Source organism: Lipotes vexillifer, unplaced genomic scaffold (genome assembly GCF_000442215.2).
Source record: "Lipotes vexillifer unplaced genomic scaffold, Lipotes_vexillifer_v1.1 scaffold395, whole genome shotgun sequence".
Taxonomy (NCBI): Eukaryota; Metazoa; Chordata; class Mammalia; order Artiodactyla; family Lipotidae; genus Lipotes; species Lipotes vexillifer.
Genome location: NW_006797390.1, coordinates 658,599 through 719,599, shown reverse-complemented (window position 1 = coordinate 719,599; position 61,001 = coordinate 658,599). Strand labels below are relative to the sequence as shown.

The window sequence follows — 61,001 nt, the reverse complement described above, 5'->3', positions numbered from 1 at the left end:
TGCCCCGTTTCGGGAGGATCCCACATGCCGCGGAGCGGCTGGGCCCGTGAGCCATGGCCGCTGAGCCTGCGCGTCCGAAGCCTGTGCTCCGCAAATGGGAGAGGCCACAACAGTGAGAGGCCCGCATAAGGCAAGAAAAAAAAAAAAAAAAAATGGTCATTTTGTTGTTGGGGTTTTTTTGGTTTTTTTTTGTTTTTTTTTTACGGTACGCGGGCCTCTCACCATTATGGCCTCTCTTGTTGTGGAGCACAGGCTCCGGACCCACAGGCTTAGCGGCCATGGCTCACGGGCCCAGCCGCTCCGCGGCATGTGGGATCTTCCCGGACCGGGGCGCGAACCCGTGTCCCCTGCATCGGCAGGCGGACCCTCAACCACTGCGCCACCAGGGAAGCCCTACACCAAATGTTTAACAATATTTATCACTGGATGACTGGATCACGATGGTCTTTATTTTATGTATGCTATTTTATGTTGTACAAATTTTCTAAAACACAACGTGTATTTTTCTATTATTATTATTTTTTTTTTTTTGGCTGTACCACGTGGCTCGTGGGATCTTAGTTTCCCGACCAGGGACTGAACCCATGCCCTTGACAGTGAAAACGTGGAGTCCCAACCACTGGACCGCCAGGGAATTCCCACAATGTGTATTTTTAGGATCAGGAGAAAAGTGGGTTTTGTTGTCTTTTAATATATAACATGTATTGAGTCCTGTCTCTGTTATGTGCCAGCTTGTTGAGTGTGGGAGATGCAAAGCTGAATGATTAATGGACATTCTCTGTCTTCAGTGAGCCTGACTACTTGTGCCGACTGCCCCTTTCTTGTGTTTATACTTACCTGCCAAGACCTCGCGAGATTCTAAATGGTTTCTGCCCCCAGTGTCATTAAGTTATGTAGCTCTGAACTCCAGTAACAACTGTAGTCCAAACTATGCGATTTAGTTGTGATTATATGTATTTGTTGGTTCTTAAATTGTTTCAAATGAATGTATCTCTTCTTCTGAAAAAAGACTGTAAGTTTTTTTTTGAAGACAAAACAGTCTTAATATTTCTTTAATATCCCTCAAGTTGACTAGACTGGTATTCGTTATGAGCAATAAATATGAGTTTGCTGGTTAAAATTCACTTCGAGTCACCAAAGAACTAACTTTCCCATAACTGCCATTATTTGTCCCTCATGGATCTGTTTACCTAATATTTAAATGGCCAGTTCTTCCCCCACTTTCATGAAATTAGCCTTAATTCCCCTTTCACCATGCACACTTCCTTCATCTTCACATTTTGACTAGCCAGCGCTCATGGTTTTATGAGCATAAGTGTCTATTTCAGTTAAGAATCTGGATAGACCGCAAAATCATATGTTTCTTCTTTCCTATACATAGGGAATTCTATCCCTAAAATTGTGACATATGGTCTTTAAATGAGTTTTAGTGGCTTTTACTATGGCTGGGGTTACATTCCATTTTGAAAGCTTTTCCCGAGGTTCCATCTGAATACAATCTTTGAATCTCATGGGAGAGGTAACACTGATATAGTGTGAAGCCAGAAAGACTAAGATTTGGATCTCAGCCCAACTGATGGGGGGACCACTTCCGCACCAATACCTTACCTCTCTGAGCCTCAGTTTCCTTGTATGGAAAATGGGAATCATAACACCTGCCTCTTGATGTGAAGATTAAACATGTGTGCCATGCCTGTCACAGAGATGATCAGTAAACATTCGCTAAACTGATGAAAGGGAAAGAAAGTAAAGTACTATCGGGAAAACACCCTCATAATTGTGTCTGTCCCAAAGGGCAGTGAGAGTCCTCAGGTAAAGCATGCAGAACTCCTTTTACAGTCAAATTACGTGGGCAAAGGTCAGCCCCTCCTTCATTTGAAAAGCTGGGGGCAGGGCTTAACAAGGAAGTGACTCCTTTCCCTAAGCCTCCTTCCAGCCTTAGTCCCAACCAGAAGAGGCTACACCCGGGTGGAGTCTTCATCACAAGAGCCTTCCAAAATGAGAAGCCAAGAAGACTTGGCCAAAGTTTCCTCTTAAGTTTCCTGGAGAGAGACTCAGGTATAGAAATATCCTTACTGCCACCTGACCTGAAGCAGGAGAAACTGCCGACAGCTTGGAGACCAGGTAATACTAGGAGACACCAGTCTGCATGTTCAGCCTTCCCAGCAGGACACAGGGGACTTCAGTCCTGGTTTTGCTACTGAGGCAATCTAACTGGGGGTTCGTTAAACTATAACGTTTATTGCATTTATTTAAAAGTACTGATCATGTAAGTCTCAGGAAGCAAAACTACGAATCTAAAACTGAAAGCTAATAGCATCTACTTTTTTAGGGGTTTTTCCAGAAAAGTGAGAAGTATTTAGGTTTCCCTTTCATTTCTCCTCTGCTCCAGAAGGTTTGGGAGGGTTAAGAATACATAACTGGCCGAATCATCGTTAACATTATGCAGGTCTGTCTCATTGGGTATGTAGCAAGGTATGTGATGGTGTGACAGAAGCCCGTGGAAATGCCAGCTACCTCCCCCACAGCAGAAAGGGGCTGAGGACAAGAGTCCCTGGCTTTGAGCCCTGAGTACCTGTGGGCACGTGGGCACAAGATCTAGTCCCGGCAGACCCCCTAGAGACTTCCTTGAGTACAGGGCGCAGGTGAAATGGGGAATACCCCCCCCCCCGGAGACTCCCTCCTGAGTTCCCTGCCTGTTCTGTTCTGTAATCATCAGAGCCTGAGTCTTTGTGTTTAACTAATAATTTAATAAGACCTGAGGCTCTCTCTGTTTAGCGTCTATTGCAGGAATTTAAGACATTTTACCTCACTCCTCATTTCACCCTTAGGATTAAAAACCGCAGGGGAGGAGGGATGAAGACACCATAAGGTAAAGTTCAGGGAAGGAAGGGGAAGGGTGGACCGCCTCTGAAGGGCGTAAGGGGGCAGAGGGTGCAGAAGGAGAGGCCCAAGGCAACCAGGCAAAACTCAGCTCATAATCTGGCCTGGGAACATCCCTCTGGGATGAGTGTCCTCACCCATGTCTTACACTCTGGCCTGGGAACATCCCTCTGGGATGAGTGTCCTCACCCATGTCTTACACTCGGGCCTGTGTCCAGAGTGATGGAAGTCAGCTCTCTGACAGAGCCTGTTGCTAAGGGGTCCTCCACGCCCCTCACCCCCGGGACAGACCAGAGCAGAGTTCCGTCCAGGGCAGAGTTCTGTCCAGCTTCCTGGGACCCTGGTGGCCACAGCCTCTGTGCATGCACGAGGGCTGTTTGCTCCGTGACCTGCCACAGGAAGGGAAGGGAAATCTAACCTCGACCAATGAATCCAGAACTAGAAAAATCCCTAAAGTGTGTCCTGTGATCTTGGAGGTCAGATGCTGCTCTGCAGGCCAAGCAGCGTGCTCTGCGGTGCTCCCAGGAGACTAGCCACCGGGGACTCGCAGGACTTTGGCCATTTAGGGGGTTGGGGGAAAGGAACCCTTCGAGAGGGGAGAGAGGCCAACAAAAGACACTGTGAAACCTTGCTTTCGGGGAGTAGGTCTGTGAGAGTTTGCTGTAGATACGCAAGAGGGTATGTAAATACGGGATCCAAAGGGTAGGGCTGTGTGCAGAGTCACTGAATTACAATGAGCCTCACAGGGCTTATTCTGGAGCTAATTTTCCACTCCAGGCTCCGAACCCACATTCTGGGGCCTCACCCTGGGCTTCATTTCCATCAACATAAGCATAAAACTTACCTGTACGTTTCCATTGACCCAGAAGTTGGGCTGCTTCCACTTTGAACCCGAACAGCTGAGAGCAGAAGGGCTGCAAGTGGTAATAAAATAACTCAGTGCTGCTTTAAAATAAGACGTCGTTATCAATTTAACCGCTCTCCCGTCATTCCCAGTGAGGATGAGTAGGAAAAACACCCTAGCTTGTCAAGTGCCCTGAAAGTGTCTGAACTCCTCCTTTGACGCAGCTGCAAGCGCTCGCCGGGGCCGGTCACGGTCCCCTCGGTCCCGGGGGCTGCCTGAGCACTGCCCTGCCCTCTGCTTCTCTCTCGCCCTTGGCCTTGCCTCCTGGTTGGGCCCTCAGCTCCTTTCTAGCCTGGGAGACGGCAAAAATCTCCTCTTTCACGAAGTGGAAGCGCTGTGCTCCATCTTGACCTCTGCTTTCCCCCCTTTTCGGATGTTGCTCCTGAATCAGCAATTAGCAAACTCGTTTCTTTTTTTTTCTTTTTTCTCTTTTTGCGGTACGCGGGCCTCTCACTGTTGTGGCCTGTCCCGTTGCGGAGCACAGGCTCCGGACGCGCAGGCTCAGCGGCCATGGCTCACGGGCTCAGCCGCTCCACGGCATGTGGGATCTTCCCGGACCGGGGCACGAACCCGTGTCCCCTAGCATCGGCAGGCGGACTCTCAACCACTGCGCCACCAGGGAAGCCCAGGAAACTCGTTTCTTGAAGTCGGACCCTTCCTCTCTCTCTAAGAGCAGCGCCCCACCCCCCACACACACCCACACACACATAATTTTAAAGTCTTCACACTGCATTAGAAAGGTTTGGTTGGTTGGGTTGGCTTTAACTTGACACGGTTTCTTCGGAGCGTAGTCCTGTGGCTGGGAGAGAGCTCCTCCGCTACCAATGCAACGGCTCCTGGAGGACCCGCGGGTACCTCCTGCCTACGGGGCGCCCTGAGCTGCCCAACTCAAAAGGATGCTCGGAATTAAAACCCGCCTAAACGCCCTGCCAGCGCTGCTCTCGGCCTGGGCTCGGTCACTTCCGCGCCGCGTGGGCGGCGCCCGAGTCCCGACCTCGTGTCCCGCTCTTTCTCTCGCGTGACTCAGGTCTCTCAGGCTCCACCCTCGGTCCACTTTCCCCGCCTCCAAGAACCTGAGGTCTCAGTTTTTGTAAGCAGCACCTTTTATTCACCGAGTTGCCAGGTTTGCATAAAAATACAAGAGGCCCTGGCCCTGTTCGGTATGAATTTCAGATAAACAACAGATACTGTGTTTTAGTGTAAGCATGTCCCATACAATACTTGGGACACACTTATACTAAAAAATTATTTGTTATTTACCTGACATTCAAATTGACTAGCTCTCCCATATTTCATCTGGCAGCTCTATAACATGTTTCTTTCATTCATCAAATATTTCCCGAGAGCTTATCAGGTGTCAGGCATTATATGAGGTGCTGGGAAAGTCAGCCAAGTCCCAGGCTTCATATCTTTCAAGTATGTATACTTTATGCACACACACCCATACACACATACTCACTTTCTCTCTCTCTCTCTCTCTCTCTCTCTCTCTCTCTCTCTATATATATATATATATAGTTTCCTATAGTCATATATATATTTGACATATGTTTACTATAGTCATATATATATATGACTATAGGAAACTACAGGAAACAAGTGTGAATTTTGTGCTAAACCAAATATTTGCATGTCATTAGTTTTCTTAATTGATGCTTTTGATGAATTTTCTTTTATAAACATATTAAACCTTACAAGAAAGGCAACCTATTAAAATAGTTGGTTTTTTTTTTTTGGCTGCGCCCCAGGATGGCATGCGGGATCTTAGTTCCCCAACCAGGGATCCACCCGCGCCCCCTGCAGTGGAGACGCGGAGTATTAACTACTGGAATACCAGATTAAGTCCCCTATTTTTTTTTTTTTTGGCGGTACGCGGGCCTCTCACTGTTGTGGCCTCTCCCGTTGCGGAGCACAGGCTCCAGACGCGCAGGCCCAGTGGCCATGGCTCACAGGACCAGCCGCTCCGCGGCATGTGGGATCTTCCCGGACCGGAACACGAACCCGTGTCCCCTGCATCAGCAGGCAGACTCTCAACCACTGCGCCACCAGGGAAGCCCAGAAGTCCCCTATTTTAATGAATAAAGACGCTAATATTTATTGAGCATTTAACATCTACCATGCACTACTTTAAGTGATTTACACGTGCTAATTTTTTTTTGCCCACATACCTATGTGATGGGGGGATGGGTTGTTTTATGGGTTTTTTAAAAAATTTTTATTGAGGTATAGTTGATGTATAATATTACATAAGCTTCAGATGTATAACATAGTTATTCACAATTTTTAAAGGTTATACTCCAGTTATAGTTATTATAAAATACTGGCTATATTCCTTGTGCTGTACAATATATCCTTGTAGCTTATTTATTTTATACCTAATAGTTTGTACCTCTTAATCCTCTACCCCAATCTTGCCCCTTCTCCTTTTCCCCTCCCCACTGGTAGCCACTAGTTTCTTCTCTATATTTGTGAGTCTGTCCCTTTTTTGTTATATTCCTTAGTTTGTTGCATTTTTAAGATTCCACATATAAGTGGTATCATACACTATTTGTCTTTCTCTGTCTGACTTATTTCACTTAGCATAATATCCTCTGTGCTGCTGCAAATGGCCAAATTTCATCCTTTTTTATGACGGAGTAGTATTCCAGTGTGTGAGTGTGTGTGTGTGTGTGTGTGTGTGTGTGTGTGTGTGTGGTATGTGTAGTCCACATACACTTATGTAGTCCACATACATTTATCCATTCATCTGTTGATGGACACTTAGTTTGCTTCCATATCTTGGCAATTGTAAATAATGCTGCTATGAACATTGTGGTGCATGTATCTTTTTGAATTAGTGTTTGTGGTTTTTTCAGATATATACCCAGCAAGGCAATTGCTGGGTCATATGGTAGATCTATTTTTAGTTTTTTGAGAAACCTCCATACTGTTTTCCACAGTGGCTGCACCAATTTACATTCACACCAACAGTGTATGAGAGTTCCCTTTTCTTGACATCCTCGCCAACTTATGTTAGTTGTAGACTTTTTGAAGATAGCCACTCTGACAGGTAAGAGGTCTTATCTCATTGTGGTTTTGATTTGCATTTCTCTGATGATAACGATGTTGAGCATCTTTTCCTGTGCTTGTTGGCCATCTGTATTTCTTCTTTGGAAAAATGTCTATTCAGGTCTTCTGTCTTTTTAATTGGGTTGTTTGTTTTTTTGATATTGAGTTGAAACGAGCTGTTAATTCTGTATGGGACTCTCTGCACTTCCTGGACTAGGATGTCTGTTTCCTTTCCCAGAGTAGGGAAGTTTTCAGCTATTATGCCTTCAAATACTTTCTCAGCCCCTTTCTCTCTCTCTTCTCCATCTGAGACCCCTATAATGAAAATACTTGTGTGCTTGATGCTATCCCAGAGGTCTCTTAAACTGTCATTTCTTTTCATTCTCTTTTCTTTTCTTCTGTTCAGCATCAGTGATTTCCACTACTCTGTCTTCCAGCTCACTGATCCATTCCTCTGTATCATCTAGTCTACTGTTGGGTCCTTCTAGTGTATTTTTCATTTCAATTATTGTATTCTTCACCTCTGTTTGGGTCTTTATATTTTCTCTTTGTTAAAAACTTCTAACTTCTCACTCTCCATTCATTCTTCTCCCGAGTTCTTTATTCATCTTTATGATCACTACCCTGAACTCTTTCTTGGGTAGATTGCCTATCTCCACGTCACTTGGCTCTTCTGGGACTTTATCATTCCTTTGTTTGGAGAATGTTCCTCTGTTGCCTCAGTTTGCCTAACTTGCTGTTTTTATTTCTCTGTATCTGGTAGGTTGGTTACATTTCCTGATCTTGGAGAAGTGGCCTTGTGAAGGAGATGTCCTCCACATCCCATCAGTGTACTCCCTTTTCATCACTAGAGCTATATGCTCCAGGGGTGCATGGGCTCTTCTGTTGTGTGGGATGACTACTGTGGGTGGTCTTGTAGGCTTGGTTGGCCCCTGGTCCAGTTGGATGCCAGGCCCTGCCTTGTGCGGAGGCTGCCAGCTGCTGGTTGGCGGGGCCAGGTCACAAGGTGGCTAACTGCAGAACCCCGGGGTGGGGAGGGGGCAGGGCTAAGGCTGAATTACTGGAGGATGGAGTCAGGGTCCAGGAGACCCTGGGGCTATTGCCTTCGCATTGGTGGGTGAAACAATGTCCTGGGGCTAGTGCTGGCCTACTGGTAGGCAGAGTCAAGTCCTGGGGTCTGGGTGTAGGGCCCAGGGGTCCTAGACCTGGTGGATGGGCCCAGTTCCTGACACAGTTGGCTGCAAGGTCTGGGGTGTCCCAAAGCTTGCATTGGCCTGTTAGTGGGTAGGGCCAGGGCCCAGCTAGTTCCAGGGCTGGTGCTGGCCTGCTAATGGGTGGGCTGTGTCCACAGGCTGCAAGGCTGTGGTTGTGTTGTGGCTGGTGTCTGCCCACTGGCGGGTGAGGCTGGTCCTGAGGTTAGAGCAGGCTTGCTGGAGGGTAGGGTCAGGGCCCAGGGGGTTGTGGGGTCTCTGGCTGGAGAGCCCTGGGGGTCCTGGGTCTAGTGCCTGCGCACTGGTGTATGGGGTGGGGTCCTGGGCCCTCTGGCGGGCAGGGCTGTGTCCAGGGGCAGCTGTGGACTCAGGGGGTCTTAAGGCAGCCTGTCTGCTGATAGATGGCACTGTGTGTATGCCCACTTAGTTGCTCTGCCTGAGGTGCCCCAGCCCTGGCGCCTACAGGGTGCTGGGCCGCTGCGAGGCTAATCCCCGAGGCTAATAAGCTAGAGGGAGGATTCCAGAATGGGGCGGGCCATTACCAGCATCCAGATAGTAGAAGGAACTCCCAAGAATGGCTGCCAGCAGTGTCCATGTCCCCAGGGTGAGCAGCAGACGCCTCCTGCCTCTCCAGGAGACTCTCCAGAGTTAGTAGGTACGCCTGACCCAGGCTCCTTTCCAATGACAGCTTCTGCTCTGGGTCCCAGAGCGTGTGAGATTTTGTGAGTGCCCTTTAAGAGCAAAGTCTCTGTTTGCCCCAGCCGTCTGGCTCTCCAGAAAGTAAGCCCCTCTGGCCTTCAAAGCCAAATGCTCCGGGGACTCATCTTCTCAGCACAGGGCCCCCAGGCGGGAAGGCCCCAGACCTCTCACTCCTTTGGAGAACCTCTGCAGCTGTAATTATTCTCCCATTTGTGGGCCACCCACCCAGGGGTATGGGACTTGACTCTATCGCAACTTTGCCCCTCCGGCTCGTTTTGCTGTGGTTCCTTCTTTCTATCTTTAGTTGTCGAAGATCTTTTCTGGTAGGTTCTGGTCTTTTTTATCGATGGTTGTTTGGCAAATAGTTGTGATTTTGGTGTGCCCATGAGAGGAGGCGACCTCAGGGTCTTTGTACTCCACCATCTTGGCTGATCTCCTGCCAGGGTTGTTGTTTTGTTTTGTTTTGTTTTACCCCATTTTACAGATGAAAACAATGAAGGCAGAAATAAATTAAGGTATGTAGCCATTCACACAGCTAGTAAGCCGGTGACCCAGGATTTGAACTAGGTTATCCGTCTCAAGTTAGACGATATGAATCGCATCTTGTAACTGGAAAAACTACACCTCGTTGGAGGCTACATGACTTGCCTCCGCCCCCTTGCCAATAAGTATGAAAAGCAGCTCTTCAACCTCCTTTTCACCCCACATGCTACACTCTCCCCGTTACGCCACCCGAAAACCCCTTGCAACTTCTCTAGAACAGTGTGGCCGGCCGTAAGTGGGTTTCATAAATATTTTTGTAAATCAAATACTTGTTCAAACACTTAAATGCTATTCTAAATGCTTTACAAATATTAACGCATTTAATCTTTGTAACAGAAGGAAACGTACTATTCTCATCCCCATTTTACTATTTTTTTTTAAAGATTTTTTTTTGATGTGGGCCATTTTCAAAGTCTTTATTGAATTTGCTACAATATTGCTTCTGTTGTTTCTATGTTTTGGTTTTTTTGGCCACGAGGCATGTGGGATCTTAGCTCCCTGACCAGGGATCGAACCTGTACCCCCTGCATTGGAAGGCGAAATCTTAACCACTGGACTGCCAGGGAAGTCCCTTCGTTCCCATTTTAAACATGAGGAAACTGAAGCCTGGAGAGTATGTCACGTAACTGCTAATGGCAGAGCCAGGATTGGAACCCAGACAGTCTGTCTCAGACTAGGAAAAAGTTCACAGTTCATTGCCAAGTGCCTTTCTGCCCCAGGCATTACTGTAGGAGCTGGGCACCCAGCAGAGAAAAAACAGCACATCAACATGCCTGTCCTCCCGGCACTTACATTCCATTGTGGAAAAGAGAATGAAGTCTAGATAAATTGGAAGACCTGGGAAGGATCCTCATGGGTGTGACTGAAACTGGGCACCAAGAGGGGAAGAATGGTTGACCCGTGAGAATGGGGCGAGGAGGGGGGTGCAGGCAGAGCGAGGTGAGGGCAGAGATGCTGAAGTGATTCCAGACGGCAGAAAGTTCCCTGCAGTGCATAATGGGCGCGTGAAATCGGGAGTAGGTGAGGGAAGGAAGATAGTCCAAGCCCCAGAATAGGACAGGCGTGTGACGAAAGGGAGGGAGGAGGACACAGTGGTGGTGACCCCCAGTCTACACCACGCCCCTCAAGCACTGCTCACGCTTAGTTACCCAAGGCAGGCCTGGGGGGCTTTGGAGTCGTGCAGATATATCTGTGTGTGCAGTAGGTGTCTCAGGTTTTGCAGCCCTGCCCTTGGCCACCCTGGCAGATCACTTCTGCCCCCTCCATCTGCACCTGATGTTCTAGCACAGCCCCTGCATCTCCCTCCTGGCATCACTTCCATCAGAACTGCTTTCTCGAGGCCTGGCCACAGAGCGCTTCCTGGATGAACAGCTTCCTATCATCGAGTGTGAGGCTCTTCCAAAAAATGATAGGAAACAACGATAGAAACAGGAAGCATCGGCAGGCCTGCAGGGGAGATGTCTCAGCCCTCACACCTCCTTCAAATAGTAACAGAATCAGAGGGGAAAGTTAGAGAACATTTGCTGTGAAATCAGAGGACCAAAAGAATTGAGAGACTTGCCCAAGCACTTTGCAAGTTATACACTGAGCCAACCCTGGACCATCGGCCTCCAGACACACAGTCAAATTGATCTGAACCACATCACACTGCCTCAAACCCCATCTGTGGTCACTGTCCAATTCTTTATTTTTTTTGAATTTTGCCTTTTTAAAAAAATTTAATTAATCAATTTTTTTAATTTTTGGCTGTGTTGGGTCTTCGTTTCTGTGCGGGGGCTTTCTCTAGTTGCGGCAAGTGGGGGCCACTCCTCATTGCGGTGCGCGGGCCTCTCACTATCGCGGCCTCTCTTGTTGCGGAGCACAGGCTCCAGACGCGCAGGCTCAGTAATTGTGGCTCACGGGCCTAGTTGCTCCGCAGCATGTGGGATCTTCCCAGACCAGGGCTCGAACCCGTGTCCCGTGCATTGGCAGGCAGATTCTCAACCACTGCACCACCAGGGAAGCCCCAAATTCTTTATCAGTTGGTCCTGGTGTGAGAGGGGACAGTGGAAAGAAAAGGAGAGACATGCAAGCTGATCCCATTAATATCACTACAGCTATTTATTATCATACCAGCTCACATGCCAAAAGACACTCTTAAAGTTGGACCATTAAGGGAAGGGTCCATGATTAAGAGCCACATCAAGGACAGAGTCAGAGGGCCTGGGGTGACAGTTGTACTAAAAAAAAAAAAAATAGCTACCATTTTTGAGTCAGGTTCTGTGTTGGGGTTTCTCATGCATTACATTGTACCCTCACAATACCCCTGCAAGATGACTATTATTATTTTCAATTTACCTGAAGGAAGCTCAGGTTCAGAGAGGTGAAGTAACTTGCCCCAGGTCACACAGCTAGTCGGTGGTATGGCCAGGATTTGAACTCAGGACTGTTAGACTGAGAAGCCCAAGCTGGTTTCCAGCACACGCACTGTCTGTGAAATTTTAATCCAATGACAGTTGGTAGATCTGGGCTCTCTGGCATCTGGGACAAAAAGGAAACCATAGTCCTTAAGATACAACCAAAGAAAGCAAAGTAGATCAGAAAGAAATGATTTCCTAGCAGACAACCATTTAAGAAATTATTTCATGAAAGCTTAAATTGAACACAATCAGTTAATTACATCTATCTGGTTATTCATATGGAAATAAAGATGAAATTTCCATCCCCGTCATTTTAGTGCTTGTATTGATCTTTCTAAAACATGTCTGTGGTCACATCACTCTCCCGCTCCAGACTTTGAAAAGTTCTCCATTGATTCCATCAGTGTGCTTCAAACTTGTTAAAAAAAAAAAAAAAAAAAAAAAAAGCAGGATTTTTTTCCTTCAGATAAAATCTTAGATGGAATGCTAAATATGGCAAGGAATAGAAGCAAACCTTTCCAAGCTAAAGCAGTGAGTAAAGGAAGAATGGAGAGAGGCCGGGGAGGGCCAGGGACCCCAGACAGTTTCCTCCCCTGAGCTGGCCTCTCCCCTTGCCCAGCTACCCTCTCCCAAGAAGACTATTTTTTTTTTTTTTTTTTTTTTTTTGCGGTACGCGGGCCTCTCACCGTTGTGGCCTCTCCCGTTGCGGAGCACAGGCTCCGGACGCACAGGCTCAGCGGCCATGGCTCACGGGCTCAGCCGCTCCCCGGCCTGTGGGGTCTTCCTGGCCTGGGGCACGAACCCGTGTCCCCTGCAACGGCAGGCGGACTCCCAACCACTGTGCCACCAGCGAAGCCCCCAAGAAGACTTTTAACTTCCCTCCACAGTCTAGGGCCCCTTCTGAAATGTACTGATCTACCGACATGAGAAAATGCAAAGCTTTCAGCCTGACCTTCCCGATCGCCTGGCCCTGACTGCCACTTCCCCGTGGTCCCTCCACATCCCTATAGCCCCAGCTCTCCACAAAGCACAGGCTTATGCGCCACCAGATCTCTTTCCACTCTTCAAACACATCCTAAATTCACCCAGAGCCTGCCCTCTGCCCAGCCTGTTCTAAGGCCCAGTAGCCAGCCACCCATCCAAACACTTTCTTTCCTTCAAGGAGCCTGCCCTCGCCCCCTGTTCACAGCTGTCTTTCCTCCCCACCTCCCGCGCTGGCTCCTGCATGTCTCTACGAGCTCCTAGCTCGCCCTTTGTCTGGAGTTATCTATGTACAAGTCTCATCTCTGTAAGACTGAACTTTCAGAACAAACCTTGGCTTTTCCATCTCTGATGACCCCCTGCCCCCCAGCACAAAGAGAATAGGTACTGAATAAATGCTTATTGAGTTTCACCCCATCTCTCCCGACCTACAAAGAGTAGGTGGCTCCCAGGTAGACGGACGCGTGTGGACTTTGTCGTTGCAGCCCTGCCATGTGCACCACTAGCGCCTGCAACCTGGAAGAGATCCCCCTGGATGATGATGACCCAGACAGCATGGAATTCAAAATCCTGGACTTCTACGTCAAACACCACGCCTTCAAGAACACCTCTGCTGTCTTCTCACGAGAGCTCCCGAGAACAAGTACTTTGTCCCAGAAAGGACCAGAGAGTTGGCCGGCAAACAAACCATGGACACAGGGGCCGTGGACTTGCAGAAATTCCCCATCCACCGAGAAGGCCATAAACGTTGCCAAGAAAAAGTCATCTTGGAGAACACTCTTTGGAGTAGCAGAGAAGGAGGAGGACCCTCAGAGCTCACCTCTGGAGATCCGTTTTGAGCGGCAAAGTCCGGTGGGACCTCAGAGTGTTCCTCACGGTCCGCAGTGGCCGAGGTCCCTCTCCAATGTGGAACAGCGCTTAGAGCGTGAAGGTAGGCTTTTGGGGATTCTTTCTCTCCCGCAGCCGTGTGTTTCCCCCTTCTTTGTGCGCCTGGGGGTTCACCTCCTCCCAGCTGGTAATGGGGCCTCAGGCAGGGCACTCTTTGAACCTCAGCTTCCCAGCTTCTTAATACTCAATTCTAATTTCCCTGCTTTTCTCAAGACTGAGAAGAAAGGAAGAGGATAGCCGTGAAGGGTGACGGGACTGGTTTTCTGGCTCCACCGTCTATAAACTTGCTGCCCAAATCCCTAATCCTCAGGGCCAGCGACCAACATAAGAGAAATAGCCCCAGCCGGGCTCAGGCTTCTCTTCTCCCTGAGGGAAGTCAACTCCCGTCTCTGGGCCTCTGTGTTTCCATCTGTACAATGGCCTCTGAAGGTGGATGGAAAGATCAGATAGCTGTACACGAAAATACTTTTCAAAGTACAAGACACTCAAAAGACAACCAAGAAGAATTTTGACAAAATCTTCCTTCAGTGGTACAAAACACATTGTATTGAACAAAACATTTTCATGAAAGGCTTTATCAGAATCGCCCTTCATCCAGAAACCCTGGCATAACCATGTTCTTCCCCTCCACCAATACGTTGGGCCCAATGCCCAGATTTTAAAAGAAACTCCTCTCCTGCTGGGCTGATTGGCCCGTGTAACTCGTCGATAATTAGTCAACAGGTGGCAGTAATGTCTCAATTTTTAAACATTGTGATGGCTGGCTTACTTGGAGAATCAGCTCGCACAATGACAGCTTTAGATCATTCACTGTGATCAAGGAAAATTCCATTTCCTATCAGACTTATAGAATTTTAGGAGAGGGGAAGTTAGGGTCGGGATTACCTGGGGAACTCCTCCTTCGCCCAGGGGTACAACAGGCTTGTTCTACTGGGGGTGGTATCTGAGCTCTGGAGCAAACACAACAGTTTGGAGGCACCTCAATAGGCTTTTCTGCTTGTCCTGTTCTTTGGAGTTTGCCAGGAAACAGAAGATTTTACAAACTTTAACCTTCTGGCTTTCCTGAGAAAAATGACGTTCTGTATTTATATTACTGAAGTGTCATTTCACCTTTTTTATTTTCTAAAATTTCCAGATCTCTGTGTAGATATATAGATATCCCTACAAAAGTAGAAACGGTTACCTCCCAAGGAGGCTTAGCTTTAAGGATTTAAGCACAGTTGTTCCTCCCTTCTCACCTTCCTCTTTCCTTGCTTTCTTGTTTAGTTAATTATGTAGGTAGGTAGTTGGTTTTATGTTGGGTGTGACCCAAGAGGGACTCACGTTCTATTTCTATTCTGCCACATGTAAATCAGAGCTCAGCGGCTGGCGTCCCCTGGGTTCTTTTAACTAAAGGTCGCAATTTAGCCTGTGCTGCCATTTCCAGGACTCAGACACCAGGTTGGAGTGAGAACGATGAGGTTATGTCCCAAGACCAAAGTCTCATAGTAAGAGACCTTGGAATGTAGAAAAATGAATGTCAATACCAATTTTAGTAACACCAACCCGGGTTTTTGTGTGAATCTTTTTTTCTCCACAGCTATGATTTGCTACACCTTCAATAACACAGACATTATTTTTCTCTCCCATAGAAGAAAACCACAGTTTGGCAGCCCAGGCTTGATCTACCAGTTCCACAATCTTTAAGGATTCCTATTCTGCCATCCCTCAGCTAGTTGCTTCCAACCTCAAAGTCACCTTAAAACCCAAGGTGGCTGTTCGGATTCCAGCCATCATGTCTACATTCCAAGCAGGAAGAAAGAGGAAGCAAGGGAAGGACAAAAGGGTATCTCCTTCCTAGATAATTCAGCTCCCTCTCAGAGAGCTTTCTTAAAACTGTACCCAACTTCTTACATCTCAGTGGCTACTCCTTACTGCAGAAGAGGCTGGGAAATGTAGTGCTGTCACCTTCCGCTGGCATCTCAGGGACCTGTTACTAAGGAAGAAAAAGAAAATGGATACTGGGTAGGAAATAGCAGTCTCGACCATATGGAATCCTCTCACAAACGCCCTGCCTCTTCTAAAACAAATGCCTCGAGCCAAATGCCTTCCCAATCCCGCTCTCCTGCGCTCCTTAATCCCACAATGAGCCCCCAGAATAAACTCAAAAGGATGGGCAGCCTTTCTGTTCTCTCTCCACACCCATCCAATGTTCCCTTGCCTATCAGATAGGACCAACTCTGATGAGAAGGGAATTTTTTTTTCCAGTTTTTAAAAGTAAGGTATTAGAATGGGAATCTTAACTAGAGCTAATTCATCTGAGTCAAAATGAGGTTGCTTATAGTTTTTCCGGCACATATTTCACCTGCATCCCTCCAGTCCGCAGAAACAGATACACATACGCAGGTCAGTCAGCTTTGGTACCTCCACGTCTGCTGGGGGCCTTGTGATTGCCCTGCCACGTGGCGGGGGCTGGGGGCTGGGGAGCGACAACCTTGGGGGCCCTCATCTGCCTCCTTTGAGGGCAAGGTGGGCGCAGTGTGACTTCCGTGCAAGAGAGCGTGTTAATCACCCTGCAGGCCGCACAAGGTTGCAGAGAGGAAAGCACGTGGAAGCTTTCCTCTCCCGTCTCCTGTGGACACAAGGGAAGGCTCCCACCGGTTTTGGGATCCAGCCTCTTGCCACCTCCTTCCGTGGGTGGCCAGCATTCACGAGCAAGCCGGTTGGACTGCAGTAAGGTGATTTAAAAGTGGAAAGTACTTGTGGTTGGGTTATTAAAATGGGAAGGAAAACCGTTGATCCTTCTCTCCTTGACCTCTCCAGTTTTTCTCTCTCTAACCCACTCCTGATCTGTTTTTGAACCCTATGGATGGAGCATCAGGAAAAATGTGGCTTTTTAAGGAAGCCATTATGCCTTTTTTTAAAGGAAGGCATTGTGGACAGAGTGTCAGTTCCCATGGCCTTTCAGTGAATGCCCTGGGGGGTGAAGGGAAAGCACCAGAGCTCCATGTGATGGGCGAATCCAGGGAGAGAGGTTCAGGAACCACCTTGGCAGCTCCTTAGGAGGTCAAACCCTGCCTTGCATGTGACACAATCCCTCCCCGGACCCAGGCCTTGCTTCTCTTATCTATCCTGATTGACAAGGTCCGGGTGTTCCCCTGGGCACACCAACCTTCTGGCCAAAACCCCACTCTGTTACTTTGGTCAAGTCTTATGAATTAAATACTTAAACACTGTTTACTTAAACACTGTTCTTAAACATTGCATGATACGACCGCTCCGTATCAAAGGCAGAACTTGGACAAGCTTCTAAAAGTTAAGAACTTAGTGATGGATTAACAGTGTAAATTTCACTCCCAAATAACTCAGCAGTACTGCCTGCCCTCCCAACCCGACCCCATCCCTTACCAGGGGCAAAGTCGACTTGTCCTTCACAGGCTATGACATTCAGGGGGCCAGTGCCATTTAAACCTTCATGTCCCCAAATGCTTTACCCTCTAGTTGCGTGTGCAAATTCATGACATAAGGCTTTTCCTGGATTATAAACTCTTGAAGGTCGTGGGTTAGACTTTATGCATCCTTGTTTACCTATCAGCATTTTTCGCATGTTTCCCACTGGACATGGAGGAGAGAGAAGACACGTGACCATGCCAGCAAGGGCAGTTCAATGTTCACTTGATAATGAGTCATGAATATGGCCTGAGAGCAGGGATATTTCTCTTTCCTCCGTGACAACCCCCAAAGGCTTGTCACACTGCTGAATGCCCTCCTATGTACACAGGGGCCAGCTCTCCAAGATATAAAGGATGTCCAAAAAAAAAGAATAGAAATAAAAGCATAATGAGCATTCCCTCAAGCCAAGAACTAAGCACTCCCTTTTGTGTCTCTTCCCTTGCAAAGGGGCAAGGGGACCCTAGTTTTGCAAGGCTTCAAGAAGAGGGTGCAGAGGGGCAATTGTTTCGAGGTGGCAATCATTCCTCTGTGAACTCCTCCTCCGTCCCAGCCTCTGCCAGGCAACTGCCAGCGCTTTCTGAAGAATGGACTCCCCTCCACGCACACTCCCGGGCCGCTTCCTTTCCCTCCAGGCTGGTGTTTTCATTTCGGGCAACTGTGCATACCAATCAGCTAGACGAAGTTCTGGGAAGGGCCTGTCAGCACCATTTTGTCTTGTTTCAGCCGTGGACCCCAAAGTTGTTTCCATTGCCAACCGAGTTGCTGAAATCGTTTATTCCTGGCCGCCGCCAGAAGAGACCCAGAGCCAGAGAGGAAGCTTCAAGTCCAGAACGATTGTGACACGCCAGGGTCTCCAGCACCAGGGCTTCCAGCCTAGAGCTGCAGGTGGGAAGAGAGGTAAACTTCCCTTCTGAGTGTTTGCAGTGGGCTGCCTGTCTGCCAGGCAGAGGTCTACAGCATTTATGTACTTATTCAGCTCAGGGCTCTGCAACTTAGGAATCTCTGCTAAGCTGGCCTCAGGGCACAACAGCAACATGCTGGAGGCACTGACCTTCTTTAGCTTGAGAGACCAGCCCAAGCCAAGGAGAGTGTGCCAGCAGCTGGAAGCAACAGGCCAAACCCACTGCTAAGTCCAAAGAGAAGTCTCCTACTGAGGGGCAGGAGGAAGTACAAAGCGTGGACTCAACCTTGTCCACAGGGGGAAATGCATGTTAGAGTTCATCATGTTAGCCATGGCCAAGGACCAGTGTACTGGAGCAAGTGCACAGGGTACAGGTGGAGCATCGCCCGGGGATTTATGTATGATATTGCCTTGGGCTCCTGTGAAAAAGCTGGGGGTTGTCAGGTACCAGGTCTGGGGCAAAACGTGCATCAGAACTGAGAAGTGAATTCTAGAGTTGAGGGAAGCAGGACCAAGTGCCACAGGAAGAGTTCAGTCCGGCCATTCCCTCATTAATGACTATCCTGCCCGTGGTTCTCTTTCCCAAATTCCAGTGGATGATGAGGGTCCTAGCTGGCCCCCGAGTTTGCAGTATGCCAAAACAGAAGGCAAAAGATTTATCTGCGAAGGTGGTGGTGTCTCCCAAGCTCAGAAGCAAAGTGGTGAGTTTGTCCACCCCGTGCTGTGCTGCTGGGACCACAAACTACCAAAGGGGCTTAGACAGTGAGGCGCTGGGAAAGGAGGACCCTTCTGACAGCAAAAAACAAGTGTTCCAACTTTATTGCTATCTCGTGTGTGCCTGGGCCTCGTAAAGCAATACCCCTAAACCAAGCAAAAGCTCAGGCTCTCATCCTTTGCGCGGGTGAGAAATTCAGGCTGCTGTTCTAGCAACTTTCCTGGAGAGAGGCGGCAGCGTCAGATTAAAAACTACACGTGGGCGGTGGAAGCATGCAGTCCTTTCTTTTCCCAGGTGACTTGGGGCTCAGACTTCCTACCACCCTGCCCTTCACTCGACCTTGTGGGATGTATTCCCTGGCCCCTCCTCCCTTCTCCCTCTGGGACAAACGCGAGGACTCGGTGACGTCAGAGACTGCGCCATAAGGAAGAAGGGCCGTCTCTGTGTGGATTCCGCTCTGTAGCAATGACCGTTTTCCTGATGTTGCGTGTTAGCACATCTTGAGACAAGAAAAATCAGACTCCACCTTCCCTGTTCCAACACACACACCAACTGGAGCCACCTCTCTCTCTCTCTGTCTGCCATGTCAGCCTTTGGGGTGGGAGACCTTATTCATTTTATTTACTCATACTCCACCTTGTTGTAAAGACACAGCACATAAAGTACACATTTTAGTAAGATAAATCAAATTTGAAAGATACTGTAAAAAGAAAACAGTAGGAAAATAGGTGGGCTTAGGAATGAGTTTAATTCCCCAAATGCAGGAAGACTATACCCCCCTCTTAGGAGGCCACAGTTTGGCTCTACACTTTCTAGCAGCTAACACAAAGGGGTAAGATGATCCAGTAGGGATTTATGGTGTCTATATGGAAAAAGCACCATCTGCTCAGGACAAACCCAAAGACCGAGAGAAACTGCTCTTAAATATCTTTAGAGATAAGCTCATGTATCTTCAACATTTTTACAGTAAATAAAGTGATGAGTTTCACGGTGAGAACTGTGGGAGTGCTGGGGGAAGAAAGAGAGGAAAGGAGGGGACTGTGGGAAAGGGTGTCTGGAATGGTTTGGGCCTGATCAGAAAAGGCAAGGTAAGATTTACTTTGCTGAGAATTATGAAGGGCAGGTCTCCCTCAATCCCTAACCAGGCTACAAGCATTGTCCCTGGAAACATTTAAGATTGTTTTTTCTTAAAAGAAATAACTGGAATTTTCCCCTGGCAGACGGAGAAGACCAGATAATAGCCAGAATCGTTGAGCTGCTGAAATATTCGGGGTATCAGTTGGAAAGAGAGGTAGGGAGCTTCTTGAACTAACGAGTTTTCTTTCTGTGTCCGTGTGCTGGTACCCAGGAATGGAACTGTACTGCTGCTTGTACTCCTTTTCAAAGTTCTGGTTTCCACTTAGTCCTAAATTTTATTTCCCTTGGACTCAAAACTCTTCATGCTGGCAGCATCTCAAAAATGAATCACTTTGGAAAACATAAGTAAACCTTCTGGAGCCTCCTTGGAATTTTTGGAAATGAAAAGAGTAACTTTGTTTTTGCAGGAAAAAGACACCAATAAATGAAAATTTGCTGAATAGAATTATGAATCTAGTTCCCCATGTAACTGATCCTCAGGGAAGTTCAGACGCTTGCATTTGCCCTGCAGCCTGGATATCTGTGTCCCACAGCTGCTCCAAGTCTGGAGTCTTGTCTGAAATCTCCCCCTAGAAAGGCCGGACTGTTCTCTCTCAGCAATTAGGCCAGGGGGCAGGTTAGTGTTAACTCGGAGAACTTTTTGAGTTTCCTGCCATTTAGAAGTTGAGACCAGTCCTTCCCATCAGGAACGTGTAGGAGTTGCCTTCAGGTAAAGAGGTAGTGAGCAGGCCCCCCTGTAGTCAGGGCTTCTCAAGGGATCTTGTCTGTGTCTGCCGCCCACTGACTGCTGCGTGGTCCCCAGCATCTGTGCATCAGGGGCTGGCCTGTGGACCCATTCCTTTGTTTGGCCAGGATCCATGGGGAGGAGTCAGGCCTGTGGGGACTCTGCAGGAGGGGGAAACAGCACTCACTGGCCAGCCAGCCAGCCCAGTCTCAGCATGCTCTGTGGCTCCTTGACGCCTTTGTCACAGGTGTGCCCAGAGGATGGTGACCAGGACGGGGAAGGGCAGATGAGGCGGTGCAGAATGAGAAACACTGAGGAAACCGGGGGTGTCAAAGAGAAGGGGGAATGGGAGCTTCAGGGCCACAGTACGGGGTGGACAGGGGTGCAGAGGAAGCACAAAACAGAAGAGGGCACATGGTTTTAAGGACACCCCTGTGTTTCTCCAGAACTAACATCAATAGATAGGAGTTACAGGGCAATTGATTTCTCCCCACTTTAAGAATGAACTTTCTAGCACTCAGTGCTGTCCATCAAAGCCACGGGCTGCCTTGTGAAGAAATGATCTTCCTGTCTCTAGAATTCCAAGTAGATGCCACTAACCAGCTCACAGTTCAGTACTTGAACTAGGAAGGATCTGACAGGTGTGCTCAAGGATTCCTTACAGCTCAAAGTTGCTGTGGTTCTCACGGCCGTCTCCTTCCCAGCCTCCCCCTGGGGCAGGGACTTGGCAGTAGGTCAGGGAGGCCAGGGACGGGGGCGTGGTATGAAGGTTGACCCTTCTGGTTATGAAGAGAGATGCTTTCCTTTTCACCCCACAAATTGCCACTTTAAAAACCTCACTTTGCCTGATGCACTCTCTTGTTGATTTGGGGGCAATCATTTACATTATTTATGTAGAAAATATGGTGGTGGTTCTCTTTATGTGGTTCCCCAGTAGAGGACTCTGGTGGGAACACACAGAAGCTCTACTCGTGCTCTGTGGGTGTAATTTCCCCACAGAATGGGACAGTGACAAGGAGGAGGGGACCTGCCATGTCTACAGTGTCTGCAAAGCCACTCATCCCTGAGGGCACTTGCGGGCTCCTCCCACACCTCCCTGAGATGCCGGAAAGCCAGGTGCAACCCCAAGGGGCAGACTGGGTACCCTGTGGAAGGGGTTTCTTTCTGGCATTTCATTCTTTTACTGTGCTGGCATGGTCCTGGATTCCAGCCGCCCACTGGAGGTTTCGAATCTACCTTCTTCCACTGGGTCATGACTAAGAGGAATCCATTCTTGGTGTCGAGGATGTTCCTGCTTCAGATTTATAATTCAAATAGGCCCCTGTGTCTCCTGGAAGTTGGGAGGAGGTGGGCTGGGCTCAGATAAAGGACACGGCTCCACTAAAAATCTTTATGTCGTATCTGACTCATCCCCAGAATACCCCTTTCAGAAACCATCTTGGTTGAAAACCTGCTCAGCTTATCATTCCTCAGGGACAGAACTAGTTGATTTTCAAATAAACATATAGTCCCTGATCACTGAGAAATTTCTGTTTTCACATGATAACCATCACTTTACAGACATTGCAAGGAGGGCCTTAGATGAGGATGATGTATGCTTTATGACACAAGCCCTGATTTTTCACAAGCAGAGGCAGGGACTTCCCTGGTGGTCCAGTGGTTAGGACTCTACATTTCCACTGCAGGGGGCACGGCTTCGATCCCTGGTCGGGGAAGCAAGATCCCACATGCCTTGCGGCATGGCCAAAAAAAAAAAAAAAGCATCTCGCATCTTAAAGCATCCTGGACAAATGCTAACACTTTGAGAGCACTTTCCGCCATGTTGAGCACAACACAAAGTGTTTTACTCAATTACCCTGTAGTACAGGTACTGTCATCCCAGTATAGAGATGACAAAACTGAAACCGAGAGGTTAAGTTCTCCAAGACTGCACAGCAAGTTAAGAGGTGTAGCAGGAGGGTTTGAGCCCCAAGACAGTGATTTCCAGGCTTCAGATTCTGCCCATTACACAACCTCTAACAAAGCACTTTGCATTGGGTCACAACGGTCAGTAGACTGTGAGCCCTTTGAGTGAGGGGCTGAGTCTTAATCGTCCACAGTACCACCTGTTGAGTACTCAGCACTCAGGAAACATCTGTTGAATGTCGAATGAATGGGCTGTTCAGTTTGTATTTGTCCCCATGAAAGAATTTCACAGAGAAGGTCCATGCCCAGTCCAGTCCTGCAGGACATGGTACCACGATTGAGACCAGAAGAACTGAGGGTTTTCCATTGGGTGTTTCAGTTGCCCAGTGTCGAGTGGGAGAGTTTGCCTGCCCGGGCCAGGCTGCTGTACTGACTGCTTCTCCTCTTGCACACAGTTGAAGAGAGACAAGGCTTTGATGAACAGCTTCCAGGGCGGGCTGTCCTACTCTGTTTTCAAGACCATCACAGACCAGTTCCTAAGGGGCGTGGACACCAGGGGAGAATCAGAGGTCAAAGCTCAGGGCTTTAAGGCTGCTCTTGCAATAGACGTCACGGCCAAGCTCACAGGCATCGACAGCCATCCCATGAACAGGGTGCTGGGCTTTGGAACCAAGTACCTGAAGGAGAACTTCTCGCCCTGGGTCCAGCAGCACGGTGGCTGGGTAAGTGCATCCTATTTAAAAATAAATCTTCCCAGAACTCAGAGGAGATGGGATGGAAAGGGGTTTTTTGGGTTTTTTAAGTGAAGGGAACACATCTTTGAAGCGGTTCTCATGGGTTTTGGACACTTGAGTGGCAAGAGATTTATCCCATTGATGGGAACATATTTTTTAGTGATTATCTTCATTATCAATAAATATTTACTGAGCTCCCAAAGGGTATGTGGGGTATGTGTGTGGGGGGAGAGGGAATGGTCGGATATAACAGGAAATGAAGAGATGTTGATATAAAATGTTTAGATAGACATAATTTCTGTTTTCACAAATTTTGCAGGCAAAGGAAGTCTAGCAGTGAGAAAAGGAGAGGCAGACAGTTCCTTATTCTCTCAGATGCTGATGGGGTGTGGGTGTAATTCTCACACAGAGGTTCAGGACTTATGACATTTTGCCATTGTTGCTTGGACCCAGCCATTCTGACAGGGACATTTTGATAACTGAAGCAGTTAAATTTTCATCTATTTTTAATTACCTGCTATCAGGCAAAACACACCTCTCTACCCTGATTCCTCACCTCAACCCCTCTCCCATCCTTTTCCCTTGAGATTTCCTTAAAACTGCCATGTTCAAATGGCCTCATAACAGTAACCTTTTCAAAATGCTTTACCCCATCCAGAGCTCTAAATCTCAATACAGTTAAGTGCCCTATGTACTAACGAGTTCTGTTCTGAGAGTGTGTTCGTAAGTCCAACAAAGTTAGCCTAGGTACCCAGCTAACACAATCAGCTATATAGTACTGTAATGTAATAGGTTTATAATACTTTTCACACAAATAATACATGACACAAAAAATCAAGAAAGCATTTTGAATCTTACAGTACAGTACCTTGAAAAGTACAGCAATACAGTATAACAGCTGGCATACAGGGGCTGGCATCGAGTGAAAAGGCAAGAAGAGTTACTGACTGGAAGAGGGAGAGGAGGTAGAGCTGAAGGATCCTCAGCAACAGGAGACGGAGGGCAAGCTGCACTTTCACTCATGCCCGACATTGATGGCACAGGTTCTGGTTCCTTGCTGGAACCAGATGCACGTTTGCATCTTTGAAACTTCGCAACTTGAAGGCTCGTGTGTAGGGGACTTACCGTAGGCCTAGGGCATTTTTGTCTGTTCAAGCCCTTCTTAGGAGGACATACATTATCATTAGTCCTCTTTCCACTAGAGTGGTCCAGGGGCCAGGAGAAGGTTTGAGTCTGCTCTGGACATGGCCCTGGGGCCTCCAAACAGGCTTAGTGTCTTGGCTACCAGACAGAAAGTACAGCTGATCATGCCTAAGGGGCTGAAGTGCCCGCCATGGTCTCCAGTGGCTCCCATTAAGCAGCCCAGACTTCTTTCCTATTTTCCACTTTTGCACCAGATATGGTAGCCCTTAGGTGGCTAATCTGAACAAGGCTCTTAGGTATTCTAAATTCAAGCTGCCTTAACTCACGCTACGAGGAGGACAGACTCCTCAACAACACTTCAGCTCTAACTGCCCTTCCTTCCAGGACCCCCTCAAGTCCCTCTTCTGCCCCAGAGCCCTTCCTGACTACTCCGGCTCAAGACTCTTACCAGCCTCTGACCTTTTACAACACTTCACGCTTGCATTATGATTATATACAGGAAATTACCATCACTGTTGGTCTTGTGAATATATTTTTCCAGCGAGATTATAAGTATCAATTGGGCTTACAGGCCCATTCTCAGAAGTCTATTTAGTTAATTAATGTAGCTGAAACGCCAAAAGCGTTCTATGAAGAACGGTGTTTCTACACCAAAAGCAGAAGCGACAAAAGAAAAAATAAACTGGACTACATCAAAATTAAAAATAGTTCTGCTTCAAAGGATACCATCAAGAAGGTAAAGAGAAAACCCAGAGAATGGGAAAAAATATTTGCAAATTACATATCTGATAAGGGACTTGTATTCAGAATATGTAATAAATTCTTACAACTCAACAATAAAAGACAAAAAACCCTGCAATTTTTTAAATGGGTAATCGATTTGAATAGACATTTCTTCAAAGAAGACATACAAATGGCCAATGAGCACATGAAAAGATCCTTGCTTGCCATCTTCATTTCAACATTAGGGAAATGCAAATCAAAACCACAATGAGATACCCACTAGCATGGCTAAAATAAAAAAGACACGTGTCAGTGAGGATGTGGAGAAATGTGAATCCTTATACATTGCTGGTTGCACTCTAAAATGGTCCGGGCCCCTTTGGAAAACAATTTGGCAGTTCCCCAAAAGGTCTATAACCAAGAAAACTGTAAACAATTGTTCACATAAAAACTTGTACATGAATGTTCATAGCAGCATCATTAGTCATAATGGCCCCAAGGTGGAAACAACGAAGTTTATCCATGATGAATAATGAATGGAAAAACCAAATGTGGAATATCCATACAGTAGAATATTATTTAGCCATTAAAAGGAATGAAGTATGGAAAGGTGGATGGACCTTGAAAACATCATGCACAGTGAAAGACGTCAGACAGAAGGGCCATATATTGTATGATTCCATTTATATGAAATGTCCAGAATAGACAAATTCATAGAGACAGTGGTTTCCTAGGGCTTTGAGGAGTGAGAATGGGGTGTGACTGCTGACGGACACAGAGGTTCTTTTTGTGGTGATGAAAATGTTCTAAAATCAGAAGTGATGGCTGCACAACTTCGTGAATATACTAAAAGCCACTGAATTATATACTTTAAGAGGTGAGTTTTAGGTATGTTTCAAAAAAAAAATCTGTTATGAAAAACAGTGGTTCTGATTCTAGTAAGCAAATGAAAAGAGGAAAGAAAAAAGAATATAAAAAGTTTTATTAGTTCTTAGTTTGGTTGCTAGTGCTAGAGAGAAAAACATTTCCAATCAGAGAAAACAGATGGAATTTTGGGGGTAGAAATAATAAAAGGAATTTTCAAGGGCTTTAGAATTTTGTGGCACTAGTTCTTTAGCACTTGTATTTTCAATTCAAAATGTATTAGTTTACTTTTCCAGGTCATCATAAATCTTAATCTTAAGTCTTGGCCACAGTTAGGTTTAATTTGGAGCACGTAGCTAGAAATTAGGAGAGGGAAGAAAAAGAATAAGAGGGAAAGGACTAATTTTTTTCCAAAGTTGCAGAGACAGAGTTGCAAAAAATAAAGGATGCTGCTGAAAGAATATTTATGAGTTGATACGAACTATGAAAGTGTGGAGGCGGGTGGCTCAGTCTCCCTGAACAGGAAAGAGATGAATCTGGGTGGCAAGCCTTCCATTGCCCCAGGGATGTTAGTGGCTCTCTGGAGTGTCCTTGTAGTGTGGTGCGGAAGGAGAAAACCTATTCCTAGGCACACGTTTTCCAGGAGCTCAGGGTTCCTAATTATCTTAGTAGTCCACATTTCATAGGAGTGCATCTTATCTTCCCAACGGAACTGCAAATCTGTGAGGGCAGAATTATGTATTTCATGCCCCTTTTACTCTCTCATAGTTTCCATTACTTTTACATAAGTCATAGATGTTCAGCCAATACTTGTAGAATAATGAGTCGATCAAATGAATGAATAGCGACTCTATCCACAAAGCATGCCAAACAAGCCACCATTTGATTTTAATTTATTCCTTGGCCTTTTTGCTTCACTTGAAGCACCATTCACGTTGTTACCCCGTGGTCCTGGCAACCTCACCCCTTCTACAGCACTTTGAAAGAAGAGGTTTGCAACCTCCATAGTCATCAACCTTTCAGTATCTACTCTTTCGAATTTAACCATAGAATCAAAGACTTTTCCCATCTAGCCGGTTAGCCCTGGGTGTGTAACATAAGTCCTTAGCTGATAAAGTTTTCCTTTCAGGCATACCAGGGATGCCAGTCACCTTTCCAAACCCTCCCCCAACCTTAACATGGTCTCCAAGCCTTGGGTCATGCCTGGGATAAGAAAGCAGAGTTAACAGGCATATGTTTTCACTTCAACAGTGAATCAAACTTGGAATTTTAAGAATCTATTTCTCTTTTTCCCCCCCTCTAGGAAAAAGTACTTGGGACATCACATGAAGAAGTAGACTGAAACATCAGAGGATTTGTAATCTGGAATACTCACGGTCCAACTCTGGTCTTGTGTACATCAGTCTTAGCACAGACTATGGGAGAAAACAAAAATGGACAAGGCAGATGGACCATCAAAATCTGCAAAACCATTATTCCTGCACATCAAGAGGCATCAGGAGAGGCCTTGAAATCTCTGGCTCATAGAATCTAGTAGCATGGCCCTCGGCATCCATGTTTTCAGGTCTCCATTGAGTGTGTAAGGAAGTCTAGACAAGTGGTAATTTTCCATTCAAATGCTTAGAACAGAAGCCATCACCCTGCCTCTGCCGGCCACTTTAGTGAAAGTGCGGGACAGATGTTTGTTGACCTCATGAGGGTGAAATGATAAACGGTGCATTTGCTTACTCTTTGGTTTCCAGTACTATTTATTTTCCAAACTTTACTTGAGATGGCCTGATAATGACATTGTTTCAAGCCTACCTTTAGACCCATGTGGCTGTTTGTGTTGGTAGACAGAGCTCAGAGACTCCTGAGTTTACTGTTGTATCCACTAGCCTGGGGAGAGACTGCCGTATCTGCTTTTTTTTTTTGCGGTACACGGGCCTCTCACTGTTGTGGCCTCTCCCGTTGCGGAACACAGGCTCCAGACGCACAGGCTCAGCGGCCATGGCTCACAAGCCCAACCGCTCTGCGGCATGTGGGATCTTCCCGGACCGGGGCACGAACCCGTGTCCCCTGCATCGGCAGGCAGGCTCTCAACCACTGTGCCACCAGGGAAGCCCCGTATCTGCTTTTTTGACTCACTTCTCTTGGAGAATTCTTTGGCAGTTTGAAAAACTTCCATTTGGCAGAAAACGACTATTCCTGTCACCCTCAACTATCTCAGTGACCCCACCTCTACTCGAGGTTTCTAGGCCTTTGTTATTTTTTACGGTAATGATTAGTGGTTGGTAAAATAAATATGCAGAAAGATAACTGTCAAAAGAGTATGTTTATGGTTAAAATAACCAGTAAGTAAGAGTATACGATTTCTGTGAGGATCATATAAGTTAATTTATATCAAGCGCTTAGAACAGTGCTTGGTATTTAGTGCTGTATTCACTTATGTCCACTATTATGTGCTGCCCTCAGCTAAGCTGAAAACTTTCTCTGCTTTCAAAGCAGTCACTGATAGTTTTTCTGAAATTGATACTGTTCAGAATGAGGCTTTTTAGTAAGTGAAGTATGTTCCATAGTAGGTGTTTAAGACACAAAATAATTTTTAAAAATACTATCAAATTAGAGTCTTACAAATTTCTGGCTCCGTAGCACCCAGCACGTAGCCTGATATAAAGTAGGAGTTTAACAGACCTTTGATGAACAAATAAATGAATGAGTTTATCAGACATATTTTCAGCTTCAAGGGAAAATTGGAGCTATCTATTATCACATGCTTCACTACTCTACTGTGGATTAAAATGAGTTATTCTCTTTTACCTTCTTCCCCCTACATTGAAACTCACAAATTTTAGGGCTAAAGGAGTTTCCTTTTACAGATGGAGACACTAGAGACCACCTCCTCTCCATTCCAAACTGTTTGCAGTTCCCCAAATGTATTATGTAACCTTGTACCTCTGAGCCTCATAACATTTTCCCCACTTGGACTGTTCTCATCTGTCGGTCCTCTTTCCCCCGTTTTCCCTGATCCAACTAATTCTAGCCCTTTTTTGCAAATCCATTCCTTCATTTTCTCCAGGAAGCATTTGCCAACCCTCCCTGGGCCACCAAGAGGAGACTATATTTGGATGCCTTTCCTCATAAGGATGTTCCATATCACCCTGTATAGAGACATTATACCTAATACATTGTATCATAAAAATGAGTCTTTTGCACTGGATTATAAATTATTTTATAAACAACTATTATGTCTAATTTAACTTTGTATACCTAATGCCTGGCATATTTTTAGTGCACATTTGCAGAATCACACCCTAGCCTCACCGCTATAACCTGTAAATCAGTAAGGTTGGAGCATGGCCCAAGGTATGTGTAGTTTTAACAAGCTCTCCAAGTGTTCCAGTATCATCTGCAGCTTCTGGCCAAGATGAAGTACTCGTAACTGAATTTAATCTCCTGCTAAAAACAACTGAAAAACAGATGAAATATATATATATATATAAACACACATTATCAACACATTGCACATCAAGTAATGAAGGACTGGTCCCTGAGAGATGAGAAAAAAAGTGAGCCCAATGACTGCCGTAGATTACTGCAGGTAGAGTTCCCAGGTCACGCTGCAAGGAAGGGAGTCCACACAGGGCTCAGCACTCTCCCTGAAGAGAGGAGATACAGCCTGGGAGTCCAGGAAGGCTAAGGCAGCTAAAGTTTGTAGGGCAAATGGAGAGAAGATGGCACATCAAGCTCCAGAGATCTGCAGACAGTTCCCCTCAAGTTTTCAGATGAATACTCATCAACGTGTGCATATCAAGAAGTTACCCAAGGCTTGGGAAAGAAACGCCTGAAAATATTAAGTGGCATACTCTTCCAGGCGCACACAGGGCTGGGAGCAGTGCCTATTTCCACTAACCAGAATGGAAAACCCTCAAAATCCACATGGCAATAGGCAGAATACACAGAAGAATTTTGCCTCAGTAGCGGGAAAAAATTAGCCCTAGACTAAACATACTTCTGGTTCTCTCCAACAAAAGCAAAAAGCAAGTACCAAAAGGACTAAGCTGTTATCAAGTAATTTAGCTGTGTTCCAGAACAAAGCTCAAGAATCTTTAAAGGATCACAAGACTATCCAACACCCAACAGGTAACATTCACAGTCAGCATCCAATAAAAAAAATTACAAGGCGTGTAAAGAAGCAGGAAAATTAGACCCATAATGAGAAAATTAAAAAAAAAAAAAGAGAGACGATATAGCTGATATTCTACAAGGACACAAACCATCTTTATTGTATTCTATATGCTCAGTGAGCCAGAGGAAAGACTGAACGTGTGAAGTACACAGAACCTCACATAGAAATTATAAATATGACTCAAATCAAACTCCTAGAGAAGAAATCTATAACTCTGAGATGAAAAATATACTGGATCGGATCAACAGCAGACTAGACATTCTAGAAGAATAGATAAGTAAACCTAAAGACATACCAATAGATTCAAAATAAAACACAGAGAAATAAGACTGGGGGAAAAAACAACAGAGCAACAGTGACTTGGGAAATGACTTCTACCAGCCTAATATATGTGTAATTGGAGTGAAAATTTTCCAAATTTGATGAAAACTATAAATCTACAGAACCAAGAAACTCAATGAATGCCAAACACAAAAACAGGCAGAAAAACTAAGGCATATCATAAATTGCTCAAAAGCAGTGATGATGAAAAAAAATCTTAAAAGCAGCCAGAGAAAAAGGCACATTACATACAGAGAAACAAAAATAAAAATGACAGCAAACTTTTCTTGGGAAACAATACAAGATAGAAGAAGAGTATTAACTTTAAAGTATGAAAAGAAAACAAAACCTGTCAGCACAGAATTCTGTACTCAACAAAAAGATGATTTTAAAAAGGAAGGTGAAATAAAGATCTTTTTGAGAAGTACAAAAAAAAAGAATTCCTCACTAGCAGAACTGAACTATAAAAAATGTTAAAGGAAGTCCTTTAGGCAGAAGGAAAATTATATCAAATAGACATTTATATCTACAGAAAAGAGTGAGCACTGGAAATGATAAATACAATAAAATACTCTTATTCTTATTTGAATCTCTTTAAAAGATAATGGACCATTCAAAGGAAAAATAATTGTAGGATTTATAATATGTAGAATAAAATGTGTGACAATAAGTGCAGGGCTGGGAAGAGAGAGATGCAAGTATAATTGTAAGATTCCATACTATACGTGAAGTGTATAATTTCACTTGAAAGTAGACTGTGGTAATTTTAAAATACATACTATACAACTAAAAAAAAAATCAATAAAACATATACACACATATACACTTACACAAGACTCACAGCTAATAAGTTGACAAAGGTGATAATATGTAATCATAAAAAATAATCCAAAAATAAAGCAGGAAAGGAGGAAAAAGGGAACAAAGGACAAATAAGACAAAAAGAAAACAAATAGCAGGTGTTGGAATATTAAACCAAACCATATCAATAATCACAATAAATGAAAATGGTCTAAACATTCCAATTAAAAGGCAGAGATCACTAGATTAGATAAAATATCCAGACCTAGCTATATGCAGCCTACATAAAACAGCTTTAAATACAAAGACATGATTATGTTAAAAATAATAGAAGGTAAAAAGAAATACTGTGATAACCCTAATCAAAAGAAAGATGGAATGACTATATTAATATCAGTCAAAGTAGATTTCAGAGCAAAGAATGTTAATATTAGTGTTAATTAGTATTAATGCAATTTAATAATAATAAAGGGGTCAATTCATCAAGAGGACCTAACAATTGTAATGTTTATATATCTTCTAGTGTGTGTGTTTTTTCCCCACACCACCAAGAATTCTCCAACACCACCTGGGTATCCTACAATTCGACTCAATTCTGACACTATCTACCCACGTCAGATCCCACAGGTTAAGGGCTCAGCTCCAGGAGACTGGCTCCCCAACAACACACACTTCAGATGCCAATCGAAAGTCCAGACTGTCACCTGGGCTTCTGACCAACAGGCTATAATCAGAAGTTTCTATGACCCCCTCCTTGGGTTCAATTAATTTGCTAGAACAGCTCACAGAGCTCTGAGAAACATTCTACTTACTAGATTACTAGTTTATTATAAAAGGATATAACTCAGGATATAAGCCAGATGAAAAGATGCACAGGGCTAGGTACGGCTGCAGAGCTTCCATGCCCTCTCCAGGAGCACCACTCTCCCAGCACTTTTATAGGTTCATCAACCAGAAGCTCTCTCAACCCTGTCCTTTTGGGTTTTTATGGAGGCTTCATTACAGAGTCACGATCGATTGAATCACTGGTCATTAGCAACTGATTCAACCTCCAGCCCCCCTCCTCTTCCTGGAGGTCAAGGGTTGGAACTTTCAGTCCCACCCCTCTAAGCAGATAGATGGTTCCCCTGAAAACCAGCCCCCATCCAAGGTTACCTACGGGCTTTCCAAAGTTAACCATATTATTAACAAAAAGATAACTTTATAGCTCTCACCACTAAGAAAATTCCAAAGATTTTAGCAGCTCTGTACCAGCAACAGGGACAAAGATCAAATATATATTTATTATTATAAATCACAATATCACAGCTTCAAATACACAAAGCAAATCACAGTATTAACTTCAAAATACACAAAGCAAAAACTGATAGAATTCCAAGGAACTACAGACAAATTCACAATTATAGTTGGGGATTTCAATCTCTCTCAATAGTTAATAGAACAAGTAAACAGACAATAAGTAAGGATATGGTAGACTTCAACACTACCAACCCACTTGATCTAATTGACATCACAGGGCTTCCCTGGTGGCACAGTGGTTAAGAATCCGCCTGCCAATGAAAGGGACACAGGTTTGAGCCCTGGTCCGGGAAGATGCCACATACCATGGAGCAACTAAGCCCATGCGCCACAACTACTGAGCCTGAGCTCTATAGCCTGTGAGCCACAACTACTGAAGCCCATGAGCCTAGAGCCCGTGCTCCTCAACAAAAGAAGCCACTGCAACGAGAAGCCCTCACACCACAACTAAGAGTAGCCCCTGATAGCTGCAACTAGAGAAAGCCTGAGCGCAGCAACGAAGACCCAACACAGCCATAAATAAATAAATAGATAGATAGATAAATAGATAAATAAATAAAATTTAACTGACATCACACCCAGCAATAGTAGAAAGCACATTCTTTTCAGCTGCACATGGAACATTTACAAAGTAAAACTATATTCTGGGTCATAAAACAAATCTTAATACATTTAAAAGGATTCAGATCATACAAAATATGTTTGCTGATCACAATGAAATTAAATTATAAATCAGTAACAGAAAGATATCTAGAAAACCCCTCAGATGTTTGGAAACTAAATAAGCGATGTCTAAATCACCCATGGGTCAAAGAAGAAATCTAAACTTAAGAAAATAAAAGCACAACATACCAGAATTTATAAGAGCCACTAATGTACTACTTAGGGGGAAATTTATAGCACTAAACACCTATATTCAGAGGAATGGTCATTAACTGATGACTTCAGCCTGTACCTTAAATTACAAAAAGCAAATGCAGAGTAGGCATAAGTGGGGAGGGGAATCAAATAGAAAACAGAAAAATAGTGGAAAATCTATGAAACCAAAAAGTGGTTTGTTGAGCAGTACAATAAAATCTCTAATCTGACTGATCAGGAGAAGAGGCACAAATTACCAATATGAGGAACAAGAGAGGTGACATCATTATAGGTTCTACAAATATTAAAAGGAAAATAAGAATATGATACAAAACTTTATGCCAAGAATCTGACAACTTACATGAAATGGACAACTTTCTTGAAAGACAGAAACTACCAAAGTTCACTCAAGAAAAACAATGTAAAATTTTACATTGCCAAAATGTTAAACATTTTGGCAGTTTCTTAAAAAGCTAAACAAACATCTATGAGATGACCCAACCATTTCAGTCTTAGGAATTTACTCAAAGCAAATGAATTTGGTCCAAAACTTGTACCAAATGAAGTAACTATTTGTGAAAGCTCTAAAGAGAAAACAACCCAAATGTTCATCAACAGATGAATGGATATACAAATTGTGGTGTATCCATACAATGGAATACTATTCAATTAAAAACATAATGAACTATTGGTATATCCTGTAACATGGATGAATCTCTAAGTGAAAGACTTCAGACCAAAGCCGTGGGGTGGGGAGCCCACCACATAGTGTATAGGCTTATTCATAAAAAATTCTACAAAATGCAAACTAATCTATTGTGACAGAAAGCAGATCACTGGTTGCTTGGAAACAGGGAGGGATGGAAAAAGGAATTACAAAGAGACGTGAGTGTTTGGGGGTGATGGAACTATTCATTACCTTGTCACTGTATACTTTAAATACATGCAGTTTATTGTATGCCAATTATACCTCAATAAAGCTGTTATAATTTTTTTAAATGAAGGCAAAATGAAAACCTTTTCAATCAAAAGTAGGATTTGTTATGAGCAGACAAACAGTATAAGATATACCAAAGGAAACTCTTCAGCTTGCAGGAAAATTATACCAGAAACTCAGACATATACAAAGGAATAAAGAGCACCAAAAAACAATAAGTATGTGGGTAAGTTAAAATATTTTTTCTCATCTTTAAATTTTTAAAAAAGGTAACTGTTTAAAGCAAACAAACAAAGAAACAAGACAAAAAAACCTCGATGTATCATGACATAACATTCAGAAGCAAAATACGTGATAATAAAAACACAAAGGACTGGAAGGGGAGAAGGAAACGGACTGTTGTAAGGTTCTTATATGCAAAGTGGTGTATAATTTCAAGCTAGACTTAAGGTAAAGAGGCATACTGTAAATCATACAGCAATGACCATATATGAGCAAAGCTAACAAGTCAATAGTGGAAATAAAATGGAATACTAAAAGATACTCAAGAGAAGAGAATAAAGAACAGTTGCAACAAAAAGAAAATAGTAAGACAGTAGATGAACTGAATCACAGCAATGATTACATTTATGGAAATAGCTAAACACTCCAAATCAAAGGCAAAAATAGAATCAATAAAAATGAAGACGCAACTGTACTGTTTTATGTCTAAACATGAAAGAGAAGTTAAAAGTAAAAGAATGGAAAAATATATGCAAAACTAATACGAAAGCTGGAATGGGTATATTAATATCAGTCAATGTAGACTTCAGATCAAGGAATATAAGGACAAAGAGGGACATTATGTAATAATAAAATTATTTTTAATTTTTTAATTAAGATTAAGAAGATATAATAATCCTAAATTATACAGAACTCATAATAAAGTAAAAACTGACAAAACAATTATAGTTGTAGATTTCAACACGCTTCTCTTGCTAACTGAAATAGATAGAAAATCAGTAAAGACATAAAAGACTTGAATAACAATATAAACCAAACTGACCTAATTGACCTTTATAGAAAACTGCATCCAACAACTGAAGACTACTACTTAAGCATCCATAAAACATCCAGTATTATAGATAATCTGGCCTACTGACTATGTCTCAATAAATTTAGAAGGATTAAAATCACACAGAGTATCTATGACCACTATGGAATTAAATCTAAAAAAAAAAATCTGGAAAATCCCCAAATATTTATAAATTAAACACACCTTTATGTAATCCGTGGTTCAAAGAAGAAATCACAAGCAAAACTGGAAAATGTTTTGAAGTGAAAGTTAATGAATGTATCAAAATTTGTGGGGTGCAGTTAATGCATGCTTAGAAGGAAATATATAGCTTTAAATACTTGTATCAGAAAAGAAAGGTCTAAAATCAGTGATTTAGGTTTCCATCTTAAGCAGCTAGCAAGCTTCACCCAAGTAAGTAAAAGGAAGGAAATAATGAGTAAAAAACAGTAAAATAGAAAATGGACATACACTAGAGAAAAATAAATTAGAACAAGAGCTGATTTTTTGAAATCTTCACTTTGACCAAGATAGAATAAAAATATTAATGTCAGAAGTGAAAACAGACATTAAAAGGATAAGGGATGCACTTTATGCCGATAAATTGAAAACAATTAAAAAAGACAAATTCCTTTGAAAGACATAGTTTTATCACTGAACTATTGTTTATGCTATCATTACTTTCCTGTTTGACTGCTTTTCCTTTGTTCCCTTCCTAAGGAAGGAAAACTTCCTAAGGAAGTTTCCTTCACTTCCTTAATTAGTTAACTAGTTGAGTCTGCTCTTTGGAACTTAGGGAAGCCCTTGGTGACCACAGCCTTTTTCTACAAACAAGAAACAGGGGACACAGAGGGGTTTTTGTAAATACCTGGGAAGGCCCCGCAGGGTCCTGCTTGGTTTCAACCCTGCCTTTTCTTTGATACTTCTTAATTCTGAGGAGAACAGGGCAGGACAAGAACGGGGATAAAGTTTTGGATAGAGAGGTTAATCATAAACTCAGCAGGGGAACTCGGTTTTAGGGGAACTTGGTTTTAATCCCCACTCTTGTTCTAACTTTCCCCAAAGCTTTGAGGCAATGGTGTGACGACTCCTCTGGCTACTTCCTGATGAAACAGGGTTTGGTCCTGCCTCAATGTGGGGAATGGACAGCAAATTGGAAATATTCCCAAGTCCCAGGTTCTGGATTTAAATCTTGCATGATTAACGTCTTAGTCCCTTGGTCCACCATTTTGGTGCAACAGACACAATTAGAAGTAGGAGGAGGAGTAACAATTCAAATTTTAATAAACCTTGGAAAATAGATTGCATTCCCTGAAGAATTCAGAATAACTCCAAAAACCAGTCTGGACCTGGCACTTCTGGGGAGACTTACAGCCAGGTAGCCAGTTGCCTAGTTTTATCTAAATAAGTTTTAACTTCTGATTGGCATTTATACATCTCCTTTTTCTGCTAAAATCCAATCTAAAGCAATTTTATTGTCCAGTACTATTCTGGCTAAAGAATCTAGTGCTTTCTGCTGGGAGGCTACAGCTTGAGCTGTCTCATTTGTTACTATTCCCAAAGTAAGAAAAATTTTATTATAAGAGGAGAATTTTTGAGACCATAAGGTTGCAAGTGGAAGCTTCCAGCAGACACTGTTTTGAGAATGGTTAGTGGCATCCCCAAGTCTGACAGAGTTCAGAAAATTCAAGTTCTCATCAATACAGGAACCTGTCTGCAACCACAACCAAAAGGGCCACCCAGCTCTACCTTGGATGCCTGAACCACAACCACACCATTCTGACTTTCAAATGAATTCCCCTTCCCAATGGCCAAAGCAGATGTACAATGCATGCTTGACCGGCCATAAAACAGGCCACTCTGGTCAGCATAAAGTTCAAGTTGAATCATGCCAGAATGACTTTCCCATACCTCAACATGTGAAGATTTCTTCCATCATTTCCCCTTTTGTTTGCAAGTCTCTTGATAGATCAAAATATTTGTCCCTCAGTGCCAGGGTGGTTGCTGCCTGCCCTGGGTTCATAATGTCCCTCAAGGCTAGGCCTCCTCTATAAATATATATACATACACACACACACACACACACACACACACACACACACACACGCCTAGTTATCCATGTTGGGGGAAAATTAATCACACATAGTGTAACAGCAAAACATGGAAAAACATTCTATAGGCTATACTTTTTTTCAATTATAATGAATTATAACACAAACATTGTACATGCACTTTTAGCAGACTTGCAGTGAAACAAGTCTTGAGTAGTTATACTCTGTGACAACTTCACTAGATAATTTTCTTACCATTCTAAACATTGAGGGCAACAGTATGGTTAGAAGTAAAACAATAACTTTCAATGTTGATAGAGAGACACACACCTGGTAAACAGTTCAATTAAATTAGTGGAATTGGTCTCACAGGCCTGGTCCAGATTGTTGGGTCAGCTGCCTACCATTGCCATTGTCGTCTTCTCATCCTGGTGTGGGTCTGGGTTTTGGGGTCAGCAGTCCTTTCTATAGACGAGTCCAATGCAGAGGCCCTTCTTAAATGGGAAAAACATGAATTCAAGAGACATTCTCTTTAGTTTTGCTGTGCACAAGCTAGTTAAGAGTACCTGGTAATGAATGGTACCAGGTACTTTTATCTAGGAGACAGTCCTTTAAATGATGCCTTTTTCAGTATTTATAATCTCCTTGGTGCAGGTCATGGGGCATCTGATCTTCATCCAAAGATAGAATGTTGTGATAAGCTTCAGAAACAAAGTGTCCTTTAAATAATTCAGTTAAACTTTACAATTATGTAACAGAACAAGAAACTATCTGGGAGGTGAGTCTTAGACAGTGAATACAGACCTCAATGAACAAAACCAGAATTTAATATCTACAGAAACATAATCTTTTTCTCACTAAAAAAAAATGTGTCTGCAAAATAAGTCTGGTTTCTATAAACTTGGTCTGATTATTTACATAGCTATAATTGATCACACTGATTTTTTTTAATTGGCTGTGCTGGAACTTTAAAAGGTCTCTCAAGGCCAGAAAACCTGTGCCAAGGGCTTGTCAGATTCCACTTACGGTATCTATAGATTTGGGTGAATCCCTCTCTTCTTCAAGTTCCCAAAATATCTTGAGATTCCTGCATCAGTCAGGAGGTGGCCTTCCTTATTCATCTGATAAGGCTGCTTGGTAACTACAAGTTTCCAATTTCTGAAGGATTCAGGTAGAGAGAAAAGATAAAATCAGGTAGAAAAGAAAAGAAAAATGATAAATGTTTCAATCCTACTTACAAAGGTATAATTTACCAAGTTATTAAAAGCCATAATTAGTTTGAGGGGAAAGGTTTCCTTATATATGGAAAACACAGATTAAAAGCCAGTAATATTTCAGACAAAACCCATAAAAATTATAACCACGTTCACCAGATCATTCAGTCCTATGTAACTAATCCTTGTGTTAACAGTTTTATGAAGCCATCATATTTTCCATTAGAATTCTTTAATTTCTTACCCAGTTCAGCAGTATGACCTGAACATTATCAAAAACCTGTACTTGTCAAAAAGTCCTCTCTATGAATCTTCTTGAAGATGAAGCATTTTTTTTTTTTTGGTAAAAGCATCAGAGTACAACGATAATTGTCTATAAATGACAAAAGACTTGAAAAGGCACAGTTAAACACATGATTACATTGCAATGGACAAAGAAATTCGGTTACTGCTGTGACAGACAACATTTTAAGATAACAACTAGAATTATGACTGATAACATTATATCAGAGCATACCAGATTTTTAAAAATTTCGTATAACTTCTAAAACCTTTATATTAAGGGCATTTACCCATACACTATAAACTAAGAAAATTTATTACCAATCACTTGACAATGTTTCCCAAGTAATTTAACATACCAAATAATCCTAATTATTTTAATATTGCTCTCTGAGATGCCTTAGGGTTTCTCTGAAGCAGTCCAAAATTAGCTGGAGATCAAAAGTACTTTAATTAGAATTTGATATTAGAAAAGTTTGTCAAAAATATAAAAAAGTTTCAAAACACCTGGTCAAATAGGATCATAGGTCACTGTGAAACAATACTTATTTACTTAACCAAAGTGACAATAAGAGATTTTAAGAGCAAATACAGAAAGTATAAATTACTTAAAAAGTTAAGAAACTTTACAATCTATTATCAAAAGCTGATCAATATTCCAATAAAACTTTTTTCTCTTAACACAAAGAGAAAACCCAATTCAAGTTTTACACCGCTTTACCTTCAATCTTAAACTTTACTCAGTTAAATTCATTCTAATCTTAGTCCTGACCACACATAGAATTCCTTTTAAAGATTCTTTTTTGTTTTCATAAATCTATAACTTTCTATATCAATATTAGTTTATCCCTTATTTTCTTTCCCATTGGGAAATAATCAGCTCTAGGACAAAATTACTTTTTTTTCCCTTAAAAAAATGCATTTCAATTTCTCATACATTCTTTTACTGAAAACACACCTACTTTCCTTGCATACTGAAATGTTTCCCTTACTATTTTAGTACCTTTATATACATATATATTACAAATTTTAACCACCAAAAACAATCTCTAGTGAAAACCAAGAAGTAAACAATTGTGAACATACCAGAATTTCCTGACTGGCCAACTTATGAATATATTCTATAACCTCTAGAAATATACATCTCCTCATAATTTCTTTCCTCATTGTGGTACAAGACGTGTCTAATAAACCCAAACATCTTTAGTTTTTCTCTCACAAGAAGACAAAAGTAGGTAAACTTAGACTTGTTTAACAATTAACGTTCCAGTATTTTATCTTATTTGAAATGACTTAGATATTCCATAAATTTCCATCATTTAACTTAATTTAGCAAAACTCTGTAAAGAGTTTTAAGTTACCAACACCTGGAGAGATGATTTCTAAGTAGACATTCGCAAAACATAATTATTCCCGAAGAGTTGATCCAAAAAAACTACTACCTCGTTTACATTTACTTCAAAGTTCCATCATATCAAGTTATTTTCTTTCCTGACAAATTTTGTAACAGGAATAACAAAATCTTATAGACTCTCAGTAAACCTAGGTATAATAAAAGTATTCTACTTAATGACTCAAAAGACATGCCTATATTAAACCAATAAACTTTTTTAATACCAAAAATTAATTTAATACTAAATATTTCCCAGATCACGTGAACCTAAAATTCATCAGGTTAGTTTCTAAGTCTGAAAATTTATGTAAGTGCTTACTTTCCTTTAAGCCAATTAAATAGAGATCATTTACAAATTAATTTTGGTAATATCATCCAGAGGTAAAAACATATCATCTCTATAATGTACACACACATACATACATCCATATAAACACAGATCTCATTGTTTCCTACTTGAGTTAAAAATCCCTCTTTTTCCTTTTTTTTTTTTTCTTTAGTCACAGGAATTGGAGATGGTCAGATAAAATTTGAGAGCCCAATTAGAACATTTATATCTCAAAGGCACAGGGGGAGAAATGCAAGTTCCTCCTAGAAAGACTGCTTCCTCTCACAGGATATGAAAAAAAAAAATTTTAGAATGTCAAAAGAGCTCCATCCTCATCATTTTTCTCTGGAGTCTAAAGAACACCATGGCCACCCGAACTGAGGGTGGTCTAATTTTGTAGGATGCATCCTAAAGGGCTATTTTTAGGAAATGAACTTTTGTTTCTCATGTCCACCAGTGGAAACACTGCACCTTCTTTAACACAAATATACACTCACACACACCCCCTCAAAATATAAGCCAAACGAGTTCCAAAAGGCTCAAAGCCAAACCAATTCCAAAAGGCTTACTTTGATACAACAGTATAAAAAGGCTTTGCATAAGGAATTTCATACCATTTTCCTTTCCTTTTACAAAAGTTCTACTTGAAAGATAATGTTATAAATTAGAGAGCCATTAGGGCCCACTGTTCTCCAGATCCTAAGGAGCAATGAGGCCAAGGAGTATTAAAATGAAAACACTTTTTTCTTTCATGGATGCATAACTGAAGATCTCCCAGCTTTGCAAAACAGACCCTAAGGATCTACAAGATATAACAGAATTCTGGTTACCCATCATAAACTATCCATGGCTGGTACTGTCAGACATTCCCAGGCTGTGTGCCAAAAGAAACAAACCAATGCAATGGGGTCCCTTAAGGTCACACTTCCCTAACTTGAGAGTGAGAAGCCTCCTCTTACTGTCCCAGATTGTGGTGTATGACTCCTGGTCCAAACGGGAGATTCCCAGGTACAGCCCCAGGTGGTGCTAAATGGCCAGAGACACTCCTCAGTCCAAAAGGGAAAATTCAATTAAAGCAGTGCTCTGCTCAGACACTGGAGTCAAATGACCAAGTCCCAAACCCAAAGGGAAACTTCCAGTCAAGGTAACACAATAGGGAAGAATACCCTGGTATCATCACACACAAGACTCCTCTACTTACCAGGTACCTCAACCTTCAAATGCCTTGTTTCCTTTACCACAAATATCAAAAGTGCTGTGCATCAATGACACTCAGTCAGTGGCAAGCCTCAGGGCTGTCCTTGAGACAAATGTGCTAAGGCAGCTGCTGGACAGAATGAGACCACAAGCCAGGGTTTGATGTGCCACAGGTGAGACACCCACATGGGATGGTGAGTCCCTTTGTGGTCACCAAATCCAACTAGGATCTGCTGGTAAAGCCAATCTACTGACACGGGGTTGTGGTGAAGGAAAGTACAGCATTTATTTGAAGGGTATCGAGCAAGGAGAACAGGCAGTTCATGCTCAAAAGATCTAAACTCCCTGATGGCTTTCAGGGAAGGGTTACTAAAGGCAACATTTGGGATGAAAGATGCAAGGTGCATGATTTCTTCTAATTAGTTGATGGTGAGCTAAGAGTGGTGTTTCAGAAATCTTAATCATCAACCTTCTGATTCCAATCTTCTGAGGTCTACATACTTGTGGTCTGCATGTTGTCACCATCCTCCAGGCAGGGAAGGGTATCTTAGTTTTGCTGAACAACTCAAAGATATGTATGATTGTTATGTATATCCTTTGAGGAGGAACTAGGACTGTCTTTTATCACTGAACTACTGTTTAAACTATCATTACTTTTCTTGTTTGCTTTACCTTTGTTTCTGTATGCCCTCACTTCCCTAGTTAACTACTTGTGCCCACTTTTTGGAACTCAGGGAAGGCCTAGGAGCCTAAAGCCTTTTGCTACAAACAAGAAACAGAGATCACGGAGGGCTCTGGCACCTGGGAAGGCCCCGCAGGGCTCTGCTCAGTTTCAATCCTGCCTTTTCTTTGACACTTCTCAATCCTGAGGAGAACAGGGGCAAGACAAGAAAGGGAATAACGTTTTAGATAGAGAGGTTAATCCAACTCGGCATGGGAACTTGGTTTTATAATTACTGGACAAAACGCAAGCATCTTGAGGACCATACAATTAGGTAATTGTAGAGCGGAAGCTTTTGGTAGAATAATCAAGTCAAAAAGCTCCCTTTGATTATCAAAAGATAATCACTTTTGTCTGCCATATAGCTTTTACGGTATGATAGGCCTTGTGTTGTCTCTTCTGAGAGCTATAAATTCCTTTGGAATGCAGAGCAAGACCAGAGAAGGGGCCAGGAGGAAGGAGGCATTAAACAGGGATCTACACAGAACAGGATGCTACATAGCTGTGTGGCCTCCCTATACTACTATTCATTGCCTAGAATGCTTTATGTACAAGTAGCTCTCTGGAACAGGTGGTGGAACTGGCTGATTGAAGAGTCAAGGTTCAGAAAACTACTAGAGACGAATACCAACAAATACAGAGAATAAATGACTTCAGACATGTCTTGGCAATTAATTAAAATGGAACAGAGATTACAGTCTAAATCTCAACTCAGTGTCCTTATCCCTGCATCCACTGCCAACTGTCTCTGATCAAAGTTTTACACTAGAATTTTCATACTCCAATTGGGCACTTCCTGTCAAGATTGGTCATTAAACAGTGATTATTTTGTGGAAAAAAATGGGATACTTCCCACAGCACCTGGTGCACAGTAAATGCCGGTTAAATGTTAACAAATGTTATCCTTTATTTTTAGCCTCTTTATTGGGGAAGACTGGCTTTATATGGTAATTAAATCTGAATTTACAAATGCAAATCTCAGGTAGAAATTTTTCTGGGGTGGACGATGGACTGTACAGACTGCACGATGGTACAAATTAATAGATCCAGAGGTCTGAAACCAGTACAGGGGAGGAAAGATATCTTCTAAGTTCTCTACTGGGACCGCTGTAACAAAAGAGATTAAGAATAGAAAAGCATACAAATGTGTTTGTTTTATGTGACATGGGAGCCCTCATAAGGAAATGAAGATCCAAAAGATGGTTACACCTGTTCTTTCACTGGGTTTGATGAAGAGTGGAAAGTCATGGAAAGATATGATAGGGCAGAGTATGAGCTAAGTATATGAGTATATGATAGGGCAGAGTAGTAAACTGGGAGAACTCAGCAACGCCTGTTCAGATTCCTCAGTGTGTCTTTCTTCCGGGTAAAGGGAGGGCACCTTTCACATGATGGTTTATACCTGCTTCACAGGAAGATCAGAGAGTCTTTTCTGAACATCCCATTTCTCAAATTCCTTCAGCTTAAAATATTCAACATGCCAAGGTGCCATATTTTGGGGTAGTGTGTCCTGAACCCTGTGAATACTAATTCATCCTTGATTTAAATTTACAGAAATAATGCTATCACATACAAGGCAAAGAATTAAAATTTAAAAGATTCTGGGCTTCCCTGGTGGTGCAGTGGTTGAGAGTCCGCCTGCCAATGCACGGGACATGGGTTTGTGCCCCGGTCTGGGAGGATCCCACGTGCTGTGGAGCGGCTGGGCCCGTGAGCCATGGCTGCTGGGCCGGAGTGTCTGGAGCCTGTGCTCCGTGGCAGGAGGGGCCATAAGAGTGAGAGGCCCCCGTACTGCAAAAAAAAAGAAAACCTATCTGGGGAAAGAAGAACCCAAAACAACTCACTGTATTCCCTATTCACTTTTTAATGGAAGTATAGTTGATTTATAATATTATATTCGTTTCAGGTGTACAACATAGTGATGAAATATTTTAAAAATTATAACCCATTTAAAGTTATTATAGAATATTGGCTATATTCCCTGTGCTATACAATATATCCTTGCAGCTTATTTATTTTATACATAGTGATTTGTATCCCTTAATCCCCTCCCCCTACCTTGCCCCTCCCCCTTTCCCTCTCCCTACTGGTAACTGCTAGTTTGTTCTCTATATCTGTTAAGTCTGTTTCTTTTTTTTGTTATATTCATTTGTTTCATATTTTAGATTCCCACATATAAGTTATAGCATATATTATTTGTCACTAACTAAGCGTAATACCTTCCCTCCAGGTCAATCCATATTGTTGCAAATTTCACTGTTTTTTTATGGCTGAGTAATATTCCCTTGTGTGTGTCTGTGTGTGTGTGTATACACACACTACATCTTCTTTATCCATTCACTTGCTGGAAACTTATGCTGCTTCCATATCTTGGCTACTGTAAATAATGCTGCTATGAACACTGGGCTGTATGTGTCTTTTTGAATTAGTCTTTTCACTGTTTTCCTTATTCTACAGCATACCTTTAAAATCAGGCAAACCAACCATAGTTCCGCCTTTCCCTTCTTTGACTCAACTGGCAACAGCACAACTTAAATGATTTTTGTTTCCCCTCCAGAGAAAGACAGGGGTCAGCAAAGAAGCCTAGGTAAGCTCATTTTTTCAAAAGCATCTAGTAAGGAAAGTCTTTTACATTAAAACTAGGTTTCCACTAAAAGCAGAATTACCATATGATCCAGCAATCCCACTCCTGGGCATATATCCAGACAAAACTATAATTCAAAAAGATACATGCACCTCTATGTTCACAGTGGCACTATTCACAATAGCCAAGACATGGAAACAACCTAAATGTCCATCGACAGATGAATGGATAAAGAAGATGTGGTACATATATACAGTGGAATACTACTCAGCAATAAAAAAGAACAAAATAATGCCATTTGCAGCAACATGGATGCAACTGAAGATTATCACACTAAGTAATGTAAGTCACAGAGAGAAAGACAAATGCCATATGATATCACTTATATATGGAATCTAAAATATGACGCAAATGAACCTATCTATGAAACAGAAACAGAATCATGGACATAGAGAACAGACTGGTGGTTGCCGGGGGGAGGGGGCTGGGGGAAGGATCGAGTGGCAGGTTGGGGTGAGAAGATGTAGGCTTTTATATACAGAATGGATAAACAACAAGGTCCTGGGCTTCCCTGCTGGCGCAGTGGTTAAGAATCTGCCTGCCAATGCAGAGGACATGGGTTTGATCCCTGGTCTGGGAAGATCCCATGTGCTGCGGAGCAACTAAGCCCGTGCGCCACAACTACTGAGCCTGCACTCTAGAGCCAGCGAGCCACAACTACTGAGCCCGTGAGCCACAACTACTGAGCCTGCGCTCTATAGCCAGTGAGCCACAACTACTGAAGTCCACGTGCCTACAGCCCATGCTCCTCAGCAAGAGAAGCCACCGTAATGAGAAGCCCACGCACTGCCAATGAAGAGTAGCCCCTGCTCGCCGAAACTAAAGAAAGCCTGTGCACAGCAACGAAGACCCAACACAGCCAAAAATAAAAAATAAATAAAATAGATGAAAACAAACAGAAAAAACAACAAGGTCCTACTGTATAGCACATAGAACTATATTCAATATCCTATGATAAACCATAATGGAAAAGAATACTAAAAAAAAAGAATATAATCACTTTACTGTACAGCAGAAATTAACACAACACTGTAAATCAACCATACTTCAATTTTAAAATATACTGATTAAGGAAAAAAAAAACCCACTTGGTTTCTATCTAACCACCTGATGTTTGAACTCAACTACTGCCTAATAAAAAAGCAGCTTCCTCTCTTCCTATCAAACAGTAAACTCAGACTAAAGCAGGGATCTGGTAGTTTTTGAGTTCTCAATGGTTTTTCCATCCACCCTTCTGAGTTCTTAGATGAGACTCTTACAATAAAAGACAGATTTATAAGGGGGGGGGAAAAAAAGACCAGAAGTTTATTAACATGTATACCTTAGGTATACATAGGAGATACCCAGAGAAAAATGAGTAACTCCTTAAGGTGGTTTAGAATTCAGGCTTAAATACCACTTTAACAGGGAAAGGGGAGAGAGGATGTAGGCCTCTTAAGGAATTATTAGGAAAGATGAATAGGCCTTTAAGAAATACATAGGAGATATGATAGTTTGTGACAAAGTTTGTCTGGCCAACGTGTCCACTTCTAGTCTCCTCTCCCATGACGTCAATTTTACCTGGTTGATAAAACTCTCGGGGAAGGGATTTATCATTCATGACAATTGTGTTGCTTTCAGATGATCTGTCTTTAGGCAGATAAGGGGAATTCAGAGACAGCTTTTCTCTGCATATGCTGGTTTTTAAGTACCTACAGATCAAAATAATCAAGATGCCAAAGCGGCATATTTTGCAGTGGTATATTCTGCTACCCTTCAATATCATCATATCATATTGGGCTCTGCACCAGGAAAAGCAAGTTCATTTTTAAAGATAATTTGGTGGAGGAGAAGGGGGTGGCTCAGAGGCCACATCAGGACTCCTTCCAGGAGTTTATAAAAACAAGAGCAGGGCTTCCCTGGTGGCGCAGTGGTTGAGAGTCCGCCTGCTGATGCAGGGGACATGGGTTCGTGCCCCGGTCCGGGAAGATCCCACATGCCGCGGAGCGGCTGGGCCCGTGAGCCATGGCCGCTGAGCCTGCGCGTCCGGAGCCTGTGCTCCACAACGTGCAAGGCCACAACAGTGAGAGGCCCGCGTACCGCAAAAACAACAACAACAAAAAAAGAGCAATCAGAAGCACAAATTGTGAAACTGAGCAGGACCCTGTGGGGCCCTCCTGAGCACAAAAGCCCTCCTGTCTCCTGTTTCTTGTTTGTAGAAAGAGGCTTTAGTCTCCTAAGCCTTCCCAGAGTTCCTACTAATTAGGGGAGAGGGAATTCAGAAACAAAGGAAAAGCAGTTAAGCAAGAAAAGCAATGATAATAGTTCAGTGGTAAAACAGAATCCTAGTTCCTTCTCAAGGGATATACCTAACAACCTGATGCATATCTTTGAGCTGTTCTGTAGAAACTAAGATTCCCAGCCCCCCAACCCAAGTAGAGAATGGTGACTGCATGCTAACCACAAGCATGTAGAACCCAGACTGGCTAGAACCACAAGGTTAATGATAAAGATTCCTGAAACACCACTCTGTTACCTTACCACCAACCAATCAGAAGGAAGTCATGCACCTTGCAGCTCTTACCCCAAATGCCGCCTTTAAAAAAGCTCTTTCCAGGAAGCTATCAGGGAGTTTGGGTCTTTCGAGCACAAACTGCCCATTCTTCTGGCTTGGCACCCTGCAAATAAATGCTGTACTTTCCTTCACCACAACCCGGTATCAGTAGATTGGCTTTGCTGTGCAGTGGGTAAGCAGACCCAACTTTTCCTTATTCTGTTCCCAGTCACAGGTATTGTCAGCACTGCACTAAGCAACAGCTGTTCTCAAACCTCTCTTCCAAAGTTGTATTTTATTTGAAATGCAAACAATAAAGGTGGGTTTTGTTGTGTCTGAAACACAACATTCATATATCATAGCAAAGCACAATGAACTGTTTTAATTTCTTGCTGAAGAAATGACACTTGTATTTTCCACTGTTTTATTATAAAAATCAACATTTCATTTGTTACAACTCAACTTATTGTAATAATCAAAAAGGGGATTTATACAAGGTATTTTTATACAGTTTAAAATTAAAGCACTTATTTTACAAAAAGGGGGAAGTGAATAGTGGACAAGGGCTGACCAAATGTTGGTCATTAAAATATAAATACATCCTTGCAAAGCACCATCGTACCAAAGTCCATGAACAAGAAACACCAGCTGACTTTAAGACAATGACGAAGATTAAAGCTTAAGAAAAAATTTTAAAACACAGAGGATAAAACATCTGAAAGCAGCACCAGATCCTTCACTTGCAAATAAGGCTAGTCCAGCTTAAGCATCTCAGTATCCTCTTTACTCTTATAATAAAATGTCCTCAACGAAGCCCAAATACTTAATTTCATGTAATGTTAGGTTTAATCAGACTTTCTTTGCTTTATTTTTTTTAATATTCATATTTAGGCATTGATATTTAGAGAGACATATACATAGAGATCTCTCTATCTATATATATATCTATATCCCTGCCCTTATATTTGACTTAAAAATTTTTTTTAATAATTAAAAAAACTTCTTTCTTTTAAAAAAAGAATGGACAGTTAAGCCAAAGCACATTGTATAACTCTTTGGTGTTAACTACTGGGCAAACCCTAAGTAATGGGAAATCTAAAAGTTAGTTTTTGTTAGGGCTATATTCCACTTCTGAGTACAAGATATCATTTAGTTTATAATTCTACCTGTAAAGTCATGATGATTTTTTTCAGCAATAACTTAAGAATGGTTTAAGAATGCCTTATGAAAAAAAAAACACCAAAAACAAAAAACCAGTAAAGTTTACCTTGACTGAAGAAGGGTGAGGTCAGTAATTTCATTCTAAATCATCTAGATTAACCAAAGAATCTGCCTCCCTCTCCGCTCAGGTATAGGCTTAGTTTAACAAAAGGCAGAATCCAATCAAACAAATATCCTGAGTATATAGTTCACAATTAAAAAAATCTTTTAAAATTATAACAGTAAAATGTTATGCTTTAGGGTCCAAAGTCCTTCAAAGGTTTGAGAATTTCAAAAGCTAAATTTTGAGCCTATTGTGAAATGATGCAATCCCAGAAGTCAGAAACCAACCATATGCTACTAGTACTTTGTAAAATCACCTGTTATTTCCCTTGGTTCATTTTAGGTTTGGGATAAGGAAAGGGGTACCAAATAAAATTAAATTTCTTGAGTTTAAGAATTCTGAGAACATGTTTTAAACAATGCTTGATTATGAACTTCTTCAAGACTCAGTTCACGTCTGCACTTAGTGTACAGTCTCATTTACTGATGCTCAAACATTTGTCAGCCATCTGATAATCACATACTCATACCCACACTCCAGACATACTATTCATGTCATTATTCAGAATGAAGTACTACACTTATTAAAAGTTTGACATACTTGGGGGGCGTGAAAAGGCCAAGAGTTTTGTTTCTGAATCTTGTAAGATGTGTAATGGCAATAACCAACATGCTGCTTTTATGGCATGCAAATCAGTGAAGTGGCAAGCTTCCCCCTGCAAGAGATAAAGCAATTTTAAAAACAACACTTTTGGGCTTCCCTGGTGGCGCAGTGGTTGAGAGTCTGCCTGCCGATGCAGGGGACACAGGTTCGTGCCCCGGTCCGGGAGGATCCCACATGCCGCGGAGCGGCTGGGCCCGTGAGCCATGGCCGCTGAGCCTGTGCTCCGCAACGGGAGAGGCCACAACAGTGAGAGGCCCGCGTACCGCAAAAACAAAAAACAAAAACTACACTTTTAAGAAATCTAGTCGAGGCACAGGACTTGACAGAGACACAATAGCAGCAGACCTCTCACAGAGCCAGGTTTGCTTGCTTAAAGCAAGCCTTTCTTTTGTACCAAAAGTAAACAGTCTCTATACTATGATTACTGCTATCAGGTCACATAAATATACACAGTTCATTAACAGATTAAGTCACAGTTACTAACCCTACGTGAAGTATTCTTCATTAATGAGCTTTTACAGCAAAACAAAAAAATTTCCCCTCCAAACTAACTGCTACCTAATAAGGATGGTGGCGATTTTTATACCTTAACAGTGTCTTAATATCAAACGAGTTGGTTGTATACAAATGATTGACTTTGGAGTAATTTTAAATGATGAAAACATATAATCCTCAATCATCTTAAAATTTTACTGTTCAAAAGCCCCCACCCTTGGGCTTCCCTGGTGGCGCAGTGCTTGAGAGTCCGCCTGCCGATGCAGGAGACGCGGGTTCGTGCCCCGTTTCGGGAAGATCCCACATGCCGCGGAGCGGCTGGGCCCGTGAGCCATGGCCACTGAGCCTGCGCGTCCGGAGCCTGTGCTCCGCAAATGGGAGAGGCCACAACAGTGAGAGGCCCGCATAACGCAAGGAAAAAAAAAAAAAAAAAAAAAAGCCCCCACCCCCAATTACTGGCCTATATTAGATGAAAATGTACTGTAAAGACTTCATTTCCAAATACATATCAACCCTTTAGAATAGTTGTTCTCAAACTTATTGAAGGGTCAGATAAGCTCTTGGTGGTACATCACAAAAGTACTTTTATATTAAAATTAAAATAATGATAATTTTCTGCTTAACATATAATATCTCATGATATGCTAGTTAGAAGAGTTATAGCAAGTGTCAGAGGCGTAACAAAATTTCCTGAAAGAAAAATTAATACTGAGAAAATTCTATGCCTTAACTGATTTTTACATTGTGAATATGCCATTATCTGATATAAGCAACAAAATCCTTTGGGCCACTGTTCAGAAAACCAGGGCTCTGCAGGAGCCAAGTTCAAGATTATAAAAGTTCAGAATTATAAAAGACCACTTCAGTGAAGAATAGCTTACTACAGGGCACAGAAAGCATGCTATGCTGAAGTTCAATTCTCAGATAATTTTAATGACATCAGTAAGTGGGCGTACTTCACCTCATACAATCACAATGAATACTTTTGCATTTAAGGAATATAATGAAATTTTATTCATTGCCCCCCAGCATGGATAATGAATCTAGCAATACTCCAAATTCAAAACACTTTTTCCCTTTTTCCCCTGATTTGTGCTCTCATATATTAGTTTTTTATCTTCCAATTAAAGATCTTGTGTTTAATAATCAAGATAGTCTACTTTTAAGCTTAACTGTCCATATAATCTGAGGGTCAATAAATCTTTCCTTAATTTTGACAATTCTCTCGTTTGAAAGGTACTCCCCAAAATGTTAAGAATCCATCTCAAATACCAAGAAAGAGGATTCTGAGATTAAGCTGAACTGCCTTCAGATAATTTCAAACAAACTGGCACTCAAATTAGTATTTTGCAAGAAGAGGCCATTGCCATCGCAGTACAAGCACTTGAACTGAGATATAACAAGGCAATATTCTTCTTAGTTCATTATAGTGCAAGTTTCCACACGGGAAGCCCACCAGATAAAGATGCACATTAAAAAATGTAAACATATAGAATTCTCAAATTCTAAGTGATACCCAGTTATTGCTAACCTTTCCAACTTCATTTGAGCATCAAGCGCCCTTGTGTGTCACAGAACGCACCTTCAATGTCCATTGTTAGAACTTGAGCACTCTGTTCCATCAACAGGAAGAGTTAACACTCGTCTGACTGAAATGCAAGATACTAATGGATTACCATTTATTTATACGCAAAATCAAGTGCACCTGATTCATATAAGGTACTCCCAATAATCTAAGCATTACTCTGAAACCGTGTTTTTTTTCTCTTTAAAAAGATTACTTAGGTATATTTTTAAATTGCTTAAACAGTTAGTTCACCTCTACCAAAATTCTGAATCCCTTCTTCCACTGTTTTCTCTTCAGTCCTGAAATCCAGAGAGGCCTCAACAAAACAGAATTAAAAAAAAAAATCATTCGATAACAACTGACCAACATCTGTTAAGGTAAAAATACATTAGTTTAAAAACACATTCAACTTTAGCAGAGAAATTCTGGAAACATGTAAAAAGCAGGAAACCAACTTCTGGCAAGGTGGCAGAGCAGTGCTAGAATCATTCCACAGGTCAGCCCCGATAGCTGAAGATGAAGCAGCCCCAGTACCACACAGGTCAGGCAGATTACATAAGAGCCTTCCAATATTCCCCTCCACCCAAGTTCTGACAGCTGAGAAGTTAACAGTTTGCCTTCTCATGTAATCCATATTGTTAAATTTGTTAAATCGTCTTAATCCATCATGGAATAAAAGAGAAGACATAAAAAATATATGAGGTGATTATAATAATTCATGGATAATTTGAAAACAATCTAACATTCACATTAGGTAACAGAAAGATATTAAACTCATGTCACACGTTAGAAGAGGTATGTATGTAGAGATCATTCTGAGAAAAATTGGCCTAAAGAACATGAAAATGTCACCAACAGTTAATAAAGGGAAAACCCAAAGATAATAAAAAAAATTCTCTTTTTAAATAGATTGTCTCTAACCGGAACATATTTAAATGGTTTACTAGGAAAGATACATATAAAAATGATTTCATATTGTGATATTATATGCTGAAAGTACTGCAAGGATATATGATTAATTTACAACAAAAACATAATGGTTAAATTTGTAACTCTTAAACATTTTCTATATGTGTTGTACAAAGACATTTTAATGAGCACTAAAACAATCTTGGAAGTAAAGAGGAGCAGTAACATGTCTAACCTTTGATCGTTATGCGAACACAGCAGAGTCCAAATGAAGAGCTAAGCTGACTGGGGTATGGAGCTGGTAGAAATATTAAAATGAAACCTTAATTTAGAAAATTCCATTTTATCAATCCTCAGATAAAAAACTGTGAATAAATTATGGTATTTTGGCAAAATACCCTACAATACTGCTAGGGGAGGAAGCAAGGTGAAAACACCCAGGGAAAAAAATTAATATATGACAGAGGGGTGAGTTTTAAGGTAGGGACAGAAGACTTGCACAACAAACGGCCCCATAGCATCTTACCAGACAGCTGATCTCTCCCACAACAGCAGCACCCCAAATGGATTTTTATAAATATCTATTTTCCTCGATAAAATTGTTGGATTCCTAGAGAAAACAAAGCCCTTTATCCAAAGTTAGTATTAATTCTTTTTTTTTTTCATTTCTTAAATCTGCTGGCCTTCAAATGTTAGTTAACATGAAGGCCATTTGGCTACTTCCAAGTATCTATAGTTTGCTGCTCTGAGATGGACTTTAATTTTTTTTCTTCTTTTCTTTTTTTTTTTTTGGTATCAATAAAGCCCAGACATTCCTGGTCAGTGATGCCTTTATTATTCCTGTTTCCTTTGTACTCAGTCACTTCACTGGGTTTAAGGCATGCTTTGTGTATTTAGTTTGCAAAAATAAAACTTTTAGTACAAATTTACTTTTTATACAAATTTTTATGGCACAAGCAGCAAATGTGCTGTTTTAAGAAAATATATAAATATCTTTTCCTTCTGTACAAATATCTCCAGTATGCCCTAACCCATTTATAATTTTTATCTGTACATGGTCTGCCTCACCCTTCTCGAAGAGCTCCCTCCCCCCCTCCAGATCTCAACCGATTTCGTGTTTACACTTTCGTGTGGGAGGCAGTCAGAGGAGGAGGGCCCCTCCTCAGGAGGAGTCTGTACAGGGAGAGGGCGGCGGTGGGTAGAGGTGATGAGAGTAGCTCCTCTCTGTGTATGGAGAAGGTGGGCAGCTTTCATAGTTCTCTTCTGCCGACAAGTACTGGCTTCGGGGCGTGGGAGGCGGAGGCACAGGCTCTGAGTCATAGTTCAAGTCACTAGTGTAGCCCTTGGCTGTGGCCACTGAGGTCATTATTCTCCGGCTGGGAGCGTAGTCACTGTCACAAACATCTGTGCTGCAGGGTGTGGTGGGCGGTGCAAAGTGCCGGTAACTGTGCGGCCTGTAGCTGGCACAGGGAGAAAATCAGGAGAGGCTGAGTCAGGCTTCCGGAGAGGTGGTTTTCTCTATCAGAATACAGAGGTATTAAACGCAAACCTCACCTGCAAGACGATAAGCTACTACAATTTAAGGCTGCACCAACCAAGAGGCAGTTTTCCATGGCAGATTGGAGGAGGAAGATAGCATGTGTTTCATATTTGTAGATAAAATGTGATTAGAGGCAATTAAAAGTGGATAGAATGGGAATGCAGAGGTGAACCCATTCTAGCCTCTGGGTGTGTGCTTGTGTCTTTAAGTTACCCTGCATCATAGAATAAAAAAGAACTATTCAAAGTTGTATTTAATGGTCATCTTTAGAAAATCACTCAGTTATACATTTTGGATTTAGTCTATATAGTGGACCTCACCAATTTCTGCCTCTCCATGATCTGTGAGGAGAATGGGTCTTTATTACCTTACCTTACTCAAACATGTTAGCATTCTCTCAATACTCCTTAAACGATCTATGATTTACCTGATGAATAATTTAATGATGTCTGAAGACTTCACTCTCTCTTTACAACTCAAATACTGTACAAGCCAGGCTGAATTTTGGTAGACAGCCTAAGGAGCTTATCTATCCCATTATTATTACTATCAGCAAAGGGAAATTGCTGTGGTTTGGGGGAAGGAGTGTTGATTCCCTGTATGTAGACAAGCATATTGTCATATAAGAGTGGCGCTCTAACTGAACATCAAAATGATAAATTCTAGGTATCCATACAGGACCAGTGAATTTTCTAATATGTATTTCAGAGTCCTAATTTATTTTTTACACCTTTTAAGCTAACTTTTCAAGTAATCTATAGCTGTTAAGTCAAGTCTGTGGCGTGGCTAACTAAAGAAAAAGGCACTGGAAAGAGAGAAATGTACTAGTGAAAATAAGAGCTGACAAATTGCTGGCTTTTCTATCATTTCTACTTCTATCTATAACTTCTTATACCATTCATAGTCTAAGTATAGTAAAGCTGATCTTATTTCATATTTATCTCAATCAAGATTTATTTATATGCTTTCCCATCAGACAAAATGACTGCAAGAGTAGGGCAAGAGCAAGTGTAAAACTGAAGTAACGATTTCTAAAATACCTAGTGATACAGAGTGCCAGATAACACCTCAGGATAAAAGCCATGTGAGGCAAGCCCTCAGTGGTATGAAAAGAAATGGCTGCAAAAGACCAAAAGTTACATGACCTGCCAAGCAGGTTCTCAAGCATTTTTACTACCAGTACTGACATGATGTCATAGTATTTTTTAGGTCTTATCTTTCTGTCCAATCAGGTGGCGAGCCTTGGAGAAATTTCTTGGCCCTACATTTAAAAGGCCCAAATTCCATTTTCATGGGGAAAAAAAAAAAAAAAGAGGAGAGAATGAAAGGAAATAGAATTAACAAAATTCTTTTAAGTTCCACAAACTTTAAGTTAGACAAAAATTTCAACAAATGATAAAAAGTTTCACTCTGAAGAAATAAACTGGGCTTAATTTGAGATGTGGGAAATGGTTAAATAAGAATTGTTTTTGATGCAATTATGTTTACTTGAACCAAACAGTGTTTTATTCAACTTAAGGAAATTAATTTTTTAAAAGTAAAACTTTAGGTCTTTCCTTTTGTTTTTTCAATTTTCAGGTTTCTGCCTTTCTATTTGGCTTTTTAGAACAAACCTGTGGTAGGGGAAAGCAACATTTACAATAAAACATACAAACAATCAGTTCAGAGCCAAGCCTATCTTATCCATAAACTGAATGAGAATTGTGAATGAGATACTATAAACAATTTCCACTTGCTTTCTACACATCTATAAGGTTATATATCAGGGCAATCTGACTGGAATGCTAGAAAACACCTGATCTCGAAGATAATAGGCACTTTGAGGGATGCCAATAAACACTGGGCACCAAGCGAAGAGAGAGTGTAAGTTTTTGACTTTCTGCTGGCCTCTCGAATAAGATGAAATATGACACACGAGGACTTAACTTGCTCATCCTTATGCTCTTCTACAGCCTCACGAATCAGCACAAAGGCATAATCCTCCCATTTCTGGCTTACAAATACATTTCAGTTATTTTAGTGAGTCATGATTTATTCCATGCAACTATATGAGAAACTTTTCATTCCAGATTGTAATAACATATGTAAGCAAGAGGTGAACTTAAGCTTCTCTCAACTCTTCTCAAATTCTGTTCCCTTAATACTCCTGCTGTTTTAGAGTTCTCGTAACGCTCCCAACCTTAGTTTTATCCCAATATTCCACTGAAGACTATCAATCAAACCTAACCTCAGCAGTAACCTTTTTGCAATCAAGTCACTTTGGGGGGTAACTTCCTTAGAATACTGCCAAAGCCCGGGGGCTCTACCTTAATACTTTAAAAGACAGCATTTTTGACTCTCTTTAAAAAATGTAGAGTGCCCTGAAGATCCGAACAGACATTTTTCCAAAGAGGAAATGCAGATGGCCAACAGGCACATGAAAAGATGCTTGACACTGCTATCATCAGCAAAATGCAAATCAAAATCACAATGAGGTATCACTTCACACCTGTCAGAAGGGCTATCATCAGAAAGAACACAAATAACAAATGTTGGCAGGATGTAGAGAAAAGGGAACCCTTGTATACTGTCAGTGGAAATGCAAATTGATGCAGCCACTGTGGAAAACAGTATGGAGGTTTCTCAAAAAACTAAAATAGAACTATCACATGACCCAGCAATTCCACACCTGGGTATAGATCTGAAAAAAATGGAAACACTAATTTGGAAAGATATGTGCACCCCAATGTTCCCAGCAGCATTACTATAATTGCCAAGACATGGAAGCAACCTAAGTGTCCAGCAACACATGAATGGATAAAGAAGATGTGGTACACACACACACACACACACACACACACACACACACACACACACAACGGAATACTATTCAGCCATAAAAAAGAAAGACATTTTGCTATTTGCAATAACATGGATGGACTTGGAGAGTATTGAGCTAAGTGAAATAAGTCAGACAGAGAAAGACAAATACTGTACGATATCAATTACATGTGGAATTTTAAAAATACAACAAACTAGTGAATATAACAAAAAAGAAGCAGGCCCACAGATACAGAGAACAAACTAGTGGTTACTACTGGGGAGAGAGAAGTGGGGAGGGGCAATTTAGGGGCAGGGTAATAAGAGGTATAATATTTTAGGTATAAAATAAGCTACAAGGATATACTGTACAATACAGGGAATAGTCAATATTTTACAGTAACTATAAATGGAGTATAACCCCTAAACACTGTGAATCACCACACTGTACACCTATAGCTTATACAGTATATTGTACATCAACTGTACTTCAACTTTAAAAACGTATAATGCCCTGAAAGAAAAGGATTTGTGGCAGGGGCAATATCCGCATGACCAACATAAGACGCCTGTTCTCTCCTGGTGACCATCATCCATTCATTCAGGGCTACAGCAAACGCACAACTAGAACACTTGCTTCTAATAAATACTTCGATTTATGCTGGAGGAGGATGTGTATTACCTGTAGGACCTATGAGTGGAAGGACTGTTTGAAGAATAACCAAATTCCATAGTGTAATGTGATCGCTCTGTGGCCGGGGATGGCGGAGGGTTCAAAATCTAAAAGGAAAAATAATCAAATTATTGAAATAAGAATAGTCTGTTCCAGACAAGAGACTATTAGCCTTTTTTTCAACTTCTTTTCCTTCATCTCTGTTCACATTACCTTCCGTGACACTAGTGGCACAATCCTATTTCAAAGAACTGACCTAGAATAGTACTTCAGGATTGTGGCTCTCCACCCCTAAGACACAATGTCATTATGGCTGAATAGCACAAGGTGATGAGAAGGAAATCTGTAATCTACAAGTCACTGGTTTAAGTGTAGCACAACTGGGTTGAGTTTTTAACTCAGAAAAATTACTGACTTAGGAGAAATACCAGGTGTACTTCTTCTCTTGGGAGGTCATGGAATGAAGGTCCTTAGCCTCTCAGGAGGTACTATTCAATAGTTCTACTTTTACCCAGTATATGAAATTAACGTCAGTGTTTTCAAGTATGCTGGTTTGCTACACAGTAAACTTAAAGAAAGATTTCTAAGTGCTCACGTGGTGGTAAATCCTTTGAGCCTTATATACCTAAATTCTATACTAAAAAACTTTTTATATTACCATCACTGAGTACCCACATTTAAATAAGTTAAAAATCTAAGATCCTGTTTATCTTAGTATTCAAAGTGAACAAAGGAAAACAGACTGCTTACTGCAGGGAAGTAAGTGCCTTTGGTGCTTGAAGAACTACTTGACGATGCTCCTGTGACATGAGCTCGGTCATAAGGGGGTCCACTGCTTCCCCCCATGATACTGAGGGAGCTTATCATTGATTTACCTCGAGACATTCCTAAAATGAAGGATAATACTGAAGTTGAATAAGATCTATAAAAATGCATGAAATAATTTTATTCAGTACTAGAATTACAGATACCAATTGTCAAATAGTTTGGCTTTAAAACAATTTATGTCCTCTTTTCCCAATAATAATTGAAAACACTTAATGGAAAAGAGGAACAAATGTTCCCTAGAAGTGGACACTTCCACTGAGAGCTGGCCTAGAACAAGGCCAAGAATAGCTCCCAGCCCTTCCTCTGCCCCAGAATGGAAGCAGAGCCCTTTAAACTGAGAGGTTTTCAACCTCTTAAAGGATCTGAGAAAGAATGAACTGGGGAGAGTGGAGGCTACAAAGCAGGGCAGACTAAGTAATAGATCTGCTCAAAAGAAAACTAAACCCATTTTAAAGGGCATAAATTCACTGTATGGAAGATTATTGCTTTATCTACTGGATGCAAATGTTGTTGGAATCACAACTACAATGCTAAAGAAGAAATTCCATTTTTTCAAAATGACTTCCCAAATTCCACTAACAAAGTTAGGTATGGTAACAAGGAATCATTAACAGTTTTAAAAATCACATGTTTCCTTAGAGTTAACATCCAGAATAAGTTCTTATTTTCACAGGGCTCTTGGCCTGGTATCTCTTTCTCCATATTCATCACAAGAAACGCTTCTTTTCACTGAGGGTACCAAAATGCATTGAAAAGAAAGCTGGGGCTTCCCTGGTGGTGCAGTGGTTGAGAATCCACCTGCCAATGCAGAGGACACGGGTTCGAGCCCTGGTCTGGGAGGATCCCACATGCCGCGGAGCAGACAGGCCTGTGCGTCACAGCTACTGAGCCTGTGCTCTGGAGTCCGCGAGCCACAACTAATGAAGCTGGCACGCCTAGAGTCCATGCTCCACAGCGGGAGAGGCCACTGCAATGAGAAGGCCGCGCACAGGAACAAAGAGTGGCCCCCGCTCGCCACAACTAGAGAAAGCCCACTTGCAGGAACAAAGACCCAACGAAGCCAAAAATAAATAAATAAATTTATTTTAAAAAAAGAAAGAAATGAAAGCTGTACGTCCCCAGAGCAATATGGTCTCTCTCAAGTATAGAACATCTGGCAACTTGGCTATGTTTGAACAAAACCTACTCCCAATGTCATCACCGAAGTTAGGAGAAAACATGAGATGACATATACCTCCCTGCTATCACTCAGGTATTTCTAAAGCTCTGTTTGCTGAAAAGGAATCTTCATCCATTTTGGGGCCTCCTTTAATTCCTGGGCTCAGTAGTACTGAGGTCTCTTGGTAGTGAACCTAAAGAATTGTGGTTTATAACTCTTTTCACCAAATGACCGGTTGATTCATTTTCAGTAGAGCACATCCAGAAACGCAGTATATGCAGTAAATGTATTATATATAAATGCTTGTATGTACATATATTTGCTTTATATCCTCTGGCAATTTCTACCAAACCATACCTAAGGACTTCTGTGTAAAGAGAAGGTGCTAAAAGTAAAAGAGAACATTTGTTCTTATAATTGTTTAAGCCCAAAGCGGTCTACGTTGACATAGACTGTAGGCAGTATTCTGTTTCCATAATGGAAACGTGGCAATCTTGCCAGAACCCAAGACTTGATTCTCAATGGATCAGTCTCAGCTCACCTGGAAGGGATCCTGACAAAGAGCTTGGGTGTGGCACATAACCAAGGGGCACAGAAGCTGGTCCATGAACTACATAGTCATTAGTCATGGTTTCCCCATCGCCCTTCATACGTGGACACAACATCCTCTGGCAAATAAAGTATATGGTTCCAGACACAAAAATGGTAACAATTACTCCAATAACTGAACCAACTGTATTGGTGGCCTGTGGTGCTGGCTCCTCAGTTGGATCTAAAATGGGAATGCAGTACAATTACATAATGGAAAAACAACTGTAGGTTCAAAATAGTAATTAAAAAGAGGCTTGCAAGCAGAATGTGAGGCTAATGATGACAACTCATAAACACTTTTCTCTTTTGTGAATACATATACATCATGCCCCATGGATATATACATAAATGTCATTGTTAGGAATCAAAACGAATTATCCTTAAGTGAAAACAGACACAGAACAATACATTGGGAAGTATAATTGTAAATCAATAATAAAAATGTTAATTATAGATTTAAACACCATTAAGAAGCTTAAAACAACATATATAGATAAAATCTATCCTAGTTCATTCTGTATATCATAAAAATCAATAAGGTTACTTTGGAATTTCAGAGAAAATTTTAGGGTCAGAAGGGATAGACCTGGAAAAGTCATCAAATGTTTTACCTGGAATGGTAAAGAAGCCCAAATCAGCTCTGAGCTTGATTTTAGGTCTGAAAGTGAAGAGGAAGTAGAAGCTACAGATGAGCATTAGCTCTCAGGCCCGATATACCGCCGCCTTAAGGGGGAGTCTAGTTGCCTGAGGGCAAGGAATATAAGGTCTCTGATACTTGAGTACCCGAGGACTCAGAAAGAAAAGCCAGAGCATGAGATGCCCATGGCATCTATATTCATGGAATCCCTGAGCTATCTGAGGCTTTAGAAGCAGAGGGC

At 42.0% G+C, this 61,001-nt stretch overlaps 2 protein-coding genes across 4 annotated transcripts in view; one reads left to right on the top strand and one right to left on the bottom strand.

The window, feature by feature from the left end:
* Window positions 1-2,069: 2,069 nt before the first annotated feature.
* On the top strand, window positions 2,070-27,374 carry BCL2L14 (BCL2 like 14). Its single transcript, XM_007469340.1, has 6 exons — window positions 2,070-2,124; window positions 13,154-13,599; window positions 17,712-17,885; window positions 19,825-19,895; window positions 22,826-23,092; window positions 27,138-27,374. The coding sequence occupies exons 2-6, from the start codon at window positions 13,161-13,163 to the stop codon at window positions 27,174-27,176; spliced, it is 990 nt and encodes a 329-aa protein (XP_007469402.1). The 5' UTR covers window positions 2,070-2,124; window positions 13,154-13,160; the 3' UTR covers window positions 27,177-27,374.
* A 25,937-nt stretch (window positions 27,375-53,311) lies between these two features.
* The window catches only part of LRP6 (LDL receptor related protein 6), a 156,981-nt gene continuing 149,291 nt past the window's right edge, over window positions 53,312-61,001 (bottom strand). Inside the window, exons 19-22 of one of the 3 annotated variants that reach the window (XM_007469337.1) lie at window positions 60,074-60,304; window positions 58,296-58,432; window positions 57,555-57,652; window positions 53,312-53,993 (exon numbers count right to left, since the gene is read on the bottom strand). In XM_007469337.1, the coding sequence (XP_007469399.1) occupies window positions 53,696-53,993; window positions 57,555-57,652; window positions 58,296-58,432; window positions 60,074-60,304 (764 nt within the window). In that variant the 3' untranslated portion in view covers window positions 53,312-53,695. The remainder of the gene's footprint in view (window positions 53,994-57,554; window positions 57,653-58,295; window positions 58,433-60,073; window positions 60,305-61,001) is intronic. The other 2 variants (XM_007469339.1, XM_007469338.1) reach the window with 2 other exon arrangements.

Bases quoted from the DNA above. Each gene is read 5' to 3' on its own strand.
- BCL2L14 (XM_007469340.1), top strand. From the start codon at position 13,161: ATGTGCACCACTAGCGCCTGCAACCTGGAAGAGATCCCCCTGGATGAT. The intron at 17,886-19,824 runs GTAAACTTCCCT...TTCCCCTGGCAG, and splicing joins AGCTGCAGGTGGGAAGAGAG to ACGGAGAAGACCAGATAATA. The intron at 23,093-27,137 runs GTAAGTGCATCC...CCCCCCCTCTAG, and splicing joins TCCAGCAGCACGGTGGCTGG to GAAAAAGTACTTGGGACATC.